This window comes from Ruditapes philippinarum, unplaced genomic scaffold (genome assembly GCF_026571515.1).
Source record: "Ruditapes philippinarum isolate M1 unplaced genomic scaffold, ASM2657151v2 ctg2881_1_1_1_1, whole genome shotgun sequence".
Taxonomy (NCBI): Eukaryota; Metazoa; Mollusca; class Bivalvia; order Venerida; family Veneridae; genus Ruditapes; species Ruditapes philippinarum.
Genome location: NW_026859242.1, coordinates 155,664 through 227,752, shown reverse-complemented (window position 1 = coordinate 227,752; position 72,089 = coordinate 155,664). Strand labels below are relative to the sequence as shown.

General features: G+C 30.7%; 1 protein-coding gene and 1 long non-coding RNA gene across 3 annotated transcripts; both read left to right on the top strand.

Moving 5' to 3' along the window:
• Positions 1-12,487: 12,487 nt before the first annotated feature.
• LOC132755752 (cAMP-dependent protein kinase type II regulatory subunit-like) lies at positions 12,488-66,995 on the top strand. 2 transcript variants are annotated; one of them, XM_060746665.1, is made up of 3 exons: positions 12,488-12,577; positions 60,519-62,173; positions 65,158-66,995. In XM_060746665.1, exons 2-3 carry the CDS (start codon positions 61,829-61,831, stop codon positions 65,938-65,940), a joined length of 1,128 nt encoding a protein of 375 aa, XP_060602648.1. In that variant the 5' UTR covers positions 12,488-12,577; positions 60,519-61,828; the 3' UTR covers positions 65,941-66,995. The 2 variants fall into 2 exon arrangements, with proteins under 2 accessions (XP_060602648.1, XP_060602649.1); XM_060746666.1 differs by lacking the exon at positions 12,488-12,577 and adding an exon at positions 23,502-23,573.
• Positions 24,032-25,861, top strand: LOC132755751 (uncharacterized). The gene is made up of 2 exons (XR_009629253.1): positions 24,032-24,687; positions 25,123-25,861. It is a non-coding gene; the product is annotated as an uncharacterized LOC132755751 (long non-coding RNA).
• Positions 66,996-72,089: the final 5,094 nt, after the last annotated feature.

Sequence of the window (72,089 nt, the reverse complement as noted above, 5' to 3'; positions counted from 1 at the left end):
TTGTTTGTTTGATTGATTTGGTTTAAACGTCACACCAACACAGTAAAGGTCATATGGCGATGTTCTTGCTATATTGGTGGAGAAAGACCTCAGGTGCCCTTCCTTGCGTTATCATTTCGAGTGGAAATAATCTATAAATGTATGTTTGTAAATGTATGTGCGTAGGTCCGTGCGTACGTGGGCATGTGTGTACTAGGCTTAATAAAGGTCCATCCCGCCTTTTTAGGCATTGAAAAGTACTGACCTCGTACATGTTACCATTTATGTCCTTAAAGGTAATACTTTGCAATAAGTTGATCGGTAAAATATATATTTTGAATTTAGTAATTCACTGAATGATACTTAATATACCAGTTGATTTTATGAGTTGTACTTTGATGTCCGGGACGCCAATGAGACCATTATAGCATCATGGGGAAAATAATAGTGTTCGATTCTACAGATATTGATTTTTTATTTATTACCATACGTTCATATGTCATAAAGTGGACATAGAATTATGTTAAATATATTATACATTTACTTAATTTACAATAAAACTTCCCTACTACAATTTATAATTACATAAATTGCCAATATATCTAATGTCAAATATTCACAAAACGTAACAGATTGATCTTTATTACATTTTCTTTTGGTTTATTTCAAATACGATGTTATATAGGTATTAATTTATAAAGGATATTGAACGAATGAAGGTTCAAAACTGGATTTATTGAATGAGCTAATATGACGCGGTCCTCTGGTGGGCATAATATTTCATTCAACAAATTGAAAAAGTTTAATAATGACGCTGTACGAATATAATATTTATATATATATCATATATCAAAAAGGAAAGAACTGGCACGCTGATAGTGTAACGCTAACGTTAAAGGATCTCTACTGAGGTCCAAACGCCTAGAACATGAAATTTGAATTTCTTACATAGAGAAACTTAAATAAATCTGGGCACTTATTTTGTGCCAGTCTTAACCTGTTTTGAGTGAAAAGCGTTGGAAAGCTTTTTAGTTATGGGTCAATTTTCACAATAAGAATAATTATACTGGAAAAAAACTTTGTGAACGATTAATCTGACATTTTGACACATGTTATTGCGTTTAACCTTCATCAAAAGAAATACTTATCTCGGAAAGTTATTTTCAATGCCAACATGTCAAAAATCCTCAGTATAACAAGTTGAGGTCACGTCTTAGTATAAGCACGGCCATGCAATACCATACTTATGGAGTCGAAAAAGCGGCACAGATAATAATAACAGTGATAAATTTACATGTGAATAGCAGATTCAAAATTAAAAGCAAGCTCAGCACATTCCATTTGTAGAATATATCGTGTAATTTTCAGTTACACGGTGATAAGGCGTTTACCACAACTTTTCCGCGCAGCATCAAAAAATTACACTGTATCTTTCTGGACAAAATAGTAATGGCGGGCTAATCGAATTGTAGGAAATAGATTATAAAATATCTTACTGCTACACATTACAAAATTATTCCAACGTTTTAATTATCCCATTGAATTTCTTGAACGATTTATTACTAATCTTACACATCATAATTCACAAAAGATCACATTTTTCGAAGAAATAGTGTTTACAAAAGGTCGTGTCTCGGACTTGTCAAAAATACCTGTACTATAACGACCATGTGGGATTTTCTGTAACCTGACGAGCCCGTATAATTATATATAATGGTTTAGCATAAATTCAAGTTCCTCACAAAAGGCTGTGTTTCTGTTGTAAATTTATGAGAATATACGGTGAGATAAAAGACCTACTGACACTAATATTGGAGCACCGCACAACACTGAATTCAAACACTTTGCACCTTGCATTTTATTTCAGTTACACTGATAATTACTGGAATGGTTTTCTCTTGCACCATAATTTATAATAATTGTAGAATTATAGATCTACTTACAGATATGTTTTATTTGATGGAAAACTGTTCACTTTCTGTTTTATTAATAAAATGTTATTTTATGGAAGACCCGAAGGTCAAATCTATGTCAATTTCAATTCTTTATTAAGACGATTCAGGCCACCAGCCCATACATCACAATAAACATAAAACATAATTACATATTATAATACATAATCACAAAATAAAGTGAAAATTTTCAGTAATTTACATAACAAGCAAGACTCGTAAATCACAATAAACACAAAACATATTTACATATTATAACAGAAAATCACAAATACGATGAAAATCTACAGTAATCAACATATTTACATATATAAACAGGTATATAAGTAGTTTTATAAAAACGAAAATATAAAGAGTGACTATTTAATTTGCCTGTTCCTGCATCTTGAAGAAACGAAAAACAAGAAAAAACAGGAACAAGGTTGTATTAATTCAAATATGCCCTTACATAAGGGAGATTACCTTCAAGTATTGAATCTAGATAATCTAGATTGTTGCTATGATCAATTGACATAAAAATTAAAATTAATCAACATGTTAACACTGCAATAATGATGACCTCAGCTTTAGAGCATAATAAATAAACATAGCTAAACATTTTATTGTCTGTTCTTTTCTGGATGACATTAATACATGAAATTTGTTCAAAGTTGGATTATTATAATATTTTTTGTTTATATAATTTTCTCTTAGATGACTATAAGTTGAACAAACTAAAATAAAATGAAATTCATTTTTCAATCTGGTCTTCACAAAAGAACAAAATCTTTGATTTCTATCAATACCTATGTGTCTCCCTTTTTCAATCATTAAAGGGTGTGATGATGACCGAAGACTTACTAAAGCATATCTAAATTTCTTGATGTCAACAATATCAAGGTAATTTTCATACTCAAACACTGATTTATAATTAATTAAGAAGTAAGTTTAGCATTTGAATGACATTCAGCAGACCAATCTTGTAGATACTGATCTTTAAGCCTTAAATCGAGCTGTTTTAAAAAAATAACATTATATTTGAAACATGCTGCTGTTCCCAAATATAACCAAAAACCGTTTTCTATATAAAAACAATTTAACATTAGAAGCCCAATTTCTATATCCAATACTGTCATAATACAAACAACATATGGTAACATTTTTTGACATATCTATAATCTTGCATAGAAAGAACTCTAAGCCAAAATTTAATACAGCGTATACTACTTAAAATATGCATTGGGTATCTTCCACAGTCACCAACAATTACAGCATTACAAGAACGTAGGGGTGCATTCATATATCGTTTACATGCATACAACTGTATTTTTTCAATATTATACATATATTCAAGACCCCAAATTTCTGATCCATACAAAAGAATGGGGGCAATTTTTAGCATCAAACAACTTAAAAAATACATTTTTTGACATAGGCATTAAATGATTCAATGAAGATAATAGGGAGACTAAAACTCTCTTAGCTTTATTAGCATTTGTTCTCAGCCATCTTTTGCATCGATAGCTTACTACTAAAATATAAACCAACATAGGAGAATCCATTAACACATTGTAATTGGTTGTTATTATATGTCCATTTTTCATTACGAGATAAGTAGCCACCTTTTTCTAAAGACCAAAATTTTAGACTTTTCTATGTTAACAGACAATTTCCAATCATTACAATATTTTGACAAAATATTTAATTGTTTCTGTAACCCATTTACAGTATCAGCAGTCAAAGCAACATCAATCAGCAAATAGTAAAAGTAAAATTTGTACAGTATCTGGTGTCAGCTGTATTCCAGCTATACCACTGGATGCTATAGCATCATATAGTTCATTTATAAAAGAGAAAAAAAAGCATCGGGCTTAAATTACAGCCCTGACGTAACCCAAGAGGACACTCAAAAATTTCACTATGTTTTTAGAATCCATTCTGACACAAGCTTTGACAGAATTATAGATATCTTTAATTGCCCTTAAAACAAAATACAACTTTGATCTGTCAATGCTGTCAAAGGCTTTTTAAAATCAATAAAAGCCACATACAACTTTCTACGTTTTTGACATAAAAACTTATTTGCAATAGAATAGAGTATAAAACCATTATCTATAGTAGAATACCCAGAACGAAATCCTGCTTGTGCCTCTGTTAATCTGTCATATGCACTTGTAAAAAATGTTAATCGTTTGTTTTAAAACACTAATATATATTTTACTACAAATTTTCTAAAAGCTATTTCCCCTATAATTATCAAGGGTTATTAGTTGGCCCTTTTTTTATGGATAGGAACAAGTACTGAAAGAGACCACTTTTCAGGAAACAAACCACTTAAAAATAATCCTATTAAACAGTTTACGCAGATATGGTAATAATAAATCAAATTGTTTGAATAAAATGTTCAGGTATTAAAATCTCCTGCTGTTTATTTATTTTTTTCAGCCAGTTTTAATTTTTTAAACTCTTCTCTGTAAATTTTACCATTAAAAATATGTTTTTTTACTTATTTCTACTCCATTGTAAAATTTTTTTTAAAAAACATCTTTCCTTAGCTAATTTATTCATCATTTTCGCTTATTTATATAAGGTATTTGTATAGATTGAAAAATATTTAAAAATAAATTTATTTAAAAAATATTTTACCTTGTTTTTTTGTTTTTTTGAAAGTTTAATTTTCTTTCCAAAATTGTTTTGGTTGTCAAGAAGCCCTAAATTTAATGAAAGGGTAATTATCAAAAATTTTATTTCTTTTTCCCCAAATTATTAAAATTTTTTAAATCAATATATTTGATTAAATCACTGAGACTTTTGCTTTTCTGAACTTTCTTAAACCATTTAAAGTTTTCTCTTCTACTTTGCTTACAGTCATGATCAAAACCATTTACTTTATATCTTGTTTTTTCTTATTATTATTTTCCTTTTTGAATTCAGAACAATTAGCCAGTATTAGTTGCTCGAAAAACATTAATAAAATCAATCTATATTTTAGATCGTCACTGATCATTTCATCAAAAGGAGTAAACATCAAACATTTTATGATTACTTGCTTCAAATTGCCTTTTTGTAATTTGTTCATCACCTAAACTGTCAAATCTTAGCACACAGAACCTTCATTCAATTAATTTATCATTTCATGAATTGGTTTTTAACTATTTATTTGTTTTCAATTTTAAAGAACATAACAGCAGGCAGGTGTTTGCAAAAATAGGCATGTCATCAAACCACAAATTTAGCAAATAATACATAAACACATTTCAAGAATAAAATATCTATCACACTAACCCGATGAGTCGATATATGTAAATTCACCTTTTGCCTGCATCTTGATCAAGTCTCCATTTACTATGAGACACATATGTTTTACAGAATTCAAGTAGTTCTCGTCCTCCTTTATTAACACACTTATCACAAGAGGATCTAATTGTTGTTATAGTTTCATTTAAAATATCATTATACTCCTTAAACATTGGAACATTGTTTTCAGATAGAACAAAATCATCTAAGTCTGAAGTCCGTGCATTAAAATCTCCAATATGAACAATTCAGATGAGATGAGATAATCATTGCTAATAAGTTCGTTTTCAAGAACATTGAAAGCCTGTCTCTAGCTCATTGTCGTAAAAAGGAGAACCAGTTTGGTGGCATGTAAACACAGGCATACAAAACATTTGATTCAAATTCAAATAATTTTTGTCAATATTTAGCATAACACCAAATTTAAAGCTATTACAAACTTGTTTAACATGCCTGGTCAGATAGTCTTTTATCATGACAATAACACCTCCCATATTTCGGCCACCCTTATTTGAATTTTTTGCAGGACAAATGAATTTGGCAAAATTAGGAAAAATACTATCAGCTTTTATTGAGATCAGTTTTCCCAAGTTTTCTGTTAATCCATCACATCAAACTGATTTATATAATTAATAAAATAAATCATTCTCTAATTTACTGCTTAAACCCTCAATATTCCATTCTAAAAAAGTTATATCTTGTATGGCACCTTGACCTGAATCCTATAGTGAACTTGTTTGAGACTGGCTTAATACGATAGTGTATGTGCTTACGTCCATGTGTATTTTCAATATCTGAATAGTGTTGAGACATTGAACGATTGACTCTCTTAAAAACTCTCGTCTGCACACCATTCTGTATCCCTGAGCTATCATTCTCGTTTGTGCTTGGTATGATATGTAAGCGACCACCTTTAAAAATACCCCCTTTGACCTTTTGCTTTCAGACTTTTCAGTGTGTTTTTGCTGCCTTATTGTCAAATCATTTGGCAACACGAATACCAAACTTCCGTAGTGACTCACGACCTTTTAATATATTCAGTTTAGTGTTGAAGTCAGCCAGTTTAACAAGCACCATTCGTGAAAGTTCATTATCTTGTCTACCCATTCTTTTTGCAAACATAATATCTTTATCATCAATATTTATATCAGGACAGGCAACACCAAGAACCGACTTCCTAATCAAAGATTTCAAGGTTTCATCAGTTTCATCGTACTGTTCAATAAGACCAAATATTCTGATTGAATTCTTGCGTTGTTCTGCTTCTAGCTTATCAACCTGATCTGCTAGTTGATCACACATTTCACAATGTTTTTCAAATTTCATGTCGAGTGCATCTATATCATCTACAACAATGTCATGTGAATATTCAAAATTGTACATTTTATTGTCTAGTTCATTCACTTTTTCTGTTGTAATTTTTTGACAATCCTCAACAGTATCTAATCTTTCTCGTATTGATGATAGTTCATTTTTTACACTCACAATTTCCGACTTGACTGACAGAATTTCATGTTTTACTTCATAAATTTCTTTTGAGGTTTTAATGTTAGAAGCTGCAATGGCATCGAGAATAGATTGAGTCTCTGCAGAGGGTCCTGGATTAAGCTCAACATCCGATGATAGGATAAGTAACCGTTCACTAAGAAATATGTACAAACTTGTACTTGTGGTTTCATCATAAGTCGGCAGAGTGTTTATACTTGTTCCTGTTTTAAAGCATATTGCTTTAATGGGCATGGAGCAAACATCATGATTTATAGTATGGTTTTCATGAATATTCTGGCTATATAATAATGTACATGCTAGAAGCACTATTCCTGTGATGACACTGACAGAGCGCACAGTACAACATATATTTGCTGATTTTGTATTTGTATTTGTACAATGCACATATGATGTTGTAGGTAAATGTTTTACATGTTTGTGGCCACCACAAAACAATCCTATACGCATTCGATATAATGAAATATCTATACCCATGGTTTTTGATGCTATTTATTTCAAGTATTAATTTTATACAAAACTACAGTTAGCTGATCAATTGTTCACCCCAGCTTGATAGAAACAGTTATATGTCAAAAATACAAGTCAGATAAGTACAATGGTTTCAATAGATTAGTAAGTCGATATCTTCTTAATTTATTTTCAAATTTCTTCAAACGCATTAATCCCACATGAAACGATCTTTCTTCGACTGACGTTTCTGGAAAAAAAATACAACATTTAAAATGCATTGATGTAAGGACGTATAGTGCGGTATCATCATCTTATTATTGACAAAGTTGTACGGTTAAACGTATACACGTGGAAAAGTGCAAATCATATCAAATACAAGAACAGGTCATTTAAGTGGTGTTACTGGTTCAAATGCCAAAAGGGTTCAAATAATATTGCATTTCGATCAGTCACATGAACTAAACGCACCAGAAAGTCGTAATATTTCGCAATCAAAGCAATATTTTTCACAGTACGCCCCAACTGTTTTCATTATCTTGACTTAGTGAAGCGTTTTGCATGTAGTAAAGAGTTATAAGCTTCAAATTAAATGACTCATTCGATGGATAAAAAATTCGACTATTTTACCTTGTTTTGGGCAAATAATCATGTGTTTTCTTGTCGTACGCATGCTTGACATCCATTTTGTATGACAGAAAGATACGGTGTCTCGGTCAGAAGTATGATATTTGACGTTGCGTGGAAAATTTGTGGTAAACGCCTTAACACCGTGAGTTAAAGTAGTCTTTTATTAGCAAATTACTTAAAGAAACTCCACTGAGGTTCAAAAGCCTAAAAAATAAAATTTTAATTTCTTACATAGATCAACTGGGGTAATTAAAATAATATGCAAACGATAATTAGGAAATTTACTCAGAAATAAATTGAAAAAAAAACCAACGTGTTTTGAGCTATTCTCTTCTGATTTGAGGAAAAAATCGTTGCAATGCTTTTCAATTTTAGGTCATTTTTCACAATTATAATTATTATTCTGGAAAAAACGGAATAAGCTAATGGGACCTTCATCAGATGGTGCAAAACAAAAAAAATCTACCCAGTCCCGTCATGTCAAAAATCCTTAGGAAGTCCCTTTAATATACAGAGATAAACACCTACAGGCATTCTTGAAATGTATTAGGTTTTACAAAGGTCAGTTGCTATTGTCTCATAAAATTGAGAAACTATTTTTTATCATGAAATAAAAGTAATTTCTCTCAACCTGTTACTGAATATGCACCTGCGCTACTCATCTAATATTTCATTATATCGCAAACAACAGAAAATTGGCGCAAAAACTGTATGGATACGTTTCTGTTTCGGGAGATGAAATGGAAAATTGTAGCATGTTAGGCAAAACTAATACGGCATAACTGGTCGTGTTTTTGAACTTAAGTCCTCGAATAGAATCAATCATTGGTGACATAAAAAGATAAGAATTAGATGATGATTTAAACATTATCCAATTATACCCCGTGACGTTTTCCCACATAGTGCCTGAATGTTATAGGTACAAATTACACCATAAGTTTTGTAGTGGTAATGGTAAAACGCAATCAAACCATTTAAATGTATACCTCTTTCAGCAATGATGTATCAAGAAAAGTTATGAAATCAATATAGTACACTGTTTTTATATAGCGTTTTGTTCAAGTTATAAATGTTTCTCTTTTAAACTTGAAGTTTTATTTATGAAAACACGCATGAAAATTACACTATATTCATTATTTATATCAGAATAATGTGATTTGTACACATATAAAATGTTTAACGTAGACATTTTGAAAGCAGAGTACTCTAACCTTTATTACATAAGAGACATATTTATATTAAAGTACAGTATGTTAGTTGATAAGAATGGGAATATATCGTTAGGAATGTTATTGGATGACTTGATGAAATGTTGTTGTCAAAAATGTAAACGCGAGTCCATTAATTTCAATAGCTGTATTTATTTAAGATCACAAATGCCATTGTATTATCATTATTCCACTCTCTCATGTTATCTTACTGATGTGTTGATATTTACTTAACTCGGAACTGTCAGGAAAACACTTATATTTGTCAAACACTCGAGTACCCTCTTGAATTGATTCCATTCTGGTGTTATAGATGCTTTAAATGGTATATAAAAACATCTGATGAATTTTATCGACTTCAAAATTCGATTGATTTCATAATCGTATGGTCGATTCACGCAATTGTAACATTTTCAATTTTGCTTTTTATACGTTCTTTGGGGCTTCATTTTTTCACTATTTTGTGACAAAGAATGTCTTATATTCAACACGCAGGAATAGTGTACGAAAACTAAGAATGACCGGTGGGGGACATTTTTACTTCACGAATTCACGATTTCATCTTCAAGAATTCAAAATTTCAACTTATATATAAAATGAAATATAGTTTTAAAAATGTTGAGCTTTTTAAATCAAAGATCTATGTTTGCTTGTATCTAAAAGACCAACCTTTTAGAAATTGAAGGAGCTCCACTGAGGTCAAAATGCCTAAAAACATAAAATTTCAAATTTTTATATCGACTGAATGTAGCATTTATAATGGAAAAAAATCCTCAAAGGATGATACACAAACGTCTCAGAGTTAAATTGAAAATCGATAATTAGTTCAATACTTAGACCGACATGAGTTAAAAGCGTTGCACGATTTGTGATGATTATTGTTAAAAATTGGGATGTATGAATGATTTGAAAAACTGAAACTTCAGACCCTTCATCAAATGGATACAAGTCTTGAAATAATGCTTCGAGTCCCACTATTACCATCATGTCAAAACAATGCAGTGGAGTCCTTTTAAATAAAAATTGACTTTATCATATTTAAAAGGTCATGTGAATGCTAAATATGTTAAGTTTGTTAAGAGTTTTCTTGTTATTTTTCAACAGAAAAATTGTGTTGCACTGTTAAGCTTTGTTTTTAATTTCGATATTTAATGTGATAACAACAAAAAAAAATTATGGTCTTGTCCGTGCCATCATTGCAGCAGACATTTATTGTTAAAATACAATCGTAATTAGATTTACCACTGCTATTTTGAACCTTATCAATTAATGGCATTAAGTTCGACGTAACAATGTACTATTATTCCTTTCAAACAAATGCATGTTTCATTGTTTATCATTTTTTCAATATAAATGAAGTAATATTAATACAGCGATAAAAGTGCAATAACTATTTATGAACTTTAAAACTTCATTTTAACCATAATGTGACAATAAAATATTGTAATGCAGCTGCGTCCTGAGAATTGTTAACAATGAAATTATTTAAAGATTAAAAGATAGCATATTGATTTGATACTGGCTCATTAAAATTGCACCTTAACAATTCAAAGAGCATTATGTTATGAAATTGAATGAGGTTTGTTCATACAAAGCTGCTTAATATAAGCCATGTTTGCCATGAAGATAATTGGCACATGAATTTTTAAAGAGGATTCGACCATGCCGACTCTGCAACATTTTCAATGTCACTGTTTAGAGTAGTCTAATTTCCTATTCTTTTTAAATCTACACGCAATTTGTAATCAAACATTTTACAGAAGCAATGGTATTTTGATTTTATTGTATGAAACATATTATGTCCTTCTTTGGTAATCAAGGAAACGTCTTTCTGGAACTATTTTAGTTAATATAATATGACTGTATAAAAAACTCATGCTTTAACAATTGTTGACTTTAACCATACGCAAAAGAGTTATAAGTTTAGATTTGTGACAAACCGTACGTTCTTCAGTTAAAGATTTAACATGAGACTTTATAAAAAAACAATATAATACATAGCATTTTACTTCAAAGAAATGATATATACCTTTTATTTATAGTTACTCTTTTCAACAAAAAGCATGGAAATACGATTATGTTTATTCTGTTGTTTGTTTTGTTTTTAAAAAAGACATTGTATTTCCATTTTTCCGCCTGAGTCCATATCAGCTGTAGAATTAAAGTCATCAAATTATTCATTCGTGTAAATATCATATAATAAAGGAATATTTTCTTCAGATCAAATTTGAGCGGCGAGAAACAAGAAACAGCGTAATTATTTATAGAAATAAAATTATAAAAGAAAACCTTTGTCATTGTAGGCAATGTCTGTCATTAATTTTTAACAAGTCCTGCAGAACAATAGAAAGATATGCGACAATACTAAAGTACATGGCTAACGGTTAACATTTACAAAGCGAGGTTTTTACATTAATTGGTCAGATTTATATTACGTTCTCCCACATTGATGATTAATTCAAACATATTAAAGGAAACATAATTAAATGTTTAAAAACACCTGTACCTATTAGATACAATATAAAACCTTCAATATTGTTTTATAAAACTGTATGAGAGTATTCCTTGTCTAAATTACCATTATATTTGATGAAATGGTTCAATTAAATAGCAATTTATACTAAAATACCTCGCTGTAAAAAGGTGCAAACAAACAAATCCTCTTGAGCAATCACCATTCATTGATAAGGACATTTAGATTTCTTTAACACACATTGCGTAATTAAAAACGTTTTTTTTTTAAATAATAGCATTACTGAATATTTAGAAGTCCATCTGCTTACATAAATATTCATTAGTAAGTTGACAGAAAGAAACGATACTTTAACTTTGATTTTGCTTTGATATAAAGTGCAAATAAAACGCTCCAACGGCATTGCATGATTGTAAAGTATTAAGACAACACACACCATGTATACAAGATATATATAAACAAAAACAAAGAATGTATTTGGAAGTGTAAAAAGAGGAAATAAAATGTTTGTACGAACACATAAAATACTGTCCGATCTTCAAAGACAAAGTGCACAAGATATATTAAGTCAATGACAATTCTCAGAGGGTAATCAATTTAATTCAATTATTCAGGCTGAAGTTAATTAAGGATTTCAATGAAATCTAAATTTCCCATTAATCTCAAGGAATGGAAAAAACTAAACAACATTTGCGAGAGACAATTCTGTTCTTTTTATATTTGATTGTTATGCTTTTTAAGTAAAAACAGGTACTTTGATTTTATGTCACCTTTATAATGAAACATGTGTGTGTATCAAATCTTTATTTTATTGTCAAACAATGTACCCAGCATGCTCGTGCATTACAATGACAGCATTTCGTACTTGAATGGAATGATTAGCTGTCAATTATTTATGAAATGAAACAAAATGTCAAAACAACACCACTGGAAATTGAAATGTTTTTCTGAAAGACTGTTGAACAAAATTTTCATCAAATGATATAAATTTTACTTCAGTTATGAAAAGATTCTTTCGTTGCATTCTGAATTTTTTTTCTGAATTATTTCAGATATCAAGATGATAAGTGGCAAGTGACAGTTTTTGGACTTATAGCAAAAGTGTAAGTTTTATTATTGTTTACCTTATAAAATAAAAAATTAAATCATATGACGACAAATATTTTATTTATCTTGTTTAATGAATTTGAATACAATTACCTTATTGAAGAAAAAATATAAAATCAAAACTAAAACAGGATATCAGACAGCTTGAAAATACCTTCCATAACTTGTAACACATACCAATACACAGTACAGTACTTTGAAACAGAGTTCCTATGTGCACTGCTAATATATTATGTGGCAAGAAAAGATTCGTTGTAGTTTCATAACAGCAGTTTAAACTTTTCCTCATTTGCAATTTTCATTCAAATATTTGCAGTTGATATGGTAGCATTCTTTTGTCTGGTATTGATCATATTAGATTCTTGATGTGTGTCTGATTGTTATGCAAGTCTGAGCAGTAAACATTGGCTGTTAAACACATATTTTGAGACCGTAGGACTGATGGGTTAATTTCGTCGTATCAAACCGATAGATGATATATTGTATATCGATTGAAAGATTTTATTTAAAAGATAAAAATTAAATATTGCAACATTAGTAATTGTGAGAGCTGAAAAAATATCATATGAAAAGAAAACAAAAGAAGAACTGATCATGTCAATACATTTATTTAGTTATTTATGTGAGTGTATTTGAGTACATTTATACTTGCCACCGGTTGTCCATATGGGCGAGTCCTCAAGAGGAGTATTAGTCATTCTAGATATTGGAGGATAGTACAAGATACAGATACAGAAAGGTGCCCTATTGCTAGAAGTTTTTTCTGTTTCGTAAACGTGCCAAGTGTTCAAGAACTCATACACGTTACCCCGATTGAAAGTCTCATCCAAGCAATTTTAGTCGGCCTCTCCAGGGAATCGAATTCACAATGTCAAAATTACAAGTCTCGTGCTTTAACCGATTTTCCTCGGTTAATCCATTTAACGGAAGAAGTGCATGTATAGAAGGAAAAGCCGCAAATATCATGATGTCTGTAGTACGTAAGCAGTAATAATTAGCAGATAAACACCGTCGTATTTTTCTTTGTGTACATGAATGATGATGACAAATCACAAGTGTATGACTTCAGTATTTATTCTGAAATTAAGATTACAAATCAAACAACCATGCAAAATCATTTAAGCAGAATAACCCTTTATGAAAAATCTGAAGCTATATTTACATTTAACTTTAACAATTTCACAATACTATTTCGTTTCTTTGAAAATAACTTTTACTATTTATTTATAAAACAATATTATGACGGGAAGTTTAACACTTAGTTGTTTTGACATAATTGTCTTAACAACATTGTTAAAATTGTAAATTACTATACAAAACGGACATAATTATAATAGGAAACAAGTCAACAAAATGATTTTATTTTTTTTTCTTCTGTTTCCTAGGTTTATTTTGAACATGCTATGTTTTGTAGAATATTCTTTCATTCATAATTCATTTTTCTCGGATTGATTTCATACTTTTGTGGTATATAATCAATGCGCATGAATAAATATATATGTATCGTTCGAGCTTCAAGTTGCATTAATAACAAAGGAATCTCAATTGTTGTCAACGTGACACTATGCCATTCAATATTTTAACAAGTTTACTTGTTATGGTAACTGACAAGTTACAGCGTAACATTCAGTGTCTTTCCTGTTTGCATTCAATTGGTAAAGGGCATGTAGCGTTACACTTTTAAAACAAGGGCTAAATTGTAAGGACATAATAAAACATGTTTCAAATTTGCTTTAAACATGCATGCATTATGTTTGTCCTTTAAAAATTGAGACTGGAGTGTTAAGCTTCTCTGTTCAGCTCTTAATGACGTTTTAGGGAATAAACCAAAGCGTAAATGACTTAAAATGAAGAACTTTGGATCAAAAAGTTATTTAATTGTACCTTTGATACACTTTACGCCTTAAAACATTCCGTAAAGGAGATATGGTATGATTTTTTACCGGAACACTGTATTTAACCCTTAACTCGCTCAGTATCTGAGATGGTCTTTTCTATCGTTCACTATGGACATCATGTTTAGGGACAATTTCAAAATATTTACTGATTGAATAGCGAACAATGCAGAACATAATCACGTACTTCACGTACGATGACTTGGGTAGAATCAGTTGCCCCCAGCAGATAAAGGCTTAAATGATAACTATGTAAATACCCTAACATCTCTTAGTTATTAAATTCTTAAACATGTTATTTGTATGACTATCAGAAGCTGCATTTTAATGCAAACTCAAAAAAGAAATCACTTAAAACGAATAATGATATAGTGCAAGTGTCAGATAAGACGACAACGTAATTATTTACAGAAATAGGTTCAATTATCAATGAACAAGGAACGACGCTCATCCATGAAACCTTTAATTTCATGTTCAAGTAATGGAACTCTTATAAAAGATAATTGACTATTACCACATTTTATACATGAATAATTTCAAATTATATAGGTCAATAATGGGAGCTCTTTAGGACTTTTCCTGTGTTTCATTTTCTCTGTCTTTTATTTCCTGCGTACAAAAGAGATACTAAGTATAATTACAACCGTTATCTTAAGGAGAAAAGCGCTCCACAGTTTCATTCATTTCTGCACTTATACATTTTATTTTATTTTACCTAAGTGCATTTAAACTTAAGTTGTAATTTTTTCGAGATAGTTGACAAACTGTAATACTATAAATTAGCCAAAGCATCTTATTTTACACCTGATACCTTGCATATTCTTCGTTTCCATTTATACTTGTATACAATCCAAGAAGTATATTCTAATTTCCATTGCAATTTGATAAACATTGAAAAGTTGATGCTTTATGTGGCGTATGATTAACAGTTGCTAAAGGTATGCATGCATAGATATCTGGTACTTTATATCAGTAAGGTTATTCCTGCCGCATTACGTTAATAACAGGCTGAATATCATTTATTTATTATTCATAGGAATACAGTATAATTTGCAGACGTCTAGGTTTTATGTCTACCTCTTTGAAGGAAATAATATGTTTTATTTCTTAATTTTAAATAAAGAAATACAATACACTGCCTACACAAATCAGATTTTGAAGTCACAAAGTTGGTATTTGTAATATCAAGAAGTCGTATTTATCATTTCATTTAAAAGTGGATTGGTCTACTCTGCGCATATTTTTCATACGTATTTCAAATTGATATACAACAAAAACTGTGTGTCATTTAGATCTTCTTATAAAATATTCTTAGAAAAAATTTATATGATGAATAATAGTATTTTTTCCTGCAACAATTCGTTATCTGCTATATATAGATAGTCATATCAGACGATATCTAACACTTACCAACAACATTCATGTATAATTCTTTAGGTATGTTACAAAATACTTTCAACATTAATATTTATGGTTCTATATACCTTCCATTATGGACCTAGTTTTTTTAAGAAATACATCAAAGCATGGTACTTCTCAGGTGCTCGAGCACCTTAGTTTTTTCACTAGTAAAGTTGCAAAGCCGTCATATGACCATTATGAGTTAAAGTCAGCAAATAAAAATATGAAAAACAGCAATCAAAATTTAAAAAAACATCACATTAATGTTTCACAAAATGAAAATTTAATACATGTTAGTATATCTTTACAATAACGACGATTATAAATACAATAAGATGAAAGTTCTATTTTGAAAATTACGATGCTTCTCTTGACGTAGTGATAAAGAATAACTAAGTATTCTAGAATCCCATAAATATTTTATTTAAAACACGTACAAAACATAATTAGATAAATTTCTCATTTTTCAATTTTACAAGAAAAAATAATTAAAAAGAAAGCACACCTGCACATCTTGAAATTGTCATTATGTTTGTAACGATATGATATTACACTTCAACAGGTATTGTTGTAGCAGGTATCACATTAGCTTCTCCTAATTTATTGTTAATTTTGAAAACTTTAAAATATGACAAGCTCAATACATTTTCCCGTTGTAACATCAAAAAACAAATAATTAAAACCAATACCACACCTGTACCTTACCTGATTGTTGTATCAGATCTCACTTTAACTTTTTACAGTGGCATTATGCTATAAGTGTAAATGGTGAATGAAGGTAAAAGTCAAAATAATCTGACATTGTGTCATATTTGTATTTAATTTAATATTATACTTTACATGTACATGTGAAGTCAGTAACCCAAGTAATTTACGGGAAGTTCTATGAATATCTTACGAATGTATTGGTCAAATCCAATTGAAAAAGTAGAGAAGTCTTTTTAGTGCCCTACAGGTAAAAAGGTACTGAAAATTTTTTTATGAAACTTGATATATGGATAGATGGCAGTATGGAGATTATGCACGTCTTTTTCTTTTCTTCCTATGTTAAAAAATTCTGGTTGCTATGGCAAATAGACTGAAAATATGGCAAATTTTACACATAACCTAGAAAAAAAGTACTAGAAATATTTTCATGAAACTTTAAATATGGGTAGATGGCAGTTTGGAAATTGGACACATCCTTTTCTTTTCTTCCTATGTTGAAAAATCTGGTTGCTATGGCAACAAATAGACTGAAATTCAAGATTTCTGATTCTAGTTTTTATGGTTTTTCACTAAAAGTTCTTTATTTCTTAATGCATTTTCTTCAAACTTTAAATATAAGTTTCTAGTCATCAACCACATCATATGTGACAAGGTTTACAACTCTAGCACAAACTTTATCAGAATTTTCTCCCTTGAACTTAGAATTTTCATGAAAAAATATTGTTTTTTTTAATAACTTCTTTATTTCTGAATGTATCAACTTCAAACTTCATATATTTGTTTCTTATTATCACTCAACATTTGTTCAATTATCTAGCAAGACTATTTCCAGAATTATGCCCCTTTTGAACTTAAGACTTTTTTTTCGAGAAATTGGGAATTGTTACTCCAACTTCTTCAATCATTATAGGATTTTCTTCAAACTCCCACATCATAATAATATGACAAGGTTTATAATTCCAGCATCCATATTTCCAAAATTATCTCCTCCTTAAACTTTGAATTTTTCTTATTCATTTTTTTTACCTTTCTTTTACTTCAAATTTAAAATAAACAGTCATTATCAACACCTTCATTACTAATTGTTCTTTGTTACACTCACGTCATGTATGACGTCTTGCATCTTTATCTCCTTTTTAAGAATTTTGCTTTTAAAAATGTTATATTTTGATAACAGGGATGTTTAAAAAATGACTTTAGAGTGTCCCTTAGTCCGCCTGTCTGTCTGTACATAAAATATATTTCCTGTGATCACTTTTAAAGAACTTTTGCAACAACTTTACTTAAAAAAGAAACATACGTGAATGGCCAATGGTCCTTCAGAATGTTGCTGGGGCTCTAACCGGTAGGGGAATTGTGGATTGCTTGCAATACTATAATTATTGCTTGTTGGATTTAAGGTAGATTTTATATGTTTAACCTAAAAACTATCTATTATCAAATATTAGTCAATCAACATTTAAAAATCAATCTTTTGAAATATGCAGCTTGTTCACCTCAACTTGACAGAAAAGGTATGAACACGAATGTATAGTCAAACATAAAAACACGTTCTTTGTTGTCACAATATGAAACCCCCCAAACAAGTTACCAACAAGCGAGCATCTGAATATGATATTTCTATCGCTTTCCCTTTCTCTGCCGTCACAATAAGAAAACCCCAGCAAAAATGAGCCATTCAATGGGCACCCTCTGGAGGGCGGGTATGTGCATGTACAGGTATACGATTTAACTCTGACACATTTTCAACAGAGAGGTCCCCTTACAGTGTTTCGTTTGAGTTTTCAAGTTAAGAAACATAATTTGTATTTGAGTTAATGACTTGGATTGTAACAACAGATATACATGACCAATAGTAAATTGAGTAATTTGTTAGAGAGAATGATGGAATATTGTCAACAATAATGAATAAATACTAAGATTTATAAGTATTGTATAGTCATTCAGATTGCACTCTCTATTTGCAAAAGTCTTAATTTTGTCACAACCGATGTTCACTGTGCAAAGCTAATTTTAGAAGTATATGAAAGTGTTTTGCTTTCTGATTTATGCTAATGCATTACATTTTGTAGTTCTTTCGAGGAGATTTTGTTAAGGTGTACTTTACAATTTTAAAGTGTGTCTCAGAAATGTTTGTCTCAAATATGCATATGATTGCTACATGTAATGCATGCTAAGATCTTCACTGAGTTAGCAAATACGTATCTTAGATTTTTAATTTTGATACTTTCTTTTATTTAGATAAGCCTTTGGAAAGAGTTATGCAACACGTCACTATAAATAAAAATGAATTGCGTAATATTGTCTATTTTAAATGTGGTAGGATTAACAAGAATAATGTATGACGTTCAGGCACGATTATTTCATGCTTGTCGTGTGTAAGCTGTTACAATTGATGAATTAATAAGTCATATATTGACACAATCCTTGACAACAACAGCTTTGATGTTATTCAGAAAAGTTTGCTTTGCATTTGTCTTGCTGACATATGTTTTCAAAATCAGTAAACATACAGAATAAACTTGATAAGTTGTTGTTTTTTTGACAAATGAGCAAGCATGATGCAAATAGTTTAACAGAAAGGTTTTCAGGATTATATGTTTGCACAAGCCTTGAATTTAACAGTTCTGATTATAATCAAAAATTATTGTTTTTCGTTATTTAGTCACTTTCTGTTCGAATGATATATTAACAGAGAATGTCTGTGTATAATTCATTTATAAATATTGCTTATTCTTAAACAGATGTTACGTCACCAATTCCAATCGATTCCAATCAATTATACTACAGGAAAAAGATGCAAAAAACATTATTGAAAATTAATAATTTCATTGCAGGAAACATCGTTGTCAGTAATTGGTGACAGTCGATATTTTTCAATTGACTTTATTAATGGAGGGAATGTGCTCGGGTTGCTTTGAAAATGTGCTACATTTTTGATAATTGTACGAGAGTAAAGTGCTTTAAAATTGTCTATGTATAATTAAATTTGTATCGCAATATATTCTGTAATCATCGAGATCGATGTTTTATTGTTTAGATGATTATTATTTGTTGTGTATCTTATTCATTATTTAGATACTGGCGTGGGATTGGGAAGAATGACGTCTGTTCACGTAATAATGTTGTTGTGTATTTTGCGATACATTGTCATGTGAAGCTTTTTCCATTACAAATATTCTAATGATACTTTGAGGTTCAAATGAAATAACTAAAGGTGAGGTCATTTGCTATAATAATTGAAGATTTTAAATAAAATTATTGGCCCATGGAGCATTTTCTTTACAAGCATTAACAGTCAAATACATTGTCTTTAAAATGTAAAATCTAGCTTGTGATATCACTTGTGACCTGGCCTTTCTATAATTTCTAAATTTATTTAAACGTGCATTTGAATATTCAAACGCCTTCCCTGTTGATATTGAATACCCATCTCAAATTTTCAAAAGCCCGCTTCATAAAAATTCATAATAAATTATTTCTTTATAACTCTTATGCTCGAAGCTTTGGCAGATAAAAATAACTAGTTTCACAAAAACAGATGTATATTAAAATAGAGCCCAGTAATATGCTCTCCCTTACCACTAAAATCTAATAACATGTGTCTTTTCTCCCCTACAGATATTGCAAGTAAAAATGCCTTTTTACATTGCACTCTATCAACATGGGGGTTATTCCATACTAAAACTAGTATTTATATAACAAAAACATTGGACTGCGTTAAGATGTGTGATCTTGTGTCGTAGAAACAAAACCAGGCCAACCATAAATAATGTATGTTATCGACTGATAAGAACATATGCTAACGGAAATGACGTCAAAGCAGTAATAAAACCGATATAAAGGAGGTCCAGCTTGTATTTTCATGATGCCTTCTGACTTTTAGGGTAATTAACTTTTTTCTCTGGAGAAGTATTGGTGATATTAAATAAATATACAAGTAAAATGGTTTCCTGCGGGGAACATTTTTGATGATTTAAAGATATTTCATTTAACTATTTTCAACATTGTTTGGGGGAAAAATTAAAAGAAAATTAACGTTTGTATCAGGAATATAGTTGACAATAATCGATCAATAGAAGAAGATCTTTGGCCTTGGTCGAAAATAAAACAATATTTCTGTTTAAGAAAATGATTAAATACCATTGTATGTATAGTTCCTTGCAAAAAATAATTTAAAAAAAAAAGAAAACACACAAGTTTACGCAGAAAATATCTCTATCTATTATGGCAGATGCCACAAATGAATGTTTTAATTCAGGGAATTTTCACTATAAACAATTTATTGTTTGTAAAATTTCAGATAGATATTAAAAGAAACATTGATAATTTTCAAACACATCATGCAATTTTTTCCATCTCAAACGGTAAAATAATAATAGAAAATTAGAAATATCACGTAACAGTGTTATGTTCTTAATTAGGTGTAATTCGGACTAATTCCCTAGCATTGTGTACACCGGTCATTTGAGAGACCGGTGTGTATACAATGATTTCCTAGAGGTAAATCCGTAACGTACCGGGAAACGGTATTTAGCTAGGTTTTCGAATAGGTCAATTAACCAATCATGTACGGTTTACAGATCACATGCTCCTCCATGTACCGAAAACAGGTCACGTGCTCCTCCATGCCTCAAAAATAAAACGCGTACCAATACCCTGCGGGCTTCGGCCCGCAGGGAATAAAATACGACATACATGTATTTATGTCGGCAAACGGTGAGAATTGTTATTTACGTGAAACATTTCTTTATACGGCAGTAGATTCAACTTTATAAACAATTGAGGTAGTTTATCAAAATGATTTTGTTTTGACATATTGTTATATAACATTAATGTTATGACTGATTCGATGATTTATGCACAAAAACATCTTTGTTATATTGGCTTTTGGTCATTTGAATAACAAATGAAATTGAAAACAAGTCGAAATTACATGACGTTTTAAAAATAATATTTCTGTGAGTAAAGAGATAATTCACTCAGTTTTTACTGTTACATTTAAAGTCACAAAGTAACGTCTTAATTTTCATTGTGTTATATTCAAAGTCTATAATAACCATTTAGCTGACCGAGAAATGTTGTTTTTTTTTTTAATTAATTGTCGACCGATATTGATCTTACTTTTTATGTATTTTGATTTACAGTTAAGCCACTCAAAATTAATTTGATGTAATATAATTATAATACAATGCTAGTTAAACAATACTAGCTGACTATTATATACACCTTTGAAACATTAAACAATACTAGCTGACTATTCTATACACCTTTGAAACATTTTACTGTCGTGTATTATGTCCGTCCGTACAACCCCTTTATTGAAGAAACCATCCCCATCAAAGTAATTGACGAGGAACTTCACCATAGCCAAATACTTTCTTTAGTAAAATAATTTTGAACAAAAACATGACATGAAAACGGAACACTTTCATTTTTAGTGTAATTCTTATATTTATCAATATATTTAAAGGATATTTAACGTAGATGAAAGTGTTTGAGTCGCCCCCTGAAAAAAGATTAAGATTAGTATTTTGAGGCGGCCCCTCCAGAATATTTTGAGGCGGCCCCTCCATTATCGATCATTCAGTCACGTGACGTTTTTAGCGTGGACAAAGCAGAGAGATCATCCGCAACAAAGCCTTTGTTTAGTCTCTCACATATAAACTTCACCTCGGAAGTGGTTTTTCTAATACTGAAAGGGGAAGATTCAAAAATATCATGCAATATGTAATTACATCGAATGATTGCTCATCATGAGGTATGATATCATGTTTGCTATAGTTCATTTCATAAGAGGGATGGGGCGTCCGTGGCCGAGTGGTTAAGGTCGCTGACTTCAAACCACTTGCCCCTCACCGCTGTGGGTTCGAATCCCGACAGGGACTTTGGATTCTTTCATGTGAGGAAGCTATCCAGCTAGCTTACGGAACGTCGGTGGTTCTACTCAGGTGCCCGTTCGTGCCTGAAATAATGCACGGAAGGGCACCTGAGGTCTTCCTCCACCAGTAAAGCTGGAACGTCGCGATATGACCTATACTGTGTCGATGTGACGTAAAACCCAAAACAAATAAGAAGGATAACAATGTCCATTTTTCTTTTTTCCTATCTAAAGGGGGGTCTATTAACATCATTTAAATACATGTAATAGCATTACTTTATGTTTAGAAGTCCATCTGATTACATAAATATTCTTTAGTAAGTTGACAGAAAGAAACGATACTTTAACTTTGACTTTGCTTTGATATAAAGTACAAATGAAACGCTCCAACGGCATTGCATGATTATAAAGAATTTAGAAAGACAAACCATGTATACAAGATATATATTAACAAAAACAAGCAATGTATTTGGAAGTGCGAAAGAGGAAATAAAATGTTTGTACGAACACAGAAAATGCTGTCCGATCTTTAAAGACAAAGTGCACAAAATATATCAAGTCAATGACAATTCTCAGAGGGTAATCAATTTAATTCAATTATTCAGACTGAAGTTAATTAAGGATTTCAATGAAATCTAAATTTCCCATTAATCTCAAGGAATGGGAAAAATACTAAACAACATTTGCGAGAGACAATTCTGTTCTTTTTGTATTTGATAGCTATGCTTTTTAAGTAAAAACATGTACTTTGATTTTATGTCACCTTTATAATGAAACATGTGTGTGTATCAAATCTTTATTTTATTGTCAAACAATGCGCTCAGCATGCTCGTGCATTACAATGACAGTATTTCGTACTTGAATGCAATGATTAGCTGTCAATTATTTATAAATTGAAAAAACATGTCAAAACAACACCACTGGAAATTGAAATGTCTTTCTGAAAGATTGTTGAACCAAATTTTCATCAAAATATATAAATTTTACTTCGTTTATGGAAGTCAGGTATAAAAAGATTTTCTCGTTGCATTCTAATTTTTTTTCTGATTTATTTCAGATATCAAGATGATAAGTGGCGAGTGACAGTTTTTGACTTATAGCAAAAGTGTAAGTTTTATTATTGTTTACCTTATTAAATAAAAAAAATCGTATGACGACAGATATTTTATTTATCTTGTTACAATTACCTTATTGAAGAAAAAAATATAAAATCAAAACTAAAACAGGATATCAGACAGCTTGAAAATACCTTCCATAACTTGTAACACATACCAATACACAAACAGTAGATTTCCTATATTCACTGCTAATATATTATGTAGCAAGAAAAGATTCGTTGTAGTTTCATAACAGCAGTTTAAACTTTTCTTCATTTGCAATTTTCATTCAAATATTTGCAGTTGATATGGTAGCATTCATTTGTCTTGTATTGCTCATATTAGATTACAAATCAAACAACCATGCAAAATCATTAAAGCAGAATAACCCTTTATGAAAAATATGAAGCTATATTTACATTTAACTGTAATTTCACATACTATTTCGTTTCTTTGAAAATAACTTTTATTATGCCCCCTTTTGAAAAAAAGGGGGTATATTGCTTTGCACTTGTCGGTCCGTCGGTCCGTCGGTCCGTCCGTAGACCAAATGGTTTCCGAGTGATAACTAAAGAACCCTTAGGCCTAGGAACTTCAAACTTGGTATGGTGATTGGTCATGACAAGTAGATGACCCCTATTGATTTTGGGGTCAAGGGGTCAAAGGTCAAGGTCACATTGACCTTGTAAGCAAAAACGGTTTCCGATCAATAACGAAAGAACCTTAAGGCCTAGGAACTTCAAACTTGGTATGGTGATTTGTCATGATCAGTAGATGACCCCTATTGATTTTGGGGTCAAGGGGTCAAAGGTCAAGGTCACATTGACCTTGTAAGCAAAAACGGTTTCCGATCAATAACTAAAGAACCTTAAGGCCTAGGAACTTCAAACTTGGTATGGTGATTTGTCATGATCAGTAGATGACCCCTATTGATTTTGGGGTCAAGGGGTCAAAGGTCAAGGTCACATTGACCTTGTAAGCAAAAACGGTTTCCGATCAATAACTAAAGAACCCTAAGGCCTAGGAACTTCAAACTTGGTATGGTGATTGGTCATGATCAGTAGATGACCCCTAACGATTTTGGGGTCAAGGGGTCAAAGGTCAAGGTCACATTGACCTCTTAGGTAAAAAACGGTTTCCGATCAATAACAAAAGAACCCTTAGGCCTAGGAACTTCAAACTTGGTATGGTGATTGGCTATGACCAGCAGATGACTTCTATTGATTTTGGGGTTAAGGGGTCAAAGGTCAAGGTCACATTGACCTTGTAGGTAAAAACGGTTTCCGATCAATAACGAAAGAACCCTTAGGCCTAGGGACTTCAAACTTGATATGGTGATTGGTCATGATCAGTAGATGACCCCTATTGATTTTGGAGTTAAGGGGTTAAAGGTCAAGGTCACATTGACCTTGTAGGTAAAAACGGTTTCCGATCAATAACGAAAGAACCCTTAGGCCTAGGGACTACAAACTTGATATGGTGATTGGTCATGATTAGTAGATGACCCCTATTGATTTTGGGGTCAAGGGGTCAAAGGTCAAGGTCACATTGACTCTTAGGTAAAAACAGTTTCGGATCAATAACTAAAGAACCCTTAGGCCTAGGAACTTCGAACTTGGTATGGTGATTGGTCATGATCAGTAGATGACCCCTATTGATTTTGGGGTCAAGGGGTCAAAGGTCAAGGTCACATTGACCTCTTAGGTAAAAGCAGTTTCCGATCAATAACTAAAGAACCCTTAGGCCTAGGAACTTCAAACTTGGTATGGTGATTGGTCATGACCAGCAGATGACCCCTACTGATTTTGGGGTTAAGGGGTCAAAGGGAAAGGTCACATTGACCTTGTAGGTAAAAATGCTTTCCGATCAATAACTTAAGAACCCTTAGGCCTAGGAACTTCAAACTTGGTATGGTGATTGGTCATGACCAGCAGATGACCCCTACTGATTTTGGGATCAAGGGGTCAAAGGTCAAGGTCCCATTGACCTTGTAAGTAAAAACGGTTTCTGATCAATAACTAAAGAACACTTGGGCCTAGGAACTTCAAACTTGGCATAGTGATTGGTCATGATCAGCAGATGACCCCTATTGATTTTGGGGTCAAAGGTCAAGGTCACATTGACCTTGTATGTTAAAACGGTTTCGGATCAATAATAAAAGAACCCTTAGGCCTAGGAACTTCAAACTTGGCATGGTGATTAGTCATGACCAGCAAATGACCCCTATTGATTTTGGGGTCAAGGGGTCAAAGGTCAAGGTCACATTGACCTTGTAAGTAAAAACGGTTTCTGATCAATTAAGTAAAAACGCTTAGGCCTAGGAACTTCAAACTTTGTATGATGATTTGTCTTGACCAGCAGATGACCCCTATTGAGTTTTGGGTCAAGGGGTCAAAGGTCAAGGTCATGACCAGTAGATACTTGATAACCCTTATTAATTGTTTGATCACTGGGTCAGAAGTCATGCATAATTACCTTATCACATGAATAATTGGCTGCTGATAGGGGGCATACATGTTTTACAAACATATCTTGTTATTTATTTATAAAACAATATTATGACGGGCCCGGGAAGTTTAACGCTTAGTTGTTTTGACATAATTGTCTTTACAAAATTGTTAAAATTGTAAATTACTATTCAAAACGGACACTTAATAGGAAAGAAGTCAACAAAATGATTTTTATTTTTTATTCTTCGGTTTCCTAGGTTTATTTTGAACATGTAGAATGTTTTGTAGAATATTCTTTACACGGTGACATTTCATTCATAATTCATTTTTCTCGGATTGATTTCCTACATTTGTGGTATATAATCAATGCGCATGAATAAATATATATGTATCGTTCGAGCTTCAAGTTTGCATTAATAACAAAGGAATCTCAATTGTTGTCAACGTGACACCATGCCATTCAATATTTTAACAAGTTTACTTGTTATGGTAACTGACAAGTTACAGCGTAACACTCAGTGTCTTTCCTGTTTGCATTCAATTGGTAAAGGGCATGTAGCGTTACATGTATCTTGTGACAACACATTGCGCCAACTGCAAATTAATAATTTTTAAGCAAGGACAAAATTGTAAGGACATAATAAAACATGTTTCAAATTTGCCTAAAACATGCATGCATTATGTTAGTCCTTTAAAAAACGAGAATCTTCTCTGCACAACTCTTAATGACGTTTTAGGGATTAACCAAAGCGTAAATGACTTAAAATGAAGAACTTTGGATCAAAATGTTATTTAATTGTACCTTTGGTACACTTTACGCCTTAAAACATTCCGTAAAGGAGAAATGGTATGATATTTTTACCTGAACGCTGTATTAAACTCTTAACTCGCTCAGTATCTGAGATGGTCTTTTCTATCGTTCACTATGGACATCATATTTAGGGACAATTTCAAAATATTTACTGATTGAATAGCGAACAGTGCAGAACATAATCACGTACTTCACGTACGATTACTTGGGTAGAATCAGTTGCTCCCAGCAGATAAAGGCTTAAATGATAACTATGTAAATACCGTAACATCTCTCAGTTATTAAATTCTTAAACATGTTATTTGTATGACTATCAGAAGCTGCATTTTAATGCAAACTCAAAAAAGAAATCACTTAAAACGGATAATAATATAGTGCAAGTGTCAGATAAGACGACAACGTAATTATTTACAGAAATAGGTTCAATTATCAATGAACAAGGAATGACGCTCATCCATGAAACCTTTAATTTCATGTTCAAGTAATGGAACTCTTATAGAAGATAATTGACTATTACCACATTTTATACATGAATAATTTCAAATTATATAGGTCAAGAATGGGAGCTGTTTAGAACTTTCCCTGTGTTTCTTTTTCTCTGTCTTTTATTTCCTGCGTACAAAAGAGATAATAAGTATAATTACAACCGTTATCTTAAGGAGAAAAGCGCTCCACAGTTTCATTCATTTCTGCACTTATACATTTTATTTTATTTTACCTAAGTGCATTTAAGTTTAGGTTGTTTTTTTTTTCCAGATAGTTGACAAAGTGTAATACTATAAATTAGCCACAGCATCTTATTTTACACCTGATACCTTGCATATTCTTCGTTTCCATTTATACGTGTATACAATCCAAGAAGTATATTCTAATTTCCATTGCAATTTGATAAACATTGAAAAGTTGATGCTTTATGTGGCGTATGATTAACAGTTGCTAAAGGTATGCATCCATAGATATCTGATACTTTATATCAGTAAGGTTATTCTTGCCGCATTACATTACCAACAGGCTGAATATCATTTATTTATTATTCATAGGAATACAGTATAATTTGCAGACGTCTAGGTTTTATGTCTACCTCTTTGAAGGAAATAATATGTTTTATTTCTTAATTTTAAATAAAGAAATAAAATACACTGCCTACACAAATCAGATTTTGAAGTCACAAAGTTGATATTTGTAATATTAGGAAGTCTTATTTATCATTTCATTTTAAAATGGATTGGTCTACTCTGGGCATATTTTCCATACGTATTTCAAATTGGTATACAACAAAAACTATATGTCGTTTAGATCTTCTTATAAAATATTCTTAGAAATAAATTTATATGATGAATAATAGTATTTTGTCCTGCAACAATTCATTATCTGATATATTTAGATGTCATATCGGACCATAACACTTACCAAAACATTTATGTATAATTCTTTGGGTATGTTACTAATTACTATCAACATAAATATTTATGGCTCTACAGACATTTCATTATGGACTTAGATTATTTTAAAAAGACATCAAAGCATGGCTCTTCTCAGGTGCTTGGTCACCTATTGTTTATGTCACTAGTAAAGCTGCAAAGTCGTCATATGGCCATTGTGACTTAAAAGTCAGCACAGTAATCACAATTTAAAAAAAAAAAACAAACACAGTAATGTTTCCCTAAAAGTCAAGAATAATTACGATTTCGTGCAATGATTCTGCTTCATGTATTGAATGATAAGATTGTTTGCTTTATAAATAATGAGCTTTCATTGTTTTGTAATGGTCTAATATTTCTTTTTGTTCTTGATACAAGCAAAAGTTTTTACTTATGTTCTCTACTAATCCTGGTGTTGTGATTAATTCTGTTATATACACTATTACAAAAGCCTACTTTTCAGTAAGAGTTTCATGCTACTTGTTGAATTGTAACTCATATTATTTGAAAAATGTAGCGCAATGGAAAATGTTTATATTATTTCAATATTTTTATATTTTAATATTGCATAATGTAATGGTAATAGTTTCGATATTTATTGTAAACTGTTCTTTAATCTTTGAAAAAATAAAACTATTTCCAAGACAAATATGAGTCAATGCTGAAATGTGTAATAGTTGATGTCATGATACAGGAGATAAAATATTGAACTTGCGAAGATCCTATGTTTTTTTTTCAACAATAAACATATTATAGAAAATATAAGATAAGTAATGGTCAAAGAGGCTTTGAAAATATTACAAAGATCAACTGGCACAGTAAACATGGACACATATAAAAACAATGATGAATAAATTGCTTTAAATAATTTATATTTACTTCAATTCTTAGCCCAATTCGTGTTGAGAGGGTTTTGACGCTTTTTATTGTAGGCCATTTTGCTAAAGAAAATTATTATTATGAAAAAAATAACAAAGAAACTAAATACTATACTTTCTTTTCGGGAATTATGTATTTAATTATATCAAGAACAGACTGCAAATTCTAATTATCTTATGTTTTCATCTTTTCTGAGGACATCGCATTTTGAAAAAAAACTTTTAAAAGAAGGTCCTTGTATATACCTTTAAAAAAATACACTCTACCTTTAGTGATACTGAGTCAGTCCACCGTCTATAACCATGCAAATGAGCTTGCTATATAGAGTCAACTAGAAAAGAATCGACTATGCCCACGCTGTCACATTTTGACCTCATTGTTAAGTTACATAAATTCTTCTATATCCACAGTAAATTGTTGTCAACAGCGTAGAACATAGTAAAACCATTCTTTTCTTGCATATTAGTGTTAGTTTTACTCATGCTGGAAATTTCATCTCGCATGGGGGATGCTAGATAAGTCGCGTGCTTTAAAATGACCCCAATTAGGCGCATGTCATGAGTCAACTGCGTTCAAATGACGTCATGTCGGCGCATTTAAAGATGAAAGTGCGTGCCGAACATGCCGCAATTCCGTCCTTTTGAATGAAGTTGTAAATCCATACGCTGGTGTATGAAAATAGTCCGATATGAACCGTAACATGTGACAGATATTATTAATCAGCTTGCACTGATTGTCATGCAACTTTGGAATTAGAATACAACATAAATAGTCGACTTTACAATAAAAATAACATTGCTGCTTTATCACAATGATATTGGTCGGTGTATGTGTGACGAAAAATTCTGCCTGACATGAAAGAGTATATTTCCGATGATAGTAAATATTATATTTGATAAGATATACATGTATATGAAACTACTTTAAGATAGAAATGAAACTGTATTACATGTGAGTATATATTTACAATAAAGACGAAAACGAATGTAATATAATATATTGAAAATTACAATGATACTCTTGACGTAGTGATAAAGAATACCTAAGTATTCTAGAATCCCATAAATATTTAATATGAAACACGTACAAAACATAATCAAATAATTTTTTCAATTTTACAAGAAAAAATAATTAAAAAGAACGCACACCTGCACATCTTGTATTTGTCATTATGTTTGTAACGATATGATATTACACTTCAATAGGTATTGTTGTAGCAGGTATCACATTAGCTTCTCCTAATTTATTGTTAATTTTGAAAACGTTAAAATATGACAAGCTCAATACATTTTCCCGTTGTAACATATCAAAAGTCAAATAATTAAAACCGAAACCACACCTGTACCTTACCTGATTGTTGTATCAGATCTCACTTTAACTTTTTACAGTGGCAGTATGCCCATATAAGTGTAAATGATGAATGAAGGTAAAAAGTCAAAATAATCTTACATTGTGTCATATTTGTATTTAATTTAATATTATACTTTACATGTACATGTGAAGTCAGTAACCCACGTAATTTACGGGAAGTTCTATGAATATCTTACGAAATGTATTGGTCAAGTTCAATTAAAACAGTAGGGAAGTCTGTTTAGTCCCCTACCGGTTAAAAAGTACTGAAAATATTTTTATGAAACTTGATATATGGATAGATTGCAGTATGGAGATTATGCACGTCTTTTTCTTTTCTTCCTATGTTGAAAATTCTGGTTGCTATGGCAACAAATAGACTGAAAATATGGCAAATTTTACACGTAACCTAGATCCAGTGATAACGCAAAAAGTACTAGAAATATTTGTATGAAACTTTAAATATGGGTAGATGGCAGCTTGGAGATTGTGCACATCCTTTTCTTTTCTTCCTATGTTGAAAAGTCTGGTTGCTATGGCAACAAATATTTCTTAATGTATTTTCTTCAAACTTAAATATATATTTCTAGTCATCAACCACATCATATGTGACAAGGTTTACAACTCTAGCACAAAATTTATCAGAATTTTCTCCCTTGAACTTAGAATTTTCATGAAAAAATATTGTTTTTTAATACATTCTTTATTTCTGAATGTATCTTTTTCAAACTTCATATATTTGTTTCTTATTATCACTCAACATTTGTGAGAAAGTTCAATTATCTAGCAAGACTATTTCCAGAATTATGCCCCTTTTGAACTTAAGACTTTTTTCGAGAAATTGGTAATTGTTACTCCAACTTCTTCAATCATTATAGGATTTTCTTCAAACTCCCACATCATAATAATATGACAAGGTTTATAATTCCAGCATCCATATTTCCAGAATTATCTCCTCCTTAAACTTTGAATTTTTCTTATTCATTTTTTTACCTTTCTTTTACTTCAAATTCAAAATAAACATTCATTATCAACACCTTCATTACTAATTGTTCTTTGTTACACTCACATCATGTATGACATCTTGCATCTTTATTTCAAGAGTTATCTCCTTTTTAAGAATTTTGCTTTTAAAAATGTTATATTTTGATAACAGGGATGTTTAAAAAAATGACTTTAGAGTGTCCCTTAGTCCGCCTGTCTGTCTGTACATAAAATATATTTCCTGTGATCACTTTTAAAGAACTTTTGCAACAAATTTACTTAAAATAGAAACATAAGTGAATGGCCAGTGGCCCTTCAGAATGTTGCTGGGGCTCTAACCGGTAGGGGACTTGTGGATTGCTTGCAATACTATAATAATTGCTTGTTGTATTTAAGGTAGATTTTATATGTTTAACCTAACAACTATGTATTATCAAATATAAGTCAATCAACATTTAAAAATCAATCTTTTGAAATATGCAGCTTGTTCACCTCAACTTGACAGAAAAGGTATGAACACGAATGTATAGTCAAACATAAAAACACGTTCTTTGTTGTCACAATATGAAACCCCCCAAACAAGTTACCAACAAGCGAGCATCTGAATATGATATTTCTATCGCTTTCCCTTTCTCTGCCGTCACAATAAGAAAACCCCAGCAAAAATGAGCCATTCAATGGGCACCCTCTGGAGGGCGGGTATGTGCATGTACAGGTATACGATTTAACTCTGACACATTTTCAACAGAAAGGTCCCCTTACAGTGTTTCGTTTGAGTTTTCAAGTTTAGAAACATAATTTGTATTTGAGTTAATGACTTGGGTTGTAACAACAGATATACATGACCAATAGTAAATTGAGTAATTTGTTAAAGAGAATGATGGAATATTGTCAACAATAATGAATAAATACTAAGATTTATAAGTATTGTATAGTCATTCAGAGTGCACTCTCTATTTGCAAAAGTCTTAATTTTGTCACAACCGATGTTCACTGTGTAAAGCTAATTTTAGAAGTATATGAAAGTGTTTTGCTTTCTGATTTATGCGAATGCATTACATTTTGTAGTACTTTCGAGGAGATTTTGTTAAGGTGTACTTTACAATTTTGAAGTGTCTCAGAAATGTTTGTCTCAAATATGCATATGATTGCTACATGTAATGCATGCTAACATCTTCACTGAGTTAGCAAATACGTATCTTAGATTTTTAATTTTGATACTTTCTTTTATTTAGATAAGCCTTTGGAAAGAGTTATGCAACACGTCACTATAAATAAAAATGAATTGCGTAATATTGTCTATTTTAAATGTGGTAGGATTAACAAGAATAATGTATGAAGTTCAGACACGATTATTTCATGCTTATTGTGTGTAAGCTGTTACAATTGATGAATTAATATGTCATATATTGACACAATCCTTGACAATAACAGCTTTGATGTTATTCAGAAAAGTTTGCTTTGCATTTGTCTTGCTGACATATGTTTTCAAAATCAGTAAACATACAGAATAAACTTGATAAGTGTGTTTTTTTTGACAAATGAGCAAGCATGATGCAAATAGTTTAACAGAAAGGTTCTCAGGATTATATGTTTGCACAAGCCTTGAATTTAACAGTTCTGATTATAATCAAAAATTATTGTTTTTCGTTATTTAGTCACTTTCTGTTCGAATGATATATTAACAGAGAACGTCTGTGAATAATTCATTTATAAATATTGCTTATTCTTAGACAGATGTTACGTCACCAATTCCAATCGATTCCAATCAATTATACTACAGCAAAAAGATGCAAAAAACATTATTGAAAATTAATAATTTCATTGCAGGAAACATCGTTGTCAGTAATTGGTGACAGTCGATATTTTTCAATTTACTTTATTAATGGAGGGAATGTGCTCGGGTTGCTTTGAAAATGTGCTACATGTTGGGTATATATTTTTGATAATTGTACGAGAGTAAAGTGCTTTAAAATTGTCTATGTATAATTAAATTTGTATCGCAATATATTCTGTAATCATCGAGATCGATGTTTTTATTGTTTAGATGATTATTATTTGTTGTGTATCTTATTCATTATATAGATACTGGCGTGGGATGGGAAAGAATGACGTCTGTTCACGTAATAATGTTGTTGTGTATTTTGCGATACATTGTCATGTGAAGCTTTTTCCATTACAAATATTCAAATGATACTTTGAGGTTCAAATGAAATAACTAAAGGTGATGTCATTTGCTATAATAATTGAAGATTTTAAATAAAATTATTGGCCCATGGAGCATTTTCTTTACAAGCATTAACAGTCAAATACATTGTCTTTAAAATGTAAGATCTAGCTTGTGATATCACATGTGACCTGGCCTTTCTATAATTTCTAATTTTTTTAACCGTGCATCTGAATATTCAAACGCCTTCCCTGTTGATATTGAATACCCATCTCAAATTTTCAAAAGCCCGCTTCATAAAAATTCATAATTAATTATTTCTTTATAACTCTTATGCTCGAAGCTTTGGCAGATAAAAATAACTAGTTTCAAAAAACAGATGTATAATAAAATAGAGCCCAGTAATATGCTCTCCCTTACCACTAAAATCTTATAACATGTGTCTGTTCTCCCCTACAGATATTGCAAGTAAAAATGCATATTTACATTGCACTCTATCAACATGGGGGTTATTCCATACTAAAACTAGTATTTATATAACAAAAACATTGGACTGCGTTAAGATGTGTGATCTTGTGTCGTGAAACAAAACCAGGCCAACCATAAATAATGTATGTTATCGACTGATAAGAACATATGCTAACGGAAATGACGTCAAAGCAGTAATAAAACCGATATAAAGGAGGTCCAGCTTGTATTTTCATGATGCCTTCTGACTTTTAGGGTAATTAACTTTTTTCTCTGGAGAAGTATTGGTGATATTAAATAAATATATAAAATACGACATACATGTATTTATGTCGGCAAACGGTGAGAATTGTTATTTACGTGAAACATTACTTTATACAGCAGTAGATTCAACTTTAGAAACAATTGAAGTACATGTAGTTTTTCAAAATGATTTTGTTTTGACATATTGTTATATAACATTAATGTTATAACTGATTCGATGATTTATGCACAAAAACATCTTTGTTATATTGGCTTTTGGTCATTTGATTAACAAATGAAATAGAAAACAACTCGAAATTACATGACGTTTTAAAAATAATATTTCTGTGAGTAAAGAGATAATTCACTCAGTTTTTACTGTTATATTTAAAGTCACAAAGTAACGTCTTAATTTTCATTGTGTTATATTCAAAGTCTATAATAACCATTTAGCTGACCGAGAAATGTTGTTTTTTTTTAATTAATTGCCGACCGATATTGATCTTACTTTTTATGTATTTTGATTTACAGTTAAGCCACTCAAAATTAATTTGATGTAATATAATTATAATACAGTGCTAGTTAAACAATACTAGCTGACTATTATATACACCTTTGAAACATTAAACAATACTAGCTGACTATTCTATACACCTTTGAAACATTTTACTGTCGTGTATTATGTCCGTCCGTACAACCCCTTTATTGAAGAAACCATCCCCATCAAAGTAATTGATGAGGAACTTCACCATAGCCAAAGACTTTCTTTATTAAAAAATTTTGAACAAAAACATGACATGAAAACGGAACACTTTTATTTTTAGTGTAATTCTTATATTTATCAATATATTTAAAGGATATTTAACGTAGATGAAAGTGTTTGAGTCGCCCCCTGAAAAAAGATTAAGATTAGTTTAAACATATTTATTCTCAGAATATGTACATAATAACATTTGAAATATATACACATACAAAAGATTAAGATTAGTATTTTGAGGCGGCCTTTCCAGAATATTTTGAGGCGGCCCCTCCATTATCGATCATTCAGTCACGTGACGTTTTTAGCGTGGACAAAGCAGAGAGATCATCCGCAACAAAGTCTTTGTTTAGTCTCTCACATATAAACTTCACCTCGGAAGTGGTTTTTCTAATACTGAAAGGGGAAGATTCAAAAATATCATGCAATATGTAATTACATCGAATGATTGCTCATCATGAGGTATGATATCATGTTTGCTATAGTTCATTTCATAAGAGGGATAACAATGTCCATTTTTCTTTTTTCCTATCTAAAGGGGGGATCTATTAACATCAGGTTCATCATAACAACTACTGTAAATGAAACATAATTTTTACGGACCGTTTAAAGACAATGTGTAAGAACAAATGTTTGGAGGTTGACATTATGTAGCCGCCATACCAACCTTTTACAAATAACATGTCCAGGAACACTAAAGAATTTAATGACATTCAAACGGATACTGTTACACTTTTAATATTTCCGCCAATAGTAAAAGACGTTAATAATTTACTGATTTTGCTGCTCTTGTGTGGTGTTATGTTAAATTGAATGAAATTTAATGACAAAAAAGAGTTCAGAATTACATTGGTTTGATTCCCGGGAGGGTTTCATGTGACAACATTAAGTCTTTGTTATTTGGAACATGATCTTAATCAACTTATAGGACATTTTGTAAAATAACATTGAGTGTTTTTATATAATTCTGCGTTTTGGAATTAAAATCTCTTTGTACGGGTTGCGTCTCTACCAGCATTTTGTTTCAATATGATGAATGTAATGTTATACATAAGTTGCTGACGTATAGATTTTTGTATGCGGGGTATGAATGGTAAAATAATTTAAAATAATACATGTATAAAGCCTCTAGGTTTAGCAGAAATATTGTCTTTTATTTCGAAGAACGTGTTTTCTGTGAAATTATATAACAGTGAGAAACACTTAATGTAATTGCATATGTATTAATAAAACTTTAATACATCTTGCACGTCGAATCATTTTCAACTATAATGTATGTTTCTTATATTATAATAATATGTGTTAAATGCATTCTCGTTCGCGGCTATTTCTGTTTATGTAATTCTATTAAATGGCATTGTCGTTTAGTTTGCATTTGAAATGTCTTATACTAGTTTAATTTTTCGCCTACATTCAGCAAACTCATTACATAAATTGAACAGGAAATAATAAGTCTTATCACATTGGTGCATACTTTTAAATTTTAAAATAAATCTTAAAAGTGTCAATTGCTGCAGCTTGCCCATTAAGTTTTGCTAAGTGTTAAAGTCTTCATATAACATGAAACCAGACAGAAGTGAAAGAATGACTATGTCTGAGATTATAGTAATTGTCTCATTGAAATTCACGGAGGTGAACAACATCCTGGTATCATGAAACCCTTTCAATCGCCAGACACCTATTTCCTTGAATACAATTATATCCTATAACAGTTATAGACCTTTTTCCTTCAAAACAATTATAGTCTATCTTTAACAGTTAAAGATCGAGTATCCTTCTTTAACATTTCTTCAACCAAAGGAAATTAACCATATTATCTTTTATTACAGTATAACCCGATATATTAAATGTCAATGTGGGAAAGAAAAACATTCACGGAACTGTATTTTTGTATCCGTTATGAAATAAACCAAATAAACAGTTACTACAACTATATCCTAAAATGTCCCTTATTTAGCACGACTATATGTGTCGACGAACATAAATAATATAATCAATTTCTTTTCCCCGCTGTTTCTTTTCTTTTTAATGTTAATATGGAACACGTCAAAGCCGACGAATATGTGAAAATATAAAACAGTTTCCGCAATGTTTGGTTTTAGGTTACATTTATATTTTCTCGTGGTAGTCATAAGATTTTGTAGTGGTTTTTTTTTTACTCTCAATTTTCGTTTCATCATTAGTGATAGATTTAATGACACATATTTCAACTAATTGAACGGTCATTATTCTTGTTCTCATTTATTCAATGGTATCTTGTTTTATTTTGTTCCATTTTTTTTATTTTCGTTGTATTTAAATGGATGTAATGTAATCTCAAAACCTACCGGCATCATTCAACCAGAATACATTTTAAACTATTAGTATCACTCACTTTAATATAATATGAGCGTAAAGTGAATATTTCTTTAGACCTATAATCAGAAGCAGAGAAAAAGATATAAATGAATGAAGGGAGACCATTGAAGGCTGCACAACACATTACAAGTAAAATGGTTTCCTGCGGGGAACATTTTTCATGATATAAAGATATTTCATTTAACTATTTTCAACACCGTTTTGGCAGAGGGGAATAAATAAACGTTTATATCAGGAATATAGTTGACAATAATCGATCAATATAGAAGAAGGTCTTTCGAAACTGGTGACTGTTGATGACCGGAGAAGGTCGAACATAAAACAATTATTTCTTTTTAAGAAAATGATTAAATATGCCTACCATATTATGAATAATTAAAAGCAAAAAAATAAAATAAATAAAAATAAAGTAAACACACAAGTTTACGCAGAAAATATTTCTATTTATTACATATTTATCTGCAGATGCCACTACGAATATTTTAATTTTGTATATTTTCAGTATATACAATTTATTGTTTGTAAAATTTGAGATACATATATTAAAGAAACAATGATAATTTTCAAATAAATCATTCAAGTTTTTCCACCTTAAACGGTAAAATAATTATAGAAAATTAGAAATATCACGTAAAAGGTTTTTGTTCTTAATTCAGAGGTTTAATTCTGAATAATTCCTTAGAGTTAATTCCGTAAAGTAACGACAAACGGTATTTAGCCAGGTTATCGAAAAGGTCAATTAACCAATCGTGTACGGTTTACAGATCACATGCTCCTCCATGTACCGAAAACTGGTCACGTGCTCCTCCATGCCTCAAAAGTAAAACGCGTACCAATACCCTGCGGTCTCCGGACCGCAGGGAATAACGTTGCAGACATTGTTTGATATGACATGATCATGAATGACAATGAATAGCACAAGTTACTGTCAAATAATGCAAATAACCATCAGAAAACAGTCATATGTAAAATCATGTTTATTTCTTACAAAATAGTTACATTAACAAAAAGTAAAGTTGTCTTGTCCCTACATGTAGATCTGTTTTTCATAACTCATTAAGGTAAGTTTTGATATGCTTGGTGTCACTTTCTAAGTCCACCTGGTTCGTATAAATGGGCTGAAAGGTTTTAAGATATATTCTACATGCATCCAAAATATTTGGATGTGTTGTTTATGATAAAACATATCACTCTCCGTTAAGCATAATCTTTATTGGAGATTAGTTATTTAATAGTAAGAAGCGTCGACGAAATAATATACCATTGATAGTATTTTCTAACCGTCGATATTTCTAATTTTCTCTGTTTATGTCCTTGAAAGTCTTCAAATATATGGCGACATGTATCTTCTTATTAACTTGATCGAGAATAATATTTTATTGTTTTTCTTTTTTTTTCAATATCATTCCACATGTTTCGTTGCAATCATCTATGACTACTCATGACAAAGTCATTTTACATGTAGCAATTTTAGATCATGGTATTCTGATCAATGTTGCGTGTAAGCTCTAATAATTGATAATAGATGAGTGTTGCTCCAAGCTATGCATTCATACAATCCTTTATATCAACAATTTCAATGTACTTTTAATGATATTCCGATGTGTTCATTAGGTTGCCGTATGTGATCAAAAGCCATATGCAGAAAAATTAAACAAACCCATTTTATTTTAATGTTTTTGTGGGTTTCTTCCCCTTAGCATGCTGCAAATCGTTTAAGAGAAAAGTTTCATCTTAAAACAGTCATTACTATGCTCTATTTTCGTTGATAACTAACTTTTACGGTGATATATTTTGATACAATGGCAATTTTTCTAGTGTAGATAAAAGGCAAGAAAGAAAAGACACATTATCAAGATAAATATATCTGTTAATACTGATAATTTAGATACTGACGTTAAAAGACTTAATGTGATTTTTAACACGTCTTATCACGCAAAAATGTTTACTCCACGCTACATTACCATCCGACACTCTATTACACGTATACTGTTGTTATACGTTAACCAGTCTATATTAAAGTTATCTCTTGCAATTTATAATCTTTGATGTTTTGAGGTTCAAAAGGAAATTACTGAATTTTACATCATTTATTACTGGAGATTTGAAAGAAATAAAAGTTATTGTCAAATAAAATATTCTCTATCAAAGCAATACAACACCGTATCATTGTCTTTTATATGCAATATTTGCTATTCTTGTCACTCAATAAATATATTAATAAGGCATCAGTGAAATATATAGCACATTCTAGAATCTCATGCTGATACGAAATGTTCCTTTGAAATATTCAAACGCCTACATTAGTTTGTTTTTCTCAGTAATTATAGTACGCTCAAATTAAAACATTGATAAATATTTATTTTGTTCGAGCTGTAATTAGAAGAAATTTGATAAGAATTTATTGCTGTTCTGTGAAATCTCAACCTTATATTTTAATGGCGTCTAAAAGGATGCATAGCTAATTAGAGCTTTATGCATGTATCTAACAAAAACTTTTGAAATAAGTTTTCTTTTAATAAAAAATATATTATAAATGTTAATGGAAGAGCTTCATATATGGTAACTCACTTAATAGCAGTATGTTATACGTATAGTTTTTGTTTAAAACGTAGGTTTTGGCCTATTTATACCATTGGTATGGAAAGTTTTTTTGGATTTAAAGCTTGGTGTGAAATTATGCCTTATGCCTTTTGATACAGTGTTATCATTAATATTTCCTTTTTTCGTAGGAAAGTATGTAGATACATAATTGTAAGACAGTACTTTTACAACAAGCCTTACTATACTTTTATTATGCTAGAGGCCTCATCATTAGTCTACATTGAATATTTTTGAGTCGACCCCTAACAAATATGAGAAGGTTAATTTTGAGGAAATTCCTAGTTCCCTTATTTGCCCCGCCTATGTATTAGCAACTTTTCAGGAACAAACATGCCAAGTGTCATTTTAAAGTATTTTAACGTCATGTAAATAACCAATTGACATATTCACATAGCTTGGTTTTCTTTGTCTTAAACAAGTGAACGCACACCAAAATGGCATCACTGGTTTATTTTCTTCTTGGTTACTTGGAAGAACACATGAATTTGAAATCGTGAATTCACGAAGTTGAAATGCTGAAACTGTGAATTCGTAAATTCCGTATGTCGAAAACGTGAAATTGTGAATTCGCGAAGATAAAATCGGAAAAGTCATTCAGTTGAAATGTCACCATCGGCCTTTCGTAGTTTGTTAGTATAATTTCAAACACTAAATTGGTTAATGTGAATTAGTAAGCATATAACAAATTAAATTCATCGAACGGCTGCATCGTTCTCGACAAATTGAATTTTGTAAATGCTTACTAATAAGCATTAACATATACACAATGGAGAGTTGTAAGCCAATGAATGATCAAATATGCATAACCTAGAAACTGTTGAACTCGGTAACTTAATTTAATTTTGTTATGCATGTCTTTTTTGTTTATTAAGTAGTGTTACATTTCAAACTGCAAAATTTCATTGGGAAGTCAATGTGAAAATGGTTGCTTTCTTGTTTTTTAGTTCCTATTTGTTCAAAAAATATACATGGTGAACCACAAACTGTATCTGCAGAAGAATTTAGCAATGTCGAATTTGCTTAGCATTTTACTCAATAGGTAACTTAGGAATTCTGATAGAAATGATATAATAATATTTAAAACATAAATCAGTTTATGACTGTCACAGATTAACAGATAATGTTCAAAGTATGAAACATTTAATATGTAACCAGTCTTAAGAAATTGTAAAACTTGTTTGACAAAGAGACATTTATCTAAATAATTGCGAAAATGGGAAGCCGTAATATATTAAAAGAATTTACATTCTTAATAGTTTCCTTGTTTTATTCTTATGCTTTGCATGCAACTAAATGTACATAAAAGCATGCACTGTTGGAATGCTATTTTAGTTTCCAATCGTAATTCTATTAAGCATTCCATTGTGCTATTATCAAGAACTGAGAAACATATACGAATACCCATTAGTTGGTTGATTTTCATCAATTATTCATTAGTTCTACTGGGATGAATATCCACTTGCTTGTATTATGTTTACTCAATTAGCTTTTGTCAATAATTGCAAAAAGTGATTTGTTTCGTTTTAGCTATCAATTTCAATGACATTATTTGTCATTCAATGGTTGAAACGTTTGCTTAAGTGAGCAAATATTGATTCTAGTCTTTTGATTTCAGGCATGTCGGTTTCTTGAAATTCCAACGAAAGTTTTTTCTTGATTTTAAATGAGACAAGCAGAGTCTGAAATGAATAGTGACTGACTCTGTATATAGAAAATCTATCTCAAGTATTTTGTGTTTGAAAGCAAGTTGGCTCAATAAAGAGAGCATCAAATTAATAATCCAGAGGTCGCTGGTCCGATCCTCGAGTAAGCCGTTATTTCTCTCCGACATTTGATTCTGGACTTTAACCTTTATAATTTTATTTGTCCATGTTAGTTACCTCATTTTGACCTTGCAAGTATGTTACACACGATACTTTTAATAAGCTTTCCAAGGTACTTTTTAAACTTTCAACGCAGTACAAACAATAGCTTATTTATTTTTAAAAAAATACTAAGTTAATAACGTTTGCATTACAAGTTACTTCACTGAATCTCTAAAAAAAATAGTTATCATTTATATTTATTACGAGTATACATGTAAAACAAAAATCAAAGGGTTCTACAATTTATAAACTGAAATACTCTGAATTATTTCTTAATTATTTTCAATATATATACGAATGTAATTCGCCTTACTGTTGCTTGGCTTTTGAGACGCGTTTACAAAAACAATATACCCCGACTTTGCTTGACAAAAATTGCTTAGTCCGTATGTAGACCTTTTCGTTTATAAATGATCTGTTTATAAATGTACTTGATTCATGTGATCTAATGTTTTTCAATTTTACTCAAAACAAATACAAACATGTATTGCTATATGTTTTCTTATCTTTGTTATACTTCTTTTATGCATATAGTCTTAGCATGTGAATTCCAAGAGTAATGTTTTTATTTTGCGAATTATTTAAATGGATGTACCTAAAATATTGTTTTTGTTTGTTTTATTTTCTTAAACATTCGATGTAAAGAATATTTATAGAGAAAGAAAATCCCTAGATTTATCCAATCATTTGTCGTGATCATTTGAATGTCTTCATGTGTGAAGATAATGGAACGCTCAATTTTCTCTAGAGAAAGTGTTTAATTCTTTCGTGAATATGTATAAATTCTATCTAATAGTTGTGAAAAGTATTACATAAGTAACTAGACATTATTTCTGTAAGTAATATCATTTTATTTTCCTCTTTACATACGGGTTTACTAGAATACTAAACTATTTTATTTTCTTATCGATAATACTCGTTTCTTATCATGTTCCTTGCCTGCAATATTAGAGAAAGCGAACATCGTTTGTAGTACCGCATTAAGAACATAAGTATGCCATATCCTCAAATAGAAGTTTTGTTATGGAGTATATAAGTTAAAATACTAAAGCAGAAATAAAGAAATCTAGCAATAAAAAAGTATAATAAAATGGGGAAAATGCAGACAATGTAAATAATAAAAATGTCTGTTCAAGAGAGCAACGTTTGCCAGCCCCCCCCCCCCCTACCGGCACCGACTTTTTCGGTATTCAATCCTCAACACTAAAAGTATTGGGGGTCATCGATCCAAGACAATATACCTTTTGATATACAATACTATCATCTTACTCACCCTTTACTGAATGGAACGGTCTTCAAGAAAAACCATTATACTGAATACTGAATAGTTTACAATTATTATGCTAAGTGTGTCCCTTTACTTTTGTGTATTTTGACCGTTACAACATTTAGGAAATTTGAGACGAATGAAAATTAATTATATGCTGTGAGTTTGTATCCCGAGAAAGCGTTGCTTAATAGACATATACACTGTTTTTTTTTAATATATACATAGTAGTTTTTATGATAATTATTTTCTAATTTGCTTGCACAAACGAAAATAAATTATTCATTCCCTTTAAAGGCTATTTAGCATATTAAACAACAAGATATAACTAGGACTGGCAAATTGCATTTCCTTTAGTACAAATAATTTCAAACAAGAATCATGAAAATTACTTTGCCTCTTCTCCACTCATATTTCCTAATTGAAAATTGAATCGCTCGTTAAATATAATAAAAAATATATTTTCATCGTTTATTTATTTATAAATAACCCCTTAATAAGCAACCACTGTACTCAGTCAAATTGTAAGGGTGACAGGGGTAAAAGAATGCAATGCAATATCCTCGAGTGATTTGAAGTGCCTTTCCATACTTTATAAAGAATTCTGAAATTGTTTGTTGATGCACGAAAATATCGTGCAAAACAATTTGTATATAGTTGCTATTTAACAACAACAACAACCCTTAAAAGATATACAAAGAATAAAAAAAACATTTATGTATGTTTACCTAAGGAGGATTTTGAAAATCGTTTTAAAAATTCATTCAAATTTATCTTACATGCGATAAATATTCTTGTTTTCTCGACGGTATTATTCTTATTATAATAAATTAGATCATCTTACTTTTAATCTAGATTTCTAGCGCTTACTCAAATCTCCCCCACCATTTTACTTTTAATCCAGATTTCTAGCGCTTACTCAAATCTCCCCCACCATTTTCACCCGGAAATTGCATCGCAAATTCTTAAAAATGCAACATTATCAACCTCAAATCTCAAAAAGTAACTACATCAAAGAGACATCAAACAAAAAAGTAGGTGCTGTAAGTTTCTGCAAGTGTTAGCTTTTATTTAAGTTCACCGTATTCAAAGAGCGTCTGCTATGCTTTCTATGAAATATAATTTTAAAATGTCAAGAACTGATTTCCCTTCAAACATGTTCATGTATTCACGTATTCACATGTATTCAGACTTGAAAACAATAAATTATTCGACGCACCTTCTTTTTCTATAAATAAATAATATTAATTCAGTCCAGATATATTTTACTTTTACAAGAGCTGTATTTTCACAATGTGGTTGAAATTCGTTATTTGCTGTATATGACCTTACTCGCCTCTTAGAATGCTTTGATCTTGTTTGAAAATAGTTCTTCATACCATGATTGTGTTTTAGAATAGTTCATGTTGCTTTGATATGGTTTCAGAATAATTCACGACGTTTTGATATGTTTTCTATGAAGTATATTTTGCCTTTGTCCGACATTGCGTCCTGTTAGCAATATTGATATAAAAGAACCTACATTAAGAGCGTATACTTTATCATTCAAGTAAATTATATTTAGACATTGCTGAATCTCGGATAAATTTCTATTGGAGTAACTTTATGAAATGACGATATAATCGGACATATTTATGCTGTCCATAAGGTTTTGATTTCTATTAAAGCGCAGGTAACGCCATTGCTTCGCAATGGAGCTTGTTTTATACTCAACTTGATCATTGATTATTTATAATTGATTATGATGACGTTTTGTTCTCGGCAAATAAACGTCACATAGACAATGAAACATTCTATTTATATGTTGCTGAGATTTTTATAGGTTAGTTCGACGTGAAAGTGCTTAAGATCAATTACTGATTATTGTATTTACTTTCAATGAAATAAAAATGGAGTCGTTTCAATTACATTCATGACTAGCTTTCTGTTTATTTTTACAATTATTTCCAATATTTTAATTAATTAGCTTTTACCATGTTACGGATTGTTTTAAATCAATTGAGCTTGATTTTCTCAATTTTGTCTGAAGTTAGTTCAACTAAAGAAGTAGATTAACAATATTGGTTAAAAATCTAAATATAATATGCCATTAACTGAACAGATGCTAACAGACATGACGTAATGTTGGCAATAAAACAAGTTTTATAGTTTTATTTATTTTATGTTGTAACAGAATGACGTTCAGTAATCATGTTTTACGTTTCCAGATTCAGCTGTAAAATTAAATTGATTTAGATTATTTAAAGTTCATTTGTTTATAGCTATTTTTAGCTCTGTTTACTTAGAAAACGTCCCGAAATAAATGTTACCTTAACTCAGACAATACATCGGCTAATCAATTGAACAATATGTATATAGAAATGCAGAAAAGGATCAATAAATCAAATGTCATTGCGTTGTATTGCTTTTTGACATAGTTATGCCTTACTTATTATGCTTACGAAAGCGTTTTAATTGACATTTAGTGCCATTTCACTGAAATCGGGCAGGTATTAACTTTAAATGATTATTAAAAATCACAAGTAAATTCATCTGACAAATTTCAACAACCATTTATTGTATTTTACGGTATACCTATTTTTCATCTAGAAAAGATTTAAAATATAATCATGTACTTTAATATTTTTGAAAAAAAAATCAGATATTTACTTGAATTAAGATGATAGAATGTCACAAAGAAGATAACAAATGAATTGTCCCTTTCCTAACTGCTATATTTGCACAATCCAATGTTATTATTACCTGTTTGAAACTTGATTAAGCTATTACTACTATTTCATGTACAGTGATTTTATTCTTTTCACCACAGACGATTTCTCTTATATTTATGTTTTTTGTCCGCAAAATTTATTCCCCTTTCCGCCTATCCAAACAAACTTCTATCAAGGACATCGATGGTGGTATGACTGTAGTCACTATAGTTATAACAAGATAGTCTCAGCTGGTAAATAACGTCTCTATAACTTGGTCATTTGAGTTGATCCAATATAAAGTGTAAATAAGCTCATATGTGCAACACGTTATTGATTCTTTCACCCACAACAACCATAGAAATTGTTAATTTTTCAGTGATTTGCTGTTTACGGTGTGGTGTTATGTTTAATTGTGTGATATTTAGTGACACTGACAAGTTCCAGAATTGCTTTTGTAAGATTCCCAAGAGAGGTTCAGGTGACAGCATTATGTCTCTGTTATTTGAAACATGATCTACAACAGCTTTTGGAAAGTTTGTGGAAATACTAGTAGAATTGTTTGAACACGTTAGTATGTGAATTTGTACTGTTACAATCACTAAGATACCTTGTCATTACCTTTGAAATGCATCTGTCGTTTTCTATAAACGTTGTCACAGAGTCTTTAAAGATCAAAGGAATGCATAAATCAAGTATGACAAAGCGGATAAAATGCTGACAGATATAAAACGTTTTTCTTCCACGATTAATGAAACAGAATAGCAATGCGTTCACTTTGAGTGAATTAAAGTCAAAATAATACTTAACCTTGAGCTTAACGACTGTGTTTTATTTTCATTCTATGAGCCAGAAACCTTAAATTCATATTTTAAAGTGAACTATTTAAAACAAGCATTTAACGTTATTGTAATTTGATTGTTTCATTTACTTCGATATTTGTAAACCCTGTTGGAACTGAAAGTGATAAGTCTTTGCCACCAATATAACGATAGGACAGTCCGCACACATGTGCAAGCTAACTAAGCTCTAAAATGTTGGTTGTCATATGTTCAGGATCGCTTTGATTGTTTTATTTTACCGGCTTCAAAATTTCATCTTGCTTTCCACAAAATATATTGTACACTGTTAACGGACGCAAGAAAATTCGATTTAAGAAATTCAGCGGGGTTAAGGCTTATCTCCTGTTAGCTAGCGGGTTAGCTTCATTGCATAACATAACCCAAGTCCATGACAGATTCGAACTCACAGCTGCGAGAGGCGGATAATTTTATGTCAGCGACTCTAACAAGTCGACCACAGAAGCCCCTGTATTAGTTCTTATACATTGACTTCTTTATTTATATTTTAAGCTTTTCGATTTTTCACTATTATGCAATTCTGTATTAAATACACGGGTATAAATATCAGGGGAACAACATCGAAAGTGATTTGCGTTTTTACCTGGTATTTTTTGTCTATAGTTATTACATAACATTGACTATGTTTAATTTTAGATAAAACATTCAGATTTCTCACCATTGTCTCATAGACATGATTTTAGCCTGAGCATTGTTTTATTATTCTATTATAATCATATTTTTGGTTTTGTTTTACAACAAAGATTAGCCACCTCACTTCAAGGTATTAATCATATTCCCACGTGAGTGTCATGTGACAACATTAACTTTGTTACTTGAAATTTAATATATGTTTGAAGAATATTATTCCTCCTTCGTTTTTCTATTTTGTCCCTGAGCTTTTATAGACTGAAAGAATGTAAAAGCGGTCTTTGACAAAGATAATGTATTACAGTCAGGCGTTACTTCATTTTTATCATGATTATGATTAATGAAATTTAATATTGCATGTTCATCTGTAAATTATTAAAGGAAGTATAATGCTTTGTTTCTAACAATACTACTGATGTCTTTTATATAGCAAAAACTTAGGAAATACATTTGTAGATGATAGTTTATACTAGCACTTAATTTTCATTATTTGGTTTATATATATTTTTTTTTTACGGCTAACATGTGTTATCTCAATAACGTTCTTTATATAAAAACACATTTATCTACAGACATTACGATATTAAGTTAATCTAATACATAACCCAATATTTATCTCATGTTGTTATTTTGATAAAGATATTGCTCTGTTTAAATCAAGTTGCCATGTGTGTGAATTTCAAAAGAAATGTACGGATGAAATAAAAAAAACTGCGACATTTTTCTTTCATGTATTATCAAATCGAAGAAAATGGTATATTAAAATACTTTGTAAAGATTAAAATAAACATTTCTGATCGGTAAGAATGCTTTGTGTGTCATTTTGATTTTTAAATTGCAGTGAATATTTCATTTACTTGATTATTCCGAAACTGTTTTACTTTACTCATTGTTATCAAGCCTTCTATAATTATATACTAAAATAATCATTATTGGAAATTAGTTATTTAATAGTCAGAAGCGTCGGCGAAATAATATAACCATTGTACTGTCGATATATTTCTAATTTTCTTATGTTTTTGAAAGTCTTCAACTATATGGTAAACATGTATCTTCATAATAATTTGATTGAGAATAATATTTTATTTTCATTTTTCAATATCATTCCAAAATCATTTTACACATGTAGCACTTTTAGATAATGGTTATCTGATCAATGTTGCATGTAAGCTCTAATAATTAATGAGTGATGCTCCAAGATATATATTCATACAATCCTCTACATTAACAATTTCAATGTACTTTTAATGATATTGCGATGTATTCATTAGTTTGCCGTATGTGATCCAAAGCCATGTGCAACAGAAAAACACAACATTGGATATTGTTGTTTTCGTAGGTTTCCTTCATCGATAACGGAACCCTAGCATGCTGCAAATCGTTTAAGAGAAAAGTTTCATCTTAAAACAGTCATTACAATGTTCTACTTTCGTTGATAACTAACTTTTACAGTGATATATTTTGTTACATAGGGACATTATTTTAGTGTAGATAAAAGACAAGAAAGAAAAGACACATTATCAAGATAAATAGGTCTATTGAAACTAATAATTTAGATACTGATGTTAAAAGACTTAAAATGTGATTTTTAACACGTCTTATCACGCAAAAATGTTTTTACTCCACGCTACATTACCATCCGTATATTGTTGTTATACGATAGCCAGTCTATATTAAAGTTATCTCTTGCAATTCAGAATCTTTCATGTTTTGAGATTCAAAAGGAAATTACTTAATTTTACATCATTTATTACTGACGATTTGAAAGAAATAAAGTTATTGTCAAAAAAAATATTCTCTTTCAAAGCAATACAAAACCGTATCATTGTTTTATATGCAATATTTGCTATTCTTGTCACTCAATAAATATATTAATAAGGAATCAGTGAAATATATAGCAACTTGTAGAATCACATGCTGATATTGAAATATTGAAACGGCAATATTGAAACGCCTACATTAGGTTGTTGTTCTCAGTAATTATAGTATGTTCAAATTAAAACATTGATAAAACTTATTTTGTTCGAGGTGTTATTAGGTGAAGGGTCATACGAATTTAATGCTGTTCTGTGAGAAATTTCAAGGTTATAACTTGCATAGCTAATAAGAGCTATATAACTGACTAAAACTTTAGAAATTTGTTTTCTATTGATAAAAATACCCTTTATTCTATGAATGGTTATACAAGAGCTTCATATATGGTATATCACTTAATTAATGGCAATTGTTCCACGGCAAATTACTTTTGTTACATGTATAGTTTTTTAGTTTTTTTTTGTTTTTTTTTTAAACGTAGGATCGTCACTAGGTTTTGACTTATTTATACCAATAAGTACGAAATGACTTAGGGATAAAGTGTAAGTCTTATGCGTTTTGATACAGCTTTTGCAGTTACTGTAATGTTTCCTTTTTACGTAGGAAAGGAAGGAAAGTATAGAGTACTTTTTCTTACACTAAGCCGTTTTATATATTAATTATGTTAGAGACTTAATCATAAGTATATTTTGAATATTATTAGTCGACACCTAGCAAAGTTGAGGTTAATTCTGTGGCCCTTTTTTGCCCAGTTTGAGCTTATTCCAGTAGGGTAGTGGTACGTTCAAGCTACCTTCCACATCCGATTTTAGGTAACATGTTCACAATTGTCCTCACGTCACTAATGAAAGGAATTAATAATAAAATTATATGAAAATATAGCGCAAACATACAATATTACTATACAATTCCAATGAAACATAGGGTACCACATGTTTTATTCCTATCTAATGCTTGAAATTATTTTCTGTGTAACAGGTTTGCAGTATTTCAAATGAATCGTAACACATTTACTTTAATAATTTGATTTATTATGAATCAGTCCAGTAAATCGATATAATTTCAAACACTAAATTGGTATAAGTGTAAACTAGGGGGCATACACCAAATTAAATAGATCGAACTGCTGCATCGTTCTCGGCAAATTCAATTTTGTAAATGCCTACTTATAAGCACTAACCTATACACAATGGAGTCGTTAGTCAATGAATGATCAAATATGCATAACCTAGAAACAGCTGAACTCAGTTACTTAATTTTGTTATGCAGGTTTTTTTAAGTAGTGTTACATTTCAAACTGCAAAATATCATTCGAAAGTCTGTATTCAAATGTTTGCTTTCTTGTTTTTTATTCCCATTTGTTAACAAAAATAATAAGTGAACCACAAACTGTATCTGCAGACGAATTTAGCAATGCTGAATTTGTTTAATAATTTACTCAAAAGGTTACTAAGAGTACCGTACCAGTAGTTCAGACAGTCATGATATTCTAATATTTCAAATATAAGTCAGTTCATGACTGTCAGAGGTTAATTTTTAAAGTATAAAGCATTTTATATGTAACCAGTCTTCAGGGATTGTAAATCCTGTTTGAAAAAGAGACATTTATCTAAATATTGCGAAAATGGGAAGCTGTAATATATTAAAAGCATTTACATTCTTAATAGTTTCCTTGTTTCATTCTAATGTTTTGAGATTATACCTATAAACTTTATGTTGCTTATGTGTTGAAAGAGATTTAATCCAATCATAATGAGTAAACTTTCGATGCATGTTACTAAATGTACATAAAAACATGCACTGTTAGAGTGCTATTTTAGTTTCCAATCGTAATTCTATTAAGCATTCTATTGTGCTATTATCAAGAACTGAGAAACATATACGAATACCCATTAGTTGGTTTATTTTCATCAATTATTCATTAGTTCTACTGGGACTGGGGATGAATATCCACTTGCTTGTATTATGTTTACTCAATTAGCTTTTGTCAATAATTGCAAAAAGTGATTTGTTTCGTTTTAGCTATCAATTTCAATGACATTATTTGTCATTCAATGGTTGAAACGTTTGCTTAAGTGAGCAAATATTGATTCTAGTCTTTTGATTTCAGGCATGTCGGTTTCTTGAAATTCCAACGAAAGTTTTTCTTGATTTTAAATGAGACAAGCAGAGACTGAAATAAATAGTGACTGACTCTCTATATAGAAAATTTATCTCAAATATTTTGTGTGTTTCATAGCAGTTTGAAAGCAAGTTGGCTCAATAAAGAGAGCATCGAATTAAAAGTGCAGGAGTCGCTTGTCCGATCCTCGAGCAAGCCGTTATTTCTCTGTGACATTTGATTCTGGACTTTAACCTTTACACATTTATTTGTCCATGTCACATACCTCATTTTGACCTAGCAAGTATGTTGCACCCGATACTTTTAATAAGCTTTCCAAGGTACTTTTTTTAGCTTTCAACGCAGTACAAACAATGGGTTAGACTAAGTTAATAACGTTTGCATTACCAGTTACTTCACTGCATCTCTGTAAAAATAGTTATCATTTATATTTGTTACAAATATAAAACAAAAATCAAAGGGTTCTACAATTTATTAACTGAAATACTCTGGATAATTTTTTTATTATTTTCAATATTTATTGTTATTCGCCTAACAAGAGCATTTATGTGAAATGCGTTCCCTCAACCTTTATGGGACTTTGCTTGACAAAAATTGCTAAATCCGTAAGTAGACCTTTGAGGTTTATAAATGATCTGTTTATAAATGTACTTGATTTATATAATCTTATTTTCAAATTTACCCAAAACAAATACAAAAATATTTTGCTATATATTTTGTATCTTTGTTATACTTCTTTAATGCATATAGTCTTAAAATGTAAATGCCAAAAGTAATGTATTTATTGGGCAAATGATTTACCTGATGTACCTAAATCTTGTTTGTTTTTTGTTTTGTTTTATTTTCTTGAACATTCGATGTAAAGAACATTTATAGAGAAAGACAATCCCTAGATTTATCCAATCATGTGCCGTGATCATTTGAATGTCATCACGTGTGAAAATAATGGAACGCTTAATTTTCTCTTGAGGAGTATCAATTCAATCTTATAGTTGTGAAAAGTATTACATAAGTAACTAGACATTATTTCTGTAAGTAACATCATTTTATTTTCCGCCGCTTTATATACGGGTTTACTACAATACTAAACTATATTATTTTATTATCGATAATACCCGTTTCTTATCATGTTCCTTGCCTGCAAAATTACAGAAAGAGAACATCATTTTAGCACCGTTTTAAGAACACAAGTATGCCATATCCTCAAATAGAAGTTTTCTTAAATGGAGTATATAAGCTAAGAGTACTAAGACTGAAATAAAGAAATTCAGCAATGAAAACAATTTTGATAGTAAATGGGGGAAATTGCAGACAGTGTAAATGAGTCTGTTCAAGAGAGATTATGTAACGTGCAGCGTTTGCCACCCCCCCCGGCACCGGCCTTTTCGGTATTTAATCCTCAACACTTAAAGTATAGGGGTCATCGATCCAAGACAATATTACTTTAAATATATAGAGGATATTTGTTTGTTTGTGTGTAAGATGAAATTTTATTTCATCGAGTGGGCTTTAAAAACAGTATTCTCACGAGTGGCGTAGCCACGAGTGAGAATACTGTTTTTAAAGTTCACGAGATGAAATAAAATTACATCTTACACAACAAACAGACAAATTTTCTTTTTATTTTATGCTTAAAAAACAAGTTAAAACGAAATTTCCATAATTTTAACGTTAATATTAAAACTGTTTCCCCCATTGAGAGCCCCCATTTTTCAGAATTTCTGCATTAAAAAAAAGAAGTCTTGAGCTGAAAAATAAGTCGCAATCAACATTAAACATGACGGTGATATTTATTTCATTTATCAAAAAAAAATATGAATGATCTCACTTTGTTTTAATAATAAAACAAACAATTCTTGTAGGAGAAAAAGTCCAACCATCCATCCCATATTTCTGTTACTTACTGCGAATTTATATTAGACCTGGTCTTTGTAAATTGTAAGCGGCACGCCATTTTTTTAAAGTTGTGTATTTCATGGGAGGAAAATAATTAGTGTAGATTCAGAGGATATAATTTGGATTTGTTATTTCAGTCATACACATTTTTAAAAGAAAGAAAAACTTATTTGATGATTGTAACAGACAAAAAATAAGTGTTGACAGATGTGAAAACATTCAGAAAAGGAGCTAGGAAAATGGAAAAACTTGGAAACTTGCTCAAGAACGCTGGGTTTTCTTTACTTATTCTTCGAGTTATGGCTGTCCATGCTTTTCAATTTTTCATAAAGCATACGGCAGTTATTGCTCGTAGGATACTTTAATATGCCCAAATGTCATCAAGAGCAGTTTTGCATGGGGAAGGAATGTATTTTTCAGACTGTAAAAATGAAACAAAAAAATTTAGAGACGAAATTAGGCGATTGGAATTTGAATGAATAGAAGTAAGGTTTCTTCTTTTTATTTCTTTGACATTTAAGTAATTTAACAATTTCAGCTTTGCTTTTTCTTTAAACAGCCTGACATTGTCAGAATTGTCAGCAAAAATAAAATTGAGGTGCCACATGGGGAAAATCTTAAAAAAGTAGTTTCGTCATTGAAAAGAGTGAAATTATATTTTGATAATTTTCACTGTGAAATTACCAAATATAATTTTCACGGATAAATCAGTAATCCACTGAAAAGCATAAAATAAACAATATTATCATCTTACTCACCCTTTAGTCAAAGGTAAAGTCTACAAGAAAAACCATTATACTGAATAGTTTTTATTATGCTAAGTGTGTCCTTACTTTCGTGTATTTTGACAATTACAACATTTAGGAAATTTGAGTAGAATGAAAATGAATTTCATAAATATTTTATATACTGTGAGTTATGTATCCCGAGAAAGCGTTGCTTTATAAACATATACACTGTGTTTTAAAATATAAACATAGACGTTTTTTATAATAATCATTTTCTAATTTGCTTGCACAAACAAAAATAAAGTATTAATTCCCTTTAAAGTCTATTTAGCATATTAAACAACAAGACATAACTAGGACTGGCATTGCTTTTAGTACAAATAATTTCAAACAAGAATCATGAAACTTACTTTGCCTCTTCTCCACTCATAATTCCTAATTGAAAACAAATCGCTTGTTAAAAACAATAAAAAATATATTTTCATCATTTATTTATTTATAAATTTCCCCTTAATAAGAACCACTGTACTTGGTCAATTTGTCGGGATGACAGGAATGGAAAAAAGGCAATGCAATATCCTTGAGTGATTTGAAGTGCCTTTCTATACTTTATAAAGAATTCTGAAACTGTTTGTTGATGCACGAAAATATCGTGCAGAACAATTTGTATATAGTTACTATATAACAACAACAACAACCCTTAAAAGATCTACAAAGAATAAAAAAACATTTATGTATGTTTACCTAAGAAGGATTTTGATAAATTAGCTCATTTTACTTTTAATCCAGATTTCTAGCGCTTACACAAATCTCCCCCACCATTTTCCTCCGGAAATTGCATCGCGGATTCTTAAAAATGCAACATTATCAACATCAAATATCAAAAAGTAACTACATCAAAGAGACATCAAACAAAAAAGTAAGTGCTGTAACTTTCTGTAAGTGTTAGCTTTCTATTAAGTTCATCTCTGCTATGTTTTCTATGAAATACAAATTTAAAATGTCGAGCACTGACTTCCTTTCACACATGTACATGTATTCACGTTTTTCATATGATGAAATCATACTTGAAAACAATAAAGTACATATATAAATATATTTCTATTGAAGTAACTTTATGAAATGCCGATATAATCGGACATATTTTTTGCTGTCCATTAAGGTTTTGATTTCTATTAAACACCATTGCTTCGCTTAATGCAAGACAATGGAGCTTGTTTATAACTCAACTTGATCATTGATTATTGATAATTGATTATTATGACCGTTTTGTTCTCGGCAAATAAACGTCACAAAGACAATGAAACATTCTATTTATATTTTGCTGAGATTTTTATAGGTAAGTTCGACGTGAAAGTGCTTAATATCAATTACTGATTATTGTATTCACTTTTCAATATAATTCTGGTTTGAAATAAAAATGGAGCCGTTTCAATTACATTCATGACGAGCTTTCTGTTTATTTTTACAATTATTTCCAATATTTTAATAAATTAGCTTTTACCATGTTACGGATTGTCTTAAATCAATCGAGCTTGATTTTCTCAATTTTGTCTGAAATTGCTTCAACCAAAAAAGTAAATTAACAATATTGGTTAAAAATCTAAATATAATATGCCATTAAATGAACAGATGCTAACAGAAATGACGTAATGTTGGCAATAAAACAAGTTTTATAGTTTTATTTATTTTATGTTGTAACAGAATGACGTTCAAAAATCATGTTTTACGTTTCCAGATTCAGCTGTAAAATTAAATTGATTTAGATTATTTTAAGTTCAATTGTTTATAACTATTTTTAGCTCTGTTTACTTAGAAAACGTCCCGAAATAAATGTTACCTTAACTCAGACAATATATCGGCTAATCTATTGAACAATATGTATATAGAAATGCAGAAAAGGATCAATAAATCAAATGTCATTGCCTTGTATTGCTTTTTGACATAGTTATGTCTTACTTATTATTCTTACAAAAGCGTTTTAATTGACATTTAGTGTCATTTCTCTGAAATCGGGCAAGTATTAACTTAAAATGAATATTAAAAATCACAAGTAAATTCATCTGACAAATTTCTACAACCATTTATTGTAATTAAAGGGTATACCCATTTTTTATATAAAAAGATTTAAATTTTAACATGTACTCAAATATACATGTAAAATCAGATCAGATAATACCGTAACTTGAAACTTAGAATATAAATAAAAAGTCACAAGGTACACAGTCAAAACTAATCGTATTTGGACATAGTAATGCCCCTGTCTTAACCGCTCGTGTTTGCTAAGTATATTTGCAAGATCCAAGGTTATTATTACCTGTTTACAGCTTTAATTTAAATTTTGGAAGTTTAAAATCTATTACTACAATGTTTTCTTTTTTCACCACAGACTATTTCTTTTATATTTATGTTTTTTCACAAAAGTTATTCCCCTTTCCACCTTTCCAAACAAACTTCTATCAAGGACATCGATGGCGGTATGACTGTAGTCACTATAGTTATAACAAGATGATCTCAGCTGGTAAATAACGTCTCTATAACTTGGTCATTTGATTTGATCCTATATAAAGTGTAAATAAGCTCATATGTGCAACACGTTATTGATTCTTTCACCCACAACAACCATAGAAATTGTTAATTTTTCAGTGATTTGCTGTTTACGGTGTGGTGTTATGTTTAATTGTGTGATATTTAGTGACACTGACAAGTTCCAGAATTGCTTTTGTAAGATTCCCAAGAGAGTTTCAGGTGACAGCATTATGTCTCTGTTATTTGAAACATGATCTACAACAGTTATTGGAAAGTTTGCGGAAATACTAGTAGTATTGTTTGAACACGTTAGTATGTAAATTTGTACTGTTACAATCACTAAGATACCTTGTCATTACCTTTGAAATGCATCGGGTTTTTTTCTATAAACGCTGTCACAGAGTCTTTAAAGATCAAAGGAATGCATAAATCATGTATGACAAAGCGGATTAAATGCTGACAGATATAAAACGTTTTTCTTCCACGATTAATGAAACAGAATAGCAATGCGTTCACTTGGAGTGTATTTAAGTCAAAACAATACTTAACCTAGAGCTTTACGACTGTCTTTTATTTTCTTTCTATGAGCAAGAAACCTTAAATTACATTGAAGTGAATTATTTAAAACAAGCATTTTAAATTATTGTAATTTGATTGTTTCAATTACTTCGATATTTGTAAACCCTGTTGGAACTAAATGATAAGTCTTTGCCACCAATATAATGATAGGACAGTCTGCACATCTGTGCAATCTAACTAAGCTCTAAACTGTTGGTTGACAGATGTTCAGGATCACCTTGATTGTTTTATTTTACCGGCTTCAAAGTTTTATATTGGTATCATCAAAATATATTGTACACTTTTAACGAACGCTAGAAAAATCCATTTAAGAAGCTCAGCGGGGTAAAGGCTCACCTCCTATGAGCTAGCGGGATTGCTGATTGCATAAAATAATCCAAGTCGGATTCAAACCCACGGCTGTGTGAGGCGAATGATTTGATATCAGCGACTCTAACTTGTCGGCCACAGAGGCCCCTGTATAAGTCCTTACCACATTGATTTCTTTATCAATATTTTAAACTTTGCGGTTTTTCACTATTATACAAGTCTGTATTTAATACACCGGTACAAAAATTAAGGGAACAACATCGAAAGTGAGTTTCGTTTTTTACCTGGTATTTTTAGTATATAGTTTCTACATAACAAGGACTATGTTTAATTTTAGATAAAACATTCAGATTTGTCACTATTGTCTCATAGACATGATTTTAGCCTGAGCATTTTTTTTATTATTTTACTATCATATTTTTGGTTTTTGTTTTACAACAAACATTAGCAACCGCACTTCAAGGTATTGATCATATTCCCACGTGAGTGTCATGTGACAACATTAACTTTGTTACTAACGCCTATATTTGAAAAGCTTTCTGATTATTATAAAGGAGTACATCATCACGCTTTAGCAGTGTTTGAAGAACATTATTCCTCCTTCGTCTTTCTATTTTGTCCCTGAGCTTTTAAAGACTGAAAGAATGTAAAAGCGGTCTTTGTCAAAGATAAAGTATTACAGTCAGGCGTAACTTCATTATTATTATGATTAATGAAATTTAATATTGCATGTTCATCTGTAAATTATTAAAGGAAGTATAATGCTTTGTTTCTAGCAATACTGTTGATGTCTTTTATATAGCAAAAACTTAGGAAATACATTTGTAGATGATAGTTTTATACTAGCACTTAACGTAATTGCATGATATATGCCGTAATAGAATTTATTACTTTTATTTGTACAATTGCTTCTTGAATTATTGATTTATAATTTGTATGTTGGTATTGTTGGTAATAGTATTCTTATGAGCGGGAGGTGAAGAATGATCGGAAGATATATCCATTCATATATATTTTATATATTTTTTAAAGATTTAGAAAAAAATGCTTTACAGGGAAGGTTGGTGGTAGGTTTTCGCTTTTGTTTTCAAGTATTTGTGATAAAAAAACGTAAGTTAATATTTATTTGAAAGCCTTGAAAATGAAAGACAGAGGGTGTAGGAAAGGGAGCGGTGACCGTGTAATTGGGGTATTTGCGTCGCAATCCTAGGATCGCGGGATCAAGCCCTCTTGAGGTCACTGCCATGTCCTATATAACTCCGGTACTGGTTAGGTTCAGGAAAATTAATCGAGAGTGTCGTAAATAAGATTTAGACCTTCATTATAATTATAGCCAAAATGAATGTGATTAAACTAAATAAATGACAAAAGTTCAGTTCACAATCGCTCCTCAACGCACCAATAAAGCTGCATGCCCCCAGCTATAGTAGTTCAAGATTATTAAACTTGAGATAAATGTAATTAGATTTTGTGGAAAGTAAAAAAGATTTAAGTAATTATTTACATGTTTTGTGCCATTAATGACTAATGTTGCTGTTTTTATCACCATATTGCTATTGCGTGACTCTCGCATAGTTATCCAGTAAAGAGTTAGGGCTATTTTGTCATATTTTGACCACCTTTTTATGATTTACGTTGATTGTAAGTGCCGTTTGCAATGTGTTGATATTTTTCTTTTGTTTGTTTAACAATATTTCACTTTTAAATACATTTTCAAAAATGTTCATGAACATTAGCATGTTATCTGGAGGCATGCTGCTTTAATACTTTTAAATAATATATTTATTATTATTTTATTCAAGGAACAACACGCACGACTACTTTAAGGTGAATATAAGTGTTTTAGCTGAATATAGATACAATAAATTCAATAAAGTTACTTAGATCAGGAAGACCTGGTTAATATAAACGCCAAAAATCCATGATGAAGTATTCAAAAATAACAACAAATGTTTCATGTAAACAGTTTCAAAAATTGGAACAAATTCCTCTAGGATTTTATCACATAATTTATTTTAACATTTTGTAGTTTTTCGTTTACTTTCATGTTTCCCTCTAACGGTCTATATGTCTTCATTACGGTGATTTGATCTGCTTGTAAATAATGTATAGCATGTGCTACGTTTCTAATTCTCTTTTAAAATATAAAGTTTATATCTGAAATATATCTTGTGTAATTTAATACAATCTGTTGAAAGTTTAGATTTTTATGTGAATGTGAAATAGATACGACACGGAGAAAACACATTTGACACTACTTAAAGACATGTTAAGTTTCGAGAAATTTAAATATTTTTCAGATTAAGATCGCTTCAATATGTAAATAGAAGTCTTTGTTTGTTTGGAGGTCTTTTCGGGTTTATTTTATTTTTAATTCTTTATATTTATTTATTTTTATTATTATTTGTTTTTATTATTTTGTTGTATGTTGTAGTTTGTGTGTGTGGGAGGGGTGTTTTTGTGTTGTTTTTCTCCCTTTTTGGGGGGAGGGGGTGTTTTATTTTATTTTATTTTGTTGGGGTGGGGGTTTATAATTTCATTTTATTATTTTATTTTATTATGATTATTTTTTTTTTATTTTATCTTTTTAATTACGGGAAGTAATTAATACATTGTGCAGTTACACTGTATCATGTGTATCATATCTGTATTTGTGGACTCAAACTAGAATGATTTTTATTAAAAAAAACAACGACAGTTTACCTATCGATATTGCACAATATATGTTCTCTTAACAAATGTACAAATGTATTTCTGTTTGTGACTCGAACATTCTGCTTAACTGTTAGAACAACAATCAATTTAGTTGCCACTTTTACCAATGAAATCATTTACTCCTCTATTCGATATATGGCCGTATACCATGTATAGCATTGATGTTTTTATATCAGATATACCATGATACAATTTAACTAGTTATTGACAAATTTTAATGTATAAAGTATCATAGAATTATTCTATGATAATATTGATTTAGCGAGACGTTTCACTGATACTGGTAGATGGATACAAATTTTATCTCGCTTTTCTCTCTGGAAATACGTTCTCAATTATTGATGAAGACGAAATAATACCTCATAAAACAACAGAACCACCGTGGCTTGAAACAGACGGCATACAGTATACATGGCAAGCATTTAGTATAAACATAATTTCGCTTTATTTATTTTCAGATAACGTTTAGACGTACGGGCAAGGCGTTCTTCAACTTTGAAGTGGAGTAAAACAGGAAGTAAAGTAATTATAAACCTTTTCACGGCTGGAACAAATGGAAAACCTTTGAATTTATGTGGAAATGTTACTTCGTTTGGGGAATTTATGAAAGCAATTATAACTGTGTGAATTTAAACGTTTCTACAAGAACTGATGCGTTGAACTTTACAGTCTAGGCAAACGGAATTAATCATTTAAAGGCAAACAATACTATTAAAACAACTACAAAAACACAACACAACAACATAAAAATCAAAAACTTTTACCATCTTTATTTAAGGTTGTCTTAAACCTGACTGTGAAAAATGAGTGTGTTCTGATAATTACCTGATTACTCTTGTAGGCATTAATCTTGTTTGAGTGCCATGATGCTCCTTTAACTGCAGTTTCATCACATCGATTTTATAAAGGTCGATATCACGAAAGAGGCTGCGGAACAAACTCTGTGAAACTCAAATTGTAATGAGAATCTAGTGTGAACGTTGCTGCTTCTGAATTAAAAAGAAGTGATTGTTTGGAAATAATGTTACATGAATAGATTGATTGTGTGAGCTGCATAATTGATAGAAGCAATAACAATTAAATCTGATCGATAGCTTGTGAAAGAATTCTTTACAAAGCTATGATAAAACCCGTTCATTTTATCTAAATAGTAGTGCGAACTACTATCAAAACGTGTGTCCGATCTTTTCATCGATATAGGCAAGTTAACAAAATAATTAGGACCCTGTTGTAATTATTTTGTTCTTCGATAGAAAAGGATTGAAAATAAATACTCGCAGCAAGGAGAATTTTCCGCTTGCATACGCTATCAGATGTGACTTTGATGTAGGTGAAACAGCCTCGTAGATATGTTATGACGTAAAGACTCGTGATTTCTATGGAAATATTATTTTATTAGATTCTTTAAAAAGGATCGTTTAGACATTTGTAACGTAAACCTGTGCATTGGAAATAGCGGAATTAAAGGAGAATAAAGGGATTCCATTACTATTCTCATTAATTTATTGAAGGAAATATGAGAATATTATTTGAGCTTTGAAAAGGAAAACTGATCCAAGTAGCGACGGTATATAAAAATTCAGTGATTTATGATGCCAATGAAATTCATATTGAAAATCATCTTTTAGATTATTTTTGTCACGATTTACTGAAAGTTTTACTTCAATTATACATCGAACATACTCATCATTATATCTAACTGTGCTTTATATCCAAGCTTTTAAATATTTTTCGGATTAATCAAAACTGGAATTAAGGTGTCATAAAGATGAACCTGGAAATACCTGACGGATTAGGTGATCTCCTTCGGGATTTTACGGTTTCCGTGTTACGTGATAGGCCAGCGGATATCTATGATTTTGCTGTTGGATATTTCACGAAGGTAAGAGAAAATCGACGACCTAAAGCTGTCCCTATGTATGTCATTGTTGACGACGACGAGGAAGCATCTGAGCCTGACAAAGATAACTTCAAGCCGAAATGTCAGCGATTAAATCGGTACGGTAGACGACAATCAGTGTCTGCTGAAAGGTATGACCCGGAAGAAGACGATGATGATGAAGAAAAAACAATTCATGCTAAGACAGATGAACAAAGGGATCGTTTGACTGAGGTAAGCGTTTAAGGAATTGACTCAGTGTTTGGGTGTTACCATCTGAGAGGTTTAAAACGCTCAATTGAAAATACCGTCACTTTGAACTATTAGTTTTCTTCTGATAATTCCGTTATAATATGTGAGTGTTATAGCATTAAAGATAACAGAATAACTGCCATTAGTAATTTGTTTTTATTTACTTTTGTCAGTTTAAAATGTATTTTTTCCCCTCTTCTACCAATTTTTGTATTTTTTTAATACTTGGCAAGTTATAAATCTTACAGAGACAGCAATATTAATAGTACAAAAATTATTATGATGTTCCTTTCATTTAATCAAATCCACACTGGATATTTATCGGATTATTATGGAATAAATGCACGTTTACCATGACATATGTATAAACATTGCTTGGAGACGCGCGTTATTTTGAGCTTATCTCTACAAAACTCAAATTATTCGACTTCAACGGCCCTACAAAATTCTAGGTATTATAATTCACCTTCAAACTAAATCTTCTGACAAAAATGATTTTTGACATCATTTAAAATTTAATTTGTATTCTACAGCTCATTAAACGAACAAATTTATATGTGAATTGGTCACATAAAAAATCAATAAAAGGAACATTTAAGTTTAAATGAATGTAAATTTGATCAAGTATTACAGTTTTGTCATTATTATTAAAAAAGACATGAATGTATCTATTCCGTATCCAAAATAGTTGTTTAAAGATAGGTTATACTGAAAACTCTAACGTTGACACAATTTCCTGTATTTTTAAAAAGGGACCAACTTAATTTGACCGGTAACATAGTTTTTGCATTAATCAAATTAGACAAATTAAGTAAGAATTGACTAGATTTTATTAAATTCCTGCAAATAAAATCATTTCACCCAAAGATGATCTTAATATATCTTTAACAGCAGTACATCCTATGCATTTTTTAAACTCCTATTGTAAAGTAATTTTCTTTCATAATTGTAAATTTCTACATAATAATATTGTAACATTTACAAAAACAATGCAGGTTAAGTAAAAGGTATTATTCTAAACTTCTCAAAAAAAATGTTAACTAAACTTCTCAAAGTAAAATAACGACAATGCGAAGTCTTCTTCAGAAAAAAATTGACGTTTATAAAATAACAAATGACAAATGACGCAACGTCCGTTTAACTATACGCTAAACAGAACGTGACGTTAACGCGGGAATAAAAACTTTGTGCAAAAGCTTCATGAAAGTAAACCTTTGGTTGCATTTAAAAGACCTAAAAATCTAAAAGACATTCTCGTTAATTCTAATATTAGGTCTAATAACAAAAATGCGAAAAGTTCATCCAAATGTAATAGAAGTAGATGTACACATTGCAGCTCCATTTTTGAAAGCAATATATTTAGTAGTACTAATAAGTACTAGTAAGAATTATCATGTAAATAACAATACTGATTGTTCTACGAAAAATGTTATATATCTTGTCACTTGTGATAAATGTAAAGAGCAATATGTTGGTCAAACGAAGCAACAAGTGTCTAAACGCATGAATAGCCATAGGTTTGATATCAACAATTTTTCCGATCCGTTATTTTCGGCCAATGTCGCTACACACTTTAATAAAACCAATCATTGTATTAAGGATTTTAAATTTATGCCTATAGAATGTCACCGATGATATGGAACGCTTATTACAAGAATCATACTGGATTCATAAGCTTAACACATTATCTCCTAATGATATGAATGCAAAAGTTTTGTACAATATATAACTTTGTCATTATTGAGCCGGTATACATATACATGTAGTATGTTTTTTTCTCATAATTATCAAGGTTTTTATTTATTTTTTTTATTTATTTTATTTATTTTTTTTTTTTTTATTTTTTTTTATTTTTATTTTTTTTTTCGTTATTCATAGGACATATTTATAATCAAAATTCTTAAAGACTTACTTGTCTTTTTGATTTTGCATTCTTAATCAAATTTTTAGTGTCTGATTATTTAAAAGCATTGTGTACTTAAATGTTTTCATTGAACTCGGTTTTAAGCACGATTTTTCGTATTTTTTATTTTCTTTTGTTCCTCCGAGATTTTGACTCAAATATCCATATTACTGCGTTTCCTATTTACTCTTTCGTAACGCTAAGACTGCATCTTTTAAACGAAGCGTGCGAGAGGTCTTCTTGCAGTGTTTAATTGTTCAAATGGCGGGAAAGTAAGAATTTCTGATTGGTCGAATTGCATCTGCGAACAATAGCAACATCGGCTAATTCCGTCAGCGTCCGGATAAACATTAATTAGGAACAATCGGCAAAGTGTTGAGCAGCAAAATTGTCTGTACACGATTCACTCGGTCATATAAAAGTGTTTGGTGATATTGTAGCTATAGTGCTAACTGTCTTTTTTCTTCGAAACATGAAATAGTAAAACTCAGTATTCAGTAAGCCATTATCAATTTAAGCTCTTAAAAGGATTAAAAACGGAATAAACCACTGTTCGTAGTGTTAAATGTAACTTAAATGAGTTTTTCTGATTTTTCCTTTTACAGATTCGTTCACCTCGATGTTAAAATCTTTCGTTTTAGAAAAGTCATATTTTGAAGAAGAACATGCGCAGATTTTTTTTTTTGTAAACTGGTTTTAATGATTAAGGCTTTAAATCAGATTCATTAACTTCAAATTGATTCTACAAAAATACCGTCGGCAATAATTCTCAACACTGTAGGGAGATCTGATGGCCTCTCCAATAATTCAATCATGAATTGTTACAATTTTTAAAAAAATGTAATCGTGTTAAAAAAGCATCAACAGAGCCATTCAGAACAGGCTTGATCCCTTTGTATATTTCGTTTGCAAGTTTTTATTATAATTTACGCGGTAATGTTTAAATATGATATATTATAATTAATACGAAAAAAATATTATATTTGCTTTATTATCACTATTTATCAAAATTTCATCGCTTTGGTTCAACTTGGTTGCAAATTACTGTTTTTTACTTTTTCAGGCTGTAAGTGGTATTTTGTTATTCCGAGCTCTAGAGCCAGAACAAATGCAAGATGTCTTAGATGCAATGTTCGAAACGGTTGTAAATCCAGGGGATTTTGTTATAAGGCAAGGCGATGACGGTGACAATTTCTACGTCATTGACTCTGGAAAATATGACGTCAGTGTAAATGTAAATGGTGAGGAGAAGAAGGTCCATACATTTGAAGACAAAGGAAGCTTTGGTGAGCTAGCTCTTTTGTATAATATGCCAAGGTCGGCATCTGTTATGGCTGTCACAAAAGGCTCACTTTGGGCAATGGATAGAAATTCCTTTAGACGAATCGTTCTTAAAAGTGCATTCAAGAAAAGGAAAATGTACGAAGAACTTCTTGAAAATGTTCCAATTTTAAAATCTCTTGAGCATTATGAAAGGTCAAATCTAGCAGACGCATTAATGTCAAAAACTTTTAAAGATGGAGTGTGTATCATTCAACAAGGTGACGAGGCAGACGGAATGTTTTTCCTAGAGAAAGGAGTAATACGGGTCACAATCATAAATCCTGACGGAGTAGAAGAAGAATTAGGTCAACACTCTAAGGGCAAATATTTTGGAGAGCTTGCTTTAATAGAAAATCAACCCAGATCAGCAAATGTTTACGCCGTGGGTGATATCAAAGTTGCTTTCCTCGAAAGAGAATCATTTGAGAGACTTCTTGGGCCATGCCTTGATATTATGAAAAGAAATACTGAGTTTTATAAGCAGTATACTGAACAACATCCTTTGAAAAGCAGATGTGACTAATTTAGAATCAATGAGCAACAAATACTGTTTAGAATCGAATAACGTTTTATATGATGACGTATTAAGGTTGAAATGAAACTCGGAGAGACTGAATGTACCATACTCATCAAATAAGTACACAAACTTCGTTACGAGCTCATAAATGTGTATTGTTTTACATGTGCGTTGTAGCAGACGCCTAAACAACGGCATCTGGTATGAAAAAATTTCCAATGTTCACAACCAAACTACAACCGTGACCAAAGGTTGTCTATAAATGATCGACAGAGACAAAGGGTGCCAGACAAATTTAATAGATTATTTGACACAATCAATCATTTGCACTGAAAAGCTAGGATTTATTACAATTATATTTGTTTGCATTTTACTTGAATATGCGTTACTCTCAATTCCAATTCTATAGTGATTGTTTAATCAGTGATGATTCCATTAATTCAATCATTAGGACATGGCAAATAAAATCAGAACTTTAGAAATGCTTTACAAGAATAAAAAACAGCAGTCTTGTGTTTTCTATGAAATTTAAATTAACATATTCATCTATTATATTGTGTATATGACTTTCGGAAAGACCTATCTTCTATTTATGTAAATGCCATCGATTTATTCTTTATAAAAACGCAATCAAAAGCTCAATGAATCATTGGATTTCTTAGTAAGGTTGTTATGTATTTCTTTTTTTTACAATAGAACTAAAATTTACTACCATAGAGTAGCTGACTATTTTTGTTGTAACATTATTCATTTGTCTTGAATAAACGAAAATCAAATTCTTTAAAATTAGAACTTTATAACTGAGAACTTTGCGTTAGTCTATGTTAAAATAAAAAAGTGGTACAATAATATATGAACAATAGTTGTGACATTTATATAATTATTATGATTAAAAATACTTTCTTTAAAATAGCATTCTGAAATATGTACTAAACTTATTATGTCACTGAGAAATAATGTTTCTTATAACTTAAGAATTGACATGGTCCTATAGTTGAATCTTTGTTTTAGTATGTACATTGTATTTCAAATTAACATAATAAATCACATTATGATATGTACATCTTTACACGTTTATGTTGTAAATGGGTTAAAGAAAACAATTACATAAATTTCGTTGAAATATTTTTTCTTCGTGTATATAGATATTTTAAAACTATCATAATGATGTTCGCACGATTAACAAATACTTGTTCACAGTGTACTTGCATTCAGCAAAATATTTTCCTGTAATCATTTTCAGTATATCATCATTGCAATGAGAATTCATGTGATGTAAATACAAACAAAAAACAAATGAGCCGCGTCACGACAAAACCAACATAGTGGCTTTGCGACCAGCATGGATCCAGACCAGCCTGCGCATCCGCGAAGTCTGATCAGGATCCATGATGTTCGCTACCAGTTACTCTACTTGTATTAGGGTTTGTAAGCGAACAGCATGGATCCTGATCAGACTGCTCGGATGCACAGACTGGTCTGGATCCATGCTGGTCGCAAACCCATTATGTTGGTTTTGTCATGGCACGGCTCAAATATAATTGATAATCTATAGACAAACAACTTCTAAATAAAAGCTGCATGGTTTGATGTAAGTTTTATTATACCATTACATTGATTTCTGTTGATAAAGTGCAGGCCTGATCAATTTAATTACATCAGTCACCATCAGCTTTAAATGTAGCAGACAACTCATCAATACATATTGAACTAAAATAAAGAGAATGGATATACGTTACTAGTTTGAAAATATTAAACTGATAAACTTTGAAACAAACAGAAGTTCTGAAGATTATAGTTTCTCTTACATCTGTCTAAAGACATTTTTGGACTATTTCATATCAGCATATTACTGCGCGCAACATGAACTCGAGAGGTTGTTTCATTTGAAATATAAAGAAAAATGCATACATATATTGAAAATATGATAAATATAATACCAACAAGTGTCTGATATTATTAAATTTATCAGGTTTAGCACAAAAAATGAAGGGCTCGGCAGATCCTCGCCCTTTTTTTTCTTTGCCTTGCCTGATATCAGACACTGGCATAGTATTCTCTGTTTGTCATCCTTATAAACCTGTATACTGCAAAATATTCCGTTAGATATCAGCAATGGATTATATGATAACGATAATCCATCATACCACATTTGAGCCGACACGACAAAACCAACGTAATGCGTTTGCGACCAGCATGGATCCAGACCAGCCTGCGCATCCGCGCAGTCTGATCAGGATCCATGCTGTTCGCTTACAAACCATATTACAAGTAGAAAAACTGATAGCGAACAGCATGGATCCTGATTAGACTGCGCGGATGCGATGCACAGGCTGGTCTGGATCCATGCTGGTCGCAAACGCATTATGTTGGTTTTGTCGTGACGCGGCTCATTTATGTAAAATGCACATTTTGATATAAAAAAATTTGAATTAAGGTAAAATAACCTGACAGTTTGGCATCATCAGTACAATTGAGATACCAATATAACTATTCTAAAGTTTAATTATTATTACGGAGTGTATAACATAGCAAATACCCTCTTTTAACCAGACTTGAAAAAACGGTGCATTAAAACGAACAATTTATATTATTAATCGATCTGCAATACTTCAGGTTTTACATCACATTTATTGGACCAATTTGCCGGCTGCTAGCGCCAAGTATTTTTTAATGATAGCACATCAAATAAATAATTCAACTTTGGTGTGTAAAAATTGACAAGCAGCAAAATGTATGAGCTGCACAATTAAGCAGACGATGGATAAATCAATATTTTTCTGTATAAATAAATAATATCAAAATCATGTATTGCACTTACTTCAAAGTACATGAAGAGATGGGATAAATGGAAATGATAATTGTAATTATTTCTATATATGTACATGGTTTCTAAATCGAGAACATAAATACTACTTTGAAAACATGGTAAGATATTGTCGAATGGATTTCACAATTTTATCATTTCTTCACAAGAGTTTTATGAATTCTAAATTTGGAGAGTCACTGGTTTACATTTATATGAAAAGTTTTCAAATATTACCGTTTGAACTTACGTTTATATCGTTAATGATGAAACTCATGCCAAATTTGTTTTCAAAACTAAGTTGTATATTGTACTTTGTTACATGATGATAACGTGATAATTATTATGAAACCATTGAGACAAAATAATGTACATTACAAAACAGAACAACACATAAACTAAACAAAACCATATCGTTTAGAAACATATAACAAACATACATAAAATTTTATATAAATTTTCTGAACTCCGATGTCTGGTTATGTGTTAACTTATTTACAATGTCGGTTGAATAAATTGTGTGTAATGAACTTCTTTATCATCAAAATAATAACATAGCTTTTTACGCAGATTTTCTTTGGGTCGTCAGACCAAACAAATAATGGTAGCGAAATTTCAGACCCTGATGTTCTTATTTGCAAATGCCGAAAGTAGTCCAAACTCCTCGAAGCGGTTACTTCCCTTTATATGTACATTAACGCCGAAAAATTAAGGGGAGATCACTGCGTAAAGATTGTCAAATGACAGGCGCATTAATTTTCGTAACGAAAAAATAGTTCCCGATTGGTAGAAAATTTCTATTATTGTGTTATTCTTATAGATATACATGCTTATATTCACCTCCTTGATTATTTACTTCATTGTTAAACATCAGGTTTACCGTGAACAAAATATATCGAAACTAATAAGGGTTACAAACTCTAATTAAGAATAATATGGTATTCTTCGTGCTCTTATCTTATAACTCCCCGTGGTCGAGGGGTTTACACGCAAGAGGTCCGGAGTTCAAATCCCAGTTAAGGCAACTCATGTTTTTTTTGTTTGTTTTTTTAATTGATTAAGCCAAATAAAGATTGAATTGAATATCAGTGTTGCAATTAGTCTTATAGCCAATTAACTTTAGTAATAACACTGGAAACAGAATTTGGCGACACTTTACAAACAAATTGGTTTATAATCTCACAACCTTCACCTTTCTGACATTCTGAGACCCAAACAAATTCAGCGCCTTCTGTGCTTTCATTTTGAAAGTACTGGAGAAAATGTTATTGAAGGCTTTGCTTTATTTTCTTGATTTGTTTTAAAATGGGGAGGACATAACGGTTAATAGTGATACTCGGCGCCAATGTCTCATGTACACAAGTGACAAATTCTCAGATTTAACATACTCCATATACTTAAAGGGAAATAATCGTTTCATTAATGAAATAGTGTATTGTTATGCGTAGTAACAAGAGATTTATCAAGGAACATGAGGTTTGAAAAATTGTAATTATTCAATCACGTATACTTAATGTTGTAGTAGTGAAGATATATGACAACTTTTAAACCTTTTGTTAACTCCATTACATCGGATGTTCAATTTTAAATAAATAATTTGAAGTTGACAAATATTAATTTTAAACATTTAATTTCCTTAATTAATTATAATTCATTTATGCATTTTGTAACTTTTGATGTTTACATAAAAGTTCTAAATGCATCGTACTATTTATACATAATAGCATAATGTATTTCCATTCCACTCACTATAATTGGTGGGAAAATAAGACGACAGTCACAAAATACGACAATCACAAAATACATGTACATTAAACATGTTTCACAATAATGCTCCCATTTATTGTTTCTATGTTCTTTTTGGAGCAGTTAGCTCCTAAGCGAGAAAAAGAAGAACAAAAAATATGTATGTTCGCTTTTTGCGACAATTCTTATATCTCATGAATATTTCGTACTGATATGCATTGATATAATCATGTATTTATAAATTTAATTTAAATATTGTCCGACCGTAAGCTATTTTTAATTGTGAGCTCTTGTTAATTTGTAGGGTTTGCGCCTTTTAAGCAATGTGTTAGTTAATTGAACAGATGGTTACTGCATCTTTAGCTTGGGCATAATCATCTGTAGACGCATTAGGACGAATATCATACCTTAGCTCGCACGAATTCTGTAAATGCAATGCGCATTGGTAATATTTTACATCATAGTTAAAGCGATATGCTATATGATAATTCTATGTTGATTATGAAGCTACAGGGGTCGCCATAAGGTATTTCTACAGTTCGCTGTTTTAAAATGGCACAATTGGTCAAGCATATAAAAAACTTACAACTACGAAACGTGCTCGCGTTTATTTTATCAGTTTATGTGTCGTGGGCGTGAATGGTAATTTGCAGTTGACAGTACCGTCCACGAACATGCTCAATCAAACCTTGATTGCAACATTTTCAATTTTCCTGTTTTGAACTTTCTTTAGGGATTCTTATTTTCTATTTTTATATTTGATGATGATGATGATGATGATGATGATGATGATGATAATAATAATAATAATGGTGATGGAGACAACAACGATGATGATGATGATGATGAAAACGATGACGCCATCGAAAAAGATGAGAATGATGAAAGTGAGATACACGACACTTTTATAGATTTTCCCATATTCTAGGCAAATCCTAATGTTCTCTTTTTAATAGTTAAGATGAAAAGGAATGCAAGTAATGTTCTTGTAATTCTTAAGGCTTAATGGGAACCTATCAATTATCACCAACTAGAGACAAAGGTGGTATACTTTCTCCGTTTATAGAATAGAGTCGATTAAGTCTATGCTTTGTTGGCTTTGTTGGCAAAGCCTTTGAGATATAGCCATAGTTGACTTGATATATTATTCCATTGTTATGAACTTGTAAATAAGTTTTACATACGTGGTATGCATAATATTATTTTGTCATCTTAATAAAACACTTTTAATATTTTTCTTTTAATTTAGTAAATAATACAAGTTGTTGATGGCCACAAACAATATTAAATCAACTAAATTAATAATAATTATAATATTTTACAAAATAGCCGACTTTGGCTGACTGTTTACTAGTGTTTTTAAGAAATAGAAATAAAAGCAGAATGATCTTACACCTTACACATACACATGTCCTAACATATACTTTTTGAAAGGACGTAGTCCAAAATATGAATATCTCGAACTTTATTGATAAAATGACCAAATATTTTCTCATCGCTACTTTATTATACTTCAAAATTCTAAGATTAATGGCTCAAGTTGTACTGAAATAGATGTCCTAACATTTGTAGCTCAATTTCCCTCTTGAAATCAATGTTTTAA

Excerpts from the sequence above, each read along its gene's own strand:
- LOC132755752 (XM_060746665.1), top strand. The coding sequence starts at position 61,829 with ATGAACCTGGAAATACCTGACGGATTAGGTGATCTCCTTCGGGATTTT. Across the intron at positions 62,174-65,157 it reads AAAGGGATCGTTTGACTGAG|GCTGTAAGTGGTATTTTGTT; the intron begins GTAAGCGTTTAA and ends TTACTTTTTCAG.